Genomic DNA, 72089 nt, shown 5'->3' with positions numbered 1-72089 from the left:
GTATACATGGCAACAACTAACACTCTTGCTATGTCCAAATCAATTCCAATAGATTTCTTGAGCAGTAAAGTTCCAAATACACTTAATAGAGAACAAAATATTATTAACAGACAATGTAGAGCAAAATACTGCAAAGCAAAGGGTTACACCAAAACCTATCTAATACTAACTTCTAAAGACCTAAACTTCTAAAGTCCTAAATTTCTAAATTCCTAAACTTCTCAAGTCCTTATACTAAAGTCCTTGTTGCCTTAGATTATCCAATCTTTTTGCAATATATTCATCACCCAGCCAAGCCTAGCCTTCAAGGATAACAGAACAAAGCTGAGGAGGTGCGGGGGATGGGAAGGAGAGAGCAGAGAGAGAGAGCACCCCACACATTCCAACCCATGGCAGCATCAGCTGACAATAAGTCTGACATTAGAAACCACAACACTCAAGAACCAGTGTGGGACCTTCCAGGACATTCAGTTGCTGACCTAAGAGTAGCAGTTCTCTTACAAAGGAATTTCAAAGGGAGATTAGAGAGACTGCTGAATCGCAACCGATAATGAATCTCAAGACAATGCATCCTCCTGGACTGAATTGAGACCTAGATTTCCTGTCTCATTACCAATGCAGATTTCTCCATGCCTACTACCCCTCTGCATATCACATCTAATCCAATCAAGCCTGCTATTCTCATGTGCCTGCTGTTGCTATTTGGCATCTGAAATCACTCCACTCTCCAAGAGATAAGGGCAGAGGGACTCCCATTCTAGTAGTGCCTGAAGAAGTGAGCGGTGACTCACGAAAGCACATTCTCTGCCACATTTTTTTTTTAGTTGTTAAGGTGCTACTGGACTCTTACGTCAGTGTTTTTGAGTTTGAGTATTAGGCAACTGAGACTCCAGTGCATGGGAAGAAGACTCCAAAGAAGACTTGAGAAATGCCCCCATTATCTCTTGATTACATTGCTATGCCAATTCTCTTCCATCGCAGAACTGCTGCACAGACAGGGTTCCCAGGCAGCCATTTTCCCCCCACCAAGCCTGCTATTATCATTTGCCTGCTGTTGCTATTTGGCATCTGAAATCACTCCACTCTCCAAGAGATAAGGGCAGAGGGACTCCCATTCTAGTAGTGTCTGAAGAAGTGAGCGGTGACTCACGAAAGCACATTCTCTGCCACAATTTTTTTTTAGTTGTTAAGGTGCTACTGGACTCTTACGTCAGTGTTTTTGAGTTTGAGTATTAGGCAACTGAGACTCCAGTGCATGGGAAGAAGACTCCAAAGAAGACTTGAGAAATGCCCCCATTATCTCTTGATTACATTGCTATGCCAATTCTCTTCCATCACAGAACTGCTGTACAGACAGGGTTCCCAGGTAGCCATTCCCCCCCACCACCCCTGGGTGGCTTCACAGCCCCTGAGACGCCCTCCTCGGGCCTTTGTAGAAACTGTAGAAACTGGTACAAATAACAACCTATGAGGTTGGAGAGATAAAGGCCAATCACAAGCGATCCCGCTTTGTAACGTGATTGGTCGACACTGCCTGGGCTAGGGCTCCTATTGGATACATTAGGATCTTAGCCCAGGGCGAAGCTTAACATTGCATCTCTATTAGGCAATTCGCATAACAGTCCATTTGAAAACAATCCATCTGAATACATAACAGAGGGGCAGGGAAATGCCCCCATTAGCATCGTGAAACAATAATGTGGGAAGAAACTTTGTGTTTGCTTTGTAACATGGAGGGAAAATTAGGACAAGAGGGGCTGCGGATCAGCAGTAGAGCCCCTGCTTGGCATGCAGACGGTCCCAAGTTCATTCCCCGGCATCTCCGGTTAAATAGATCAGGGAACAGGTGATGCAAAAAGCCTCCACCTGACTCCCCGGAGAGCTGCTGTCCATCGGAGTAGACAGAGCTGACCCTGATGGCTCAGTGGTCTGATTCAGTGCAAGGCAGCCTGATATCAGGCAGCTCATGTGCGTACGTCCTCTAGGCCTCAAAGGTCAAATGGGTCATGCCGAGAAAACCAGTATTGACGGATTAACTTGTTTTATTTTGATTGCAAAACTGGAGCAGAATTGGTCCCACTGCTGGACCTCCTGGTGGCACCTGGTATTTTTGGCCACTGTGTGACACAGAGTGTTGGACTGGATGGGCCATTGGCCTGATCCAACATTGGCTTCTCTTATGTTCTTATGTTGCAGAATTCAAACAATGCTAATTCGGTTCATGTGGCCAGGAAGATCACGAAGAACATGGCTACCAGTGAGAAGTCACTGCAGGCTCCAGGCAGGGAAGCTTTTCCAAAACAGAAAGCAGCAGCTTCGGGCCACCAAGAGGTGATGTGTGTGTGTGTGAACAGATGGCCATGAGGGTCTTGTGAGCTCCTCCAGTCTGCCACTTAAGTCTGCTCCAGCACAGGGATCTGCCATCTCTTGCCGGCTCTTCCCCAGAAAGGGGCTGTGAGAGGTCAGCTTTGCAGTGAGGTTGACACAACATGGCAGGGCATTAATACACACCATTTTGGCATAAGTGTGGCAGACTGGAGCACCACATGCAAAGAGGCAGATCTGCATCCTCAAGAGAGGTGGGACCAGAAAGGGGGGGGGACTTTTTCTCGCAACTAGGAAGCACTTTTGGATGGGTCACCATGACCTGGAGAAGTGGGGGAGAATGGCATCCATTGGCCATCCATGCTCCAGTACAGGATCCTGAGCAAAAAAGCCACACACCCCACTCATGGAATTGGAATCGCAGCCACCTCCCATCTCGCTCCCTGGTTGCAGCTTGAGCCGTGGCCTTCCCAAGGCCTCCTGCTAAACACCAGGAGGCTATAGCTCTCTGCAAAGCACCCGGCTGCGAGCAGGGTGCAGAGCTGGTGCTCGGCATGAGGCAGTGAAGAGGGGATCGCAGAGAGCCAGCCAGGGCAGTGGTGAGTACACTGGCCCCCGGGCCTGGGAGAACCCAGGAGCAAATGACTTCTCAGCAGCCCTGAAGGTCACCTTGCTTGGGCCAGCCGGTCTCTCTCACAGAATATATATAGTATATTTTTATAGTAGAAAATCCCACTGAATCACTTCCCCATTTATTGGAATGTATTGAAAATTATGGAAAAGTATCAGGCCTTAAAATTAATTACAACAAAACAAATATAATAACAAAGAATTGTACTGTAAAACAAATAGAACAGATCCAAAATTTATCGCATATGAATATTGTTGGAGTGACAATATCTAAAAAAAAAATACGTTAATAGAAGCTACTTCAAGATATTAAAAAAGATTTATCAAGATGGGGAATTCTGAAGTTATCTTTTATGGGGAAAATAGCTCTACTAAAGATGAATACTTTACCTAGATTTCTTTTCCTTGCTCAAAATATACCAGTTTTGAGGAATGTTAAACTCTTTAAAGATCTAGATGTAATTTGTAGACCATTTGTATGGTCTAACAAAACTGCATGTATTAAGTGGAAAGTATTGCAGGATAAAAAAGAGAGAGGGGACTTTGGATTCCCAAATTGGAAATTATACTACTCAGCAGCGGTAATGGGATGGATTAGAGATTGGGCAACGTTAGAAAATAAAAGACTTCTAACCCTTGAAGGTTTTGATTTAGCCATGGGATGGCATGCATACTTATGGTATGAAAAAGATAAAATAGATTCCAAATTTAAGCAACATACTATAAGAGGAGCATTAAATAAAATTTGGCAAGGAATGTTTCTATATTAAAATTCCAAGTTGGATATCACCATTAGAAGCTTTTATCAAACCTTCTCTTATGACATACTCAAAATTGATAAGCTATGAAACTTTACTAGAGGGAAATGACAACTTTTTTTTCATTTCGGTTTTTACCCCTTCTGTTTTTATTTTTGGCAGTCTCATTTAATGTTTTTTTAATTTAATTTTTTTATTATTTTGAACAATATCTTTAACATATTAACCATAACATATTACATTGAATTATGCTTATTTTGATATTGGTTACATAAAAATGACTAATACTTACTCATGAACATGAATAATCCGATATCAGTTAACATTAAACATGTTACACAATATGACAGTGAAACTCACTGTGGAATGTAAATATAGATAGAACATAACTAAAACAGTTTTTAACTAAAAGGAATGTTTTGCTAATTGATATTTAATGCTGCTCACTGACAGAAAGAAAAAGATTACAAGTTAGAATAAACTCCAACCATACTAAAATAATATGTCAAATCCATTTTTCAAATTGGGACCACTCAGAGGAAATAAATTGCTGCTGAGATAGATATTCTAACACCGGGTACCACTTTCCAACAAACCTCTCTTGCTTTGAATTTTGATGGGTATCACACAGTTTATTTGTAACTGCGTCCATAAGATAATGGTTCCACAATTTACGGTACCAGACTTCAATCGTTGGTGTTTTAGTGTCTTTCCAAAAATTCGCTATTTTGGTTTTGGCAGCATCCAGCATAACCTCAATAGTAGCTTTATGTGGTCTTTCTACTAACTCCTTTGGCCATGTGTTTAGAAATAGAACTTCTGGTGTACATGGTATTTTTACTGCAGTAATTTCTTATATGATCTTTATCATTTCTAACCAGAATGTCCATATGTCTTCATTAAGGATTGTTGCACAGTCTTTCTGCCAAGCAGATTGATACGGTAGGTTAGGTGCACTAGATTTTTGATTCAATATTGAATAAATCTTGGAGATCAGTCCTCTGTTTATCTCCTCTGAATCTCGGATCAAACATTCTAATTTCGTTAATGGTTGTGACATTAGCTGAGATATATCTAAAGAATTTACTAAGTGACTCAGTTGTAAGTAGAGAAACCAGGGTATAGTTTGGCCCAAATTTTGGTCTAGTATTGCCTTACTCTTTACTCCTTGTTTATTGGCAATATCTACAATGCGAGATATATTTTTACTTTTCTATTGTTTTACAAAATTAGGGTCAGTCTTGATTGAGAAATGACGAGTATCTAGATATCTTGGGTAGTAAAGATTGAGTGTGCTTCTTCCAGCTTTGAACAGCCGGATAAATTACTGTTATGACGTCTCTTGATGCAGGGGAGATGTTTCCACGAGCCCATACTATATCCGCTAAAGAGTTTGGGAACAATAAATCATCACAGATTTCTACCCAATCTGGTCTTTTGGAGGTTTGTAACATTTTAAGTGTAATGGCCATTAAGATCGCTCTATTATATAACAACAAGTCCGGGAAGGCAAATCCCCCCATTGATCTAGGCCTCTTTAGGATAGTCAAACTTATTCTGGGTTTTTTCTTATTCCATAAAAATTGGGTCAAAGTCATTTGCCATTGTTTACAAATTGCAAGTGGAATAGCTTGTGGGATTGTCCTAAATAAATAAAAAAAAATTTGGGTAAAATAAAGGATTTAATTAGACTAAATCTTTCAATCGAGTTTATGTTTAATTTATTCCATTTGTGTATTGTGTTGATTAATTCAGAATGCATCTTATGGTGGTTCAGTGTTAGCAACTCATCTTGAACAAGAGGGATCTAGATACCTAGATATGTTAGGGCTTTAAAAACCCATTGGAATTTAAAGTTTGTTTTAATCCAGTCTTCCTCTGACTTCAGTAAGTTTGATGGCAATATCTGTGATTTACTATCATTGATTTTTAATCCTGAAAGTATACTGAAGCTTGTCAACAAATTATGTAGTGTTGGGAGGGATGCGGTTGGGTTAGTAACATACAAAATCATATCATCAGCAAACAGTGACAGCTTATGTTCTTTTGAGCTCAATATGATGCCTGAAATATTAGGATGTCTTCTGATGGCATTAGCAAGTGGCTCTACCGCTAGAGCGAACAGCAAGGGGGACAGAGGGCATCCTTGCCTAGTACCTCGGAGTAATGAAATAGGATTTGTAACCATACCATTAATTTTAATTCTAGTTGTGGGAGTGGAGTATAATGTTCTAATCATATTGATGAATCTATGGCCAAAACCCGTTGTCTCTAATACTGAGAAGAGATATTGAAACTCCACCGAGTCAAAAGCCTTCTTGATGCCAAGCAATAAAAATATAGCATTCTTTTTAATTTTATGACAATGATTGAGAAGGGACAGAGTTTTGATGGTGTTGTCTGCTAAATCTCTTCCCGGTATAAAACTCACTTGGTCCTGATATATATATTCGGAAATAAAAGTACCTATTCTTTTAGCCAATGTTGCTGTTAGGATTTTAAAATCTTGGTTTAGGAGAGAAATAGACCTATACAATGCTGGGTTTAAGGGATCTCTTCCTTTTTTGTGTATAACTACAGTGTGGGCTTCACTCCATGATGGGGGTAGTCTCCTATTCATTATGACATCATTGCAAGCATCAGTCAGTGATTCCACTAAGGACAACCCAAAACTTTTATAGAAGTCAGAAGGAAACCCATCTGGGCCAGGAGCCTTTGAGTTTTTGAGGTTCCTAATTGTTTCTAATATTTCCTTCTCTGTAAAGGGTTCTTCTAGAAGAGATTTGTGGGTGTCACTTAGATTTGGAAGGTTGCCATGCTCTTTTAAAAATTGATCAATCTGTGTTTTGCTCCATTTTCAAAAAATACCTTAACTAAAAGAGGAAGGCATAAAGCAAAGGATGGTGCAAGCAATAACTGAATATACCCAAATGGAGAATACAGAGAAAATTGTGGAAGAAAATGACAGAATTTCGTTCTATCTGAAGATAAACTAGAGAACCAATTTGAGAAAACATGGTCAAAATTTTAAAGTTGGATAGATAAACAGAACGGGGGGGGAAAGAAAAAAGAAATTACATAGTTAAGTTAGAGGAGGCTAAATCAAAAAGATATAGAGTTGTTAAAGTTAAGTTAAGGATAATGGAGTAAAACCTGAACATGTAATTGGGAAGAGGTGTGATACAAATGGTTAATATAGAAATGACCTGGAAAATAGAACCTATATCCTCACATGGGGGGAGGGGGTAAAGTATAAATGTTGTATGTTGTTTGTTATGATTGTCTTTACGGTGTATTGGTTTGATGTGTGTTGAATAGGTGTTTCTTCTTGGAAGATTAAAAAAAGAAGACGACTGTGGTATCACGGACATAGCTGGGGGTATTAATAATGTATGGTCTCATGATGGAGTCCATATATTCTGATACTCCTTCAGTGATGGTGCCTATGCTCGAGACAATGGGACGTCCAGGGCTGCTAGGTTTATGTATCTTTGGCAGGAGGTAGAAAGTGCCCGGTCGAGGTTCTTGGAGTGTGTCCATATAAATTTGTTCCTGTCTGTGTGTCCATATGCTGTGATGCGAGATTGTCTTTGTAACAGATTGCCGGCTGCCTCCAGCAAACGTGCATGAAGTGAGTTTGGGGGGGGATAGGAGGGGGGAGGTGTTTGGTATACATTCTCTCCCCCTCCTGATGGATTTATCTTTATATGTAATCTGGTAAATAAATACTGGACTTTGTCCCTTGACTAGGCCTTTGCGGTGGCTCTGTCGCAGCGCCACCCTTTGCTTGACCTTCCATTGCCGCCAACGGCAGCTTCCTCCCATATTGTTTTGGAAAGACAAAGAGGGGGAAAAGACGCACGGTTAAGTGACCCAGTTTCCCAACCAGCTGAATGCTGGCCAGGCAAAGAGACACCAGTCCAAATCTCCATGGCAACGAAATGTGCTCACACTTTAATTACCTTCGTATAGCAGACACTTCTCTTTGAAAATGCATGCCTTTCAGATCAAATAAACATGTGCCCCACCCCAAACAGGGGTGGGAAGAGTGGGATTAGCTCCGGCTGCCAAAGCCCCCCAATCCCAGCCCTGCCAAGCCTTCTCTGTGCCACCCCCAATCTTGAATGGCACGGGGGGGGGCTGAGCTGGGAAAGCGAGGGGGAAATTCTCCTGTTCAAATCTCACCTCACCCCCAAGGTGACAGGCCACAACTTCCCTCTACCTCAGCTAATGACAGTGGTCTACCTTGCAGGCCTGTGGCAAGGACTCCTGGACACTCATAAGGAGCACTCAAGATGTCACACATTATTGTGCTTCCTTTCATGAGCTGCCAGGGCCACATTGGGTCTGATCCAGTTAGGGACCTAAACTTGGGATCTGCCAATCAGTGAGGTAGACAAAGGTATCCAGCAGGGCTTTCAGCCTAAGCAATAAGAGCCTAGAAATGCCGTCCCAGTAAAGGCCCTGAGTTTCTTTTCGCTCCTTGGGTTGTCTTTGCAGCTGATTCCAAGACCATGTCACTGACAGACCTGCCCCCAGTTCCAGTCCTGATGGCCCTCAGTTCAAATCCAAATTAACTTTGAACAAAGTTGCTAACAACAACGTCATTAAGAGGAAGAGAGGTGCTAGTCTAAGCCCATCCCCATGGGGGCAAGGACTGCTGACCCTCCCTCAGAGAGGTGGGGGAGAGTTGTGCTCTGCAGGGTTAACACTGATAGCTGGGCACATCATATTGATCGACTTCATCCCCTTTTACCCTTCCATGGAACTGAGAGCAACCTACGTGGCTCTCCTCTCCTCCATTTCATTCTCACAACAACCCTGTGAGGTGGGTTAGGCCGATGGGGAGGGTCTTCCCAGGCCCAGCCCAATGCTAACCACTAGCCCCACTAGCTCTGGATGTCTGAGGCATAAGAGCCTCATCCCAGCAACCAGGAGACCCTCTCGTGGTCTGGTGCAGGGGTGGTCTTGGTGATTCCGGGCCCCTGGGCCACAGAACCCCTGCTCCCTACTGGGCCCCCTGCTGCGCCTGCTCCCTGCCACCAGGGTCGAAGCAAGGGGCAGCCCTTGATCCATGTGAGCAGGCCGGGAGCCTTGGATGCCACCAGACGTTGGGTGCCCGAACCCCAGACAGGGCAGAAATGAAGCAGCTGTTGAGGCGGCTGCTCCCCTCTTTTGGGAAGGTGGGGTCCCCCAAGCATGGGGCCTGGGGCAGCTGCCCCTGTTGCCCATTGGTGAAGACGGCCCTGGTCTGACACACCTCCTTCCCCTCCCTGTTGCTCTTGGATCAAAGAGGGGAATAGAAAAGGTCTACGTGGTGCTTCACAAGACAGGATCTTGCACGCCGCCCTCCTTGAGTCCCTTCTAACCCATGGTGTGGAACGGACTACAGCTGTTTCTTTTTTATTCTGTAGATGGAGAAAGTCAAATATAACATGACCCATTTTCCACTCTCTCCCTGGATGAAGGATGATGGCGTGGCCAGGGCTCCACAGCAACAGAAGGTGCACACTTTAATCACTGATTCCCCCTGGTGTACTCTGGTGAAGATAAATGGATGCAGGATGTTTTTCACCTTTCACAGCCATCCCTGTTTCTATATTTAGAAGTTTTGTCATTCCAGTTTAACTACGTGTAGATCAGAGAAGGACAAGCGATAGATCAAGCCTTTGTTGAGGTTCTGAGGACTGACCAGGCATTGCCTGAACCCTTTCTTTGCTGTTAACACAGAAAGCAGGTGCAAAAGGCAGTCATAAGGCAGTGGTATTAGGTGTACAACTGAGTAGGGGATCCCCCAGAATTACAATTCATCTCCAGACTACAGAGATCAGTTCCCCTAGAGAAATGGATGCTGTGAAGGGCGGACTCATTGTACCCCACCGAGGTCCCCCCGTCCTCCCCAGGCTCCACCCCCAAATCTCCAGGAGTTGCCCGACCTGCATCTGGCAGCCCTACCCCCTCGTCCCCCGCGGGTGGCCTGGGTGGATCTGGCAACTCTACTCCCGATGTCATCAAGCCTGGAAGATGCCCCCCCTACCTTGACCCAGCAGGTCTAGCCATCTGGATCCATGCCACAGTAACATCAAGACCGGTCTCTACATGGGTCTTCCATTGAAGTCAGCTTGCAGATTCCAGTTGGTACATTTGGTTGCCCATCAGCTACTAGGTGCAATTCAAAGTACTGATCATGACATGCAAAGTGCTGCATGGCTTTGGACCCTCCTATCTGCAGGACTGGATCTCCTGCTCTGTTCCGCCAGGTGTCAGTTAACACTGCCATGTTGCTGGAATGTGTGGAGGGGGAAACCACCTTGCTCTGCCTGCTACGCATGGAGTTTCACTGTCTGGGTTTTATCTACTTTCTTGACCTTGGGATGTTCCAGCTGCTGTCGGCTTTTGCTGGGAACCAATGGCTTTTGCTTTTTGCCCGCTTTCTTTCCCTGTGCGCGCGAGCTTTGCTTATTGGCTTTAGCTTGTAAGGGGTGTGTGTGTTTGATCCCAGTATACTTCAGGGTGCCATACTGTGCCCAGTCATTCCTGACACAAGCAGTAAAGGTGTAATAGTCCTGGTGTACCAATAAACAGAATCCTTCTTATGAAGCGCTGTGTTGTGTGGCCTGACTATCGAACCCTGTCACCAGGGTGGCTCCGCCCATTTGGATCATTTGCCAAGTGGGAATAAGCTGTAGCTTCAGAAATAAATTACACTAAAGCATTTAAAAGGTGAACTTTTGCACAATTCAGATCTTTCATGCAGAGACCTGTGTGGTGAAACGGGGACCCGCCCTCAGCCCTGGGAGACTGAGGTGCCGTCCTGTGGCTCACAAGCCCCTGTTTTGGCATTCCCACCCTGCCTGGTGGGGCTATTTCTCTCCATTAAATGCTGCCACCACTCACTGAATTGACACCGCCTTCCTAGAGGGACAGTGAGACCCCTCTAGCAGATTTCCCCACCTTGGGAAACAGGTACCTTGATCTTTGGGCACCCCCTGGAGAGTTGGCAACCCCTCAGATTTGGGCCCATTTATGTTCCCTGGCCTGCCTTTACCTTCCTTTGCCCCTGGTAATGTGCAGAGCGTGGAGGACCCTGTGGTTAAGGCACACCAGGCTTTTCAAACTCAAAAAGGAAGATTTATTTAACTATATACAGGTTTGGCATGAAAATAAACACAGGCACTTCAACATAACCTGGGCACTGAGGGCTTCTAATGTCCTGGCCCCACTACTAGACCTCCTGATGGCACTGGTATTTCTGGCCACTGTGTGATACAGAGTGTTGGACTGGATGGGCCTTTGGCCTGATCCAACATTGGCATCTCTTTAGTTCTTATGTTCTTAGATTGCCCAGGCTAGCCTGCTCTCCTCACATCCCAGAAGCTCAGCAGGGTCAGCCCTGGTTAGTCCTTGGAGGGGAGTTCTGGGGCTGCTACGCAGAGGCAGGCAAGGGCACAACCACCTCTGCACATCTTTGGCCTTGAGATCCCTGCAAGGTCACCTTAAATTGGCTGTGAAGACACGGTCCTTTCCGCCACCACATTTTATTTCAGAACACTACATGGAAAAGCAGTTAAGAAATAAATAAAACGGGAGGCAAATTTGGATTGTCCTCCTAGGGCCCTCCTTGTGGGGAACACTGAAAGATTTTCAAGGTAAATTTCAGAGGGTAGCCATGTTGGTTTGCAATGCAACAACTAGATTCGAGTTGAAAGAATTTCAGGAAGATTATCGAAATTTGCCAGGGGTGTTTCAAGCTTCTCTAGCTAATAGTTATCACATGATCTCTTGATTAATGGGAAGAGCGGCACTAACTCAGTAAGAAACCAGAACAGAAAACAGTGGGAGCTTATGCTCCTTTTAAACATAACCGGGCTAATGTAGCCACGCCTATTTACAAATAACAACCAATGAGATTGCTAGAATAAAGACCAATGGGAGTCTTTCCCTCCTAGGGAATGGTATCGTTCTGATTGGTCGCTGTTACGAAGCGACCAATAGGAAGTTCGCTCAGAGGAGCCCTGGTCTGGCTCGAAGCTTAACATGGGAGTCCTATGAGGTGATTCATGTAATCATTTCAATACATTACAATTCCTCCCCCCTAAGTTAAGCCATCATCCCAATTGTTTTATTATTTACAAACATGCAATCAACCTTTGTACATCAGTTATTCCAACAGTATTTACACTCATAGTCCTTCAGATAAGTCGGCATTTGCCGCGAACGCTGGGACCTGCGGAGCGGTGCAGGCTCCATGGGCAGACAAGGTTGTGGGTCAGAGTGGGGTTCACTACAGCCTGGATCAGGCACAGACTCGACTGGGATTTCAGCCCCGCACACAGGGTTCTGCCCTGACTCGGGGACAGTACCGGGCCTTTCGGTACTCACCGCCTGCTCTGGGGGTGTCCACTCGACATCAGGGGATTCAGCCGTCGGAGAGTCAGCGCTGTCCCTAGCCCAACGTCTCCTTAACTGATCTATGTGGCGCCGCCATATTCGACCGTCAGCTAACTGCACCACATACATTCGAGTACCCACAGAGTCGGATATAACCCCAGGAAGCCATAAGTGCCCGTTTGCATAATTTCGTGCGAAAACCTTGTCCCCTTTTTCAAACATGCGCACCTTCGGTTGCGCCGTGGTACGCTCGGATTGCTCTTCAGTGAGGTCTGGGTGCATTCGGTTCAAACGGGTCGTGAGTCTCCGCCCCATTAACAATTCGGCCGGACTACGGCCTGTAGCACTACAGGGGGTGGTGTGCTGCAGCAAAAGAAAGGAGCCCAGCCTCTGGCTCCAGTCCCCTTCGTCCATTTTACCCAGGGCCTCTTTGGCCGTCCTGACCATCCGTTCGGCTTGGCCATTAGATGCCGGATGGAAAGGGGCCGAAGTCATTTGGCGTATGCCATTACTCGTGAGGAAGAGCCTAAATTCCTCAGACACAAATTGAGGCCCGTTGTCACTGACGATGACGTCAGGCAACCCGTGGGTGGCAAAAAGTCGGCGGAGCGCATGGATCACAGCAAGTGATGTGGTCGATTTCATATGCACGACCTCCAGCCATTTGGACATAGCGTCCACCACAATTAGGAACATTTGCCCTTGGAGAGGGCCAGCAAAATCTATATGCAATCTGGCCCAGGGTTTACCAGATGACTCCCAGCCTTGGGGTGTAGCTTGTGGGGGATCGGGTCTGACTTGCTGGCATTTGGGACACCCTCGTACCCATTCTTCGATCTCTTTGTCCAGCCCCGGCCACCAGACATACCCTCTGGCCAACGCTTTGGTGTGTACCATACCGGGGTGACCCTCGTGCAGCGACTCTAACACTCTCGTCCTGAGTTTGTCAGGAACCACCACCCTGTTCCCCCATAATACACAGCCCTTAGAAATGGATAGTTCATTTTGACGGCTTTTGTAAGGGCCGAACTCCGGTTCAACGCTTCCAACCGGCCACCCCCTCCAAACCCAGTTTAATACTCGGGACAGCACGCTATCCTTGGCCGTGTGTGCTGCAATGTCCCTGGATGATACCGGGGGTCGAGGAAGCTCCTCAATTGCCAAGACCTCACAGGCGGGGGCAGGGTCTGCGCCAATGTCCGGCACCGGGCACCGGCTGAGGGCATCCGCATGCCCAATCGCTTTCCCAGGCCGGTGCTCTAAGTCAAAATCGTAAGCCTGCAAAAATATCGCCCATCTAAGCATGCGTGGGGACATGATATTTGGCAATTGCTTATCGGGCGCAAAAATCCCCAGTAGCGGCTTGTGGTCAGTGACCAGCAAAAATCGTCTGCCAAAAATAAAATCATGGAACTTTTTGACAGCCGCTACCAACGCCAGACCCTCCTTGTCTATCTGGGCATAGTTCCGCTCTGCCGCAGATAGTGATCTAGAATAAAAAGCGATAGGCGCTTCGCTCCCATCAGGCATCAGATGGCTTAAAACTGCGCCTACTCCAAAAGGTGAAGCGTCAGCAGCTAACACCAGGAGCTTGTGTTCATCATAATGCGTGAGTACGGCATTAGATGTCAGCAGCTCCTTGACTCCCACAAAAGCCTTTTCCTCGGCCTGCCCCCACTTCCATTTTGCCTCCTTGTGCAAAAGCGCGTGCAAAGGGGCCGCCACTGATGCCTTATGCGGTAAAAACGCATGATAAAAATTCAGGAGTCCTAAAAAGGATTGGAGCTCCTTCTTACTCACCGGCCTGGGGGCGTTTTGGATTGCAGATACCTTCTCATCCGTGGGGTGGACTCCCTCTGCGTCAATGCGAAACCCCAGGAAGTCCACACTTTCCACCCCGAGCGTGCATTTTGAGCGCTTAACTCTGAGACCGGCATTTTGAAAACGCCTGAGGACCTCTTTAACCCGGTCCAGTAGTTCCTGTTCAGACCCGCCCGCAATCAGCACGTCGTCAAAATAGGGCACTGTGCCAGGTACCCCCCTTAGTAGACGTTCCATGAGGCCCTGAAAAATCCCAGGTGCTACGTTGACCCCGAATTGCAGCCTGTTCACTTTAAAAGCCCCTTGGTGGGTTACAATTGTTTGGGCCTCGGCAGCCTCCGGGGTGACAGGCAACTGCTGGTATGCCTGGGCCAGGTCAAATTTGGCGAAAATCTTGCCACCCCCCAGGGAAGCCAAAATGTGGCTTATTACCGGGACCGGGTACGAATGTTGCTGCAGCGCCTTGTTAATCGTACATTTGTAATCGGCGCATAGTCGTATGGACCCATCTGATTTGACAGGGGTTACGATCGGGGTCTCCCATTTGCTGTATGGTACTGGCTCTAAAACCCCTTGCTCAACTAGTTTGTCAATCTCTTTTTCCACCTTATGTTTGAGAGACACAGGTACTTTCCGATACTTCAACCTAATAGGTTTGACTGACGGATCTAAGTCAAACGCAACCGGGGGGCCCTTGTACCTCCCCAACCCTTCGGCAAATACATCAGGGAACAGGTCGTACAGCATGCCCCATTTATTTTCAGACATCCTGTTAATCCCAGAAATACCAATGCCCAATGGCTCAAACCAATCTAACCCTAGCAGGTTAACCCGGTCTCCCTCTGCAATCAGGAATGACAGTTTAACACATTTCCCCTTATACTCAACAGTAACAGAGTCCCGTCCGGCCAAGGGAATTCGGTTGCCCTGGAAGTCGGACACTCTGGTTCCCGCAGGCTGGAGCCGCCGCCGGCTTCGGTTCGGGAACAACTGGCGCCAGGACGCGGCAGAAATCACCGTCACGGACGATCCTGAGTCCACCTCCATTGTACAGGGTCGGCCGTCGAGGAGTGGAGTCACGGTGATCTTGCCCTGGCTGCTGGTGCGATTTACGGCCGATGCGCTCGACAAGGTCGCCGTCAACTGGCAGCTTGCTTCCGATGCTGAGGAACGGGTCTTGCCTTGGGTGCTGACTGGAGTGCCCCTCTGCGCTGAGGGATCCTTCTTTGCTGATCTGCAGACTCTGGCCAGATGACCGCGCCGTCCACAGGCTCTGCAGTCGACATCCCGGGCCCAACAGGAGTCGCGCTGGTGTTTCCCGCCACAACCGGAGCAAGGCTTGACGTTGGTAGTCTTCGCTGGGGTCCGCTTGCCTCGAACCGCGTTGACGTCATCATCCGCGTCTTCGCCCTCGCTGTCTCGTTGAGCGTGTATACTGGGCTCTGCCACCCGCTGGCGGACCTCCTTCGTGGACTTCTCCGCTGCTTCCGCGGCCATGGCCTCTTCGTAGGCCACTGCCCAGGTCAGGGTGGTGCGGGCGAACAGCCTCTGTTGCAGCCTTTCATCTTTGAGACCGCAGACGAGACGGTCTCTGAGGGCTTCCTCCACGTTGTGGAAATTACATGGCCGTGCGGCTTTGCGAAGGGCCGCCACGAAATCCGTGATGGTCTCGCCTCCGGCCTGGCTCCGCTTGTAAAACGCGTGCCGGCAGGCGATCTCCGACGGTTGTGGAGAAAAATGGGCCTTCAGCTTCTCTGTGATGTCAGCGTAGGAGACAGTCTTCATATCTGTCGGGGCCATTAATGACCTGGCAATGTCGAAGGTTCCCTTCCCGCAGGAACTCAGGAGGCATGCTCGTTTCTTCGCCTCATCGGTGATGTCATGCGTTTCCAGATGGAACTCGAACCTGGATAGGTAGGAGTCCCAGTCTTCTGAGGAGGGTTCGAAGCACTCGAACTTCTGGCTTCCAGCCATCGTGGGAGACTTGTGCACCGGAGCTGGTGGCGCCTCCGCCGGATCGGCTGCTGTGCTTTGCCCGCTTTCTTCCGAGTCCGAAGTGTGGATGTCCGCAGGGCTGCCTACCTGCTCTAACATCCCATCCTCGTCGCCAATTGTTAGATCGCGCTAACAAAGGACTCGTAGAGTGATTCAGCAAGTGATTCAGCTTTATTGGAAGTAACGAACAAGCACTCAAACGCATTAGAAACCAGAACAACAAACTGTGGGAGCTATGCTCCTTTTAAACATAACTGGGCTAATGTAGCCACGCCTATTTACAAATAACAACCAATGAGATTGCTCAGTTAAGGACCAATGGGAGTCTTTCCCTCCCAGGGAATAGTACTGTTCTGATTGGTCGCTGTTACAAAGCGACCAATAGGAAGTTCGGTCAGAGGAGCCCTAGCTTGGCTCGAAGCTTAACATAGGAGTCTAATGAGGTGATTCATGTAATCGTTCCAATACATTACACTCCCCGCCAAGGGGGGCTCAGGGCAGCTTACATAACATTTCATAGTAATACATTTAAAAACTGTTATAAACAATAAATATAAAATAGTAATCATTTAAAATACTCATAAGGAGCTGCAGTGGCTCAAGTGGTTAAGACGCTGAACTGCAGGCTGTGGAAGGTCGGTAGTTTAGCAGTTCGAGACCCGGGTGCCGCATGACGGAGTGAGCTCCCGTCTCTAGTTCCAGCTCCTGTCAACCTAGCAGTTCGAAAGCAAGACATTGCAAGGAGATAAATAGGTACCACTTCGGTGGGAAGGTAACAGCGTTCCGTGCACCTTGGTGTTTAGTCATGCCGGCCACATGACCACGGAAACGTCTTTGGACACCGCAACCCTAGAGTCGGATTCGACTGGCTTTCGAGCAAGGGAAACTTTACCTTTACCTTAAAATACTCATAACACACTGGAACATAAGTTGATAAAAATGAGAGTAAAGCTGTTTAAAAACAGCTTAGGTAATTGTATATTCTACTGATGTTCACGCCAGCTCAGATCACTCAACATTATGCATCAGGAAAGGTGGTAAACCAGGACACAGGCTGGAGATGAAGATGATGAAGCCAGGGCACAGGGACACTCCTCAGTGTACAATGTGGCTTCCTAATTGAAAGCCTAGTGGAATAGCTCCATCTTACAGGCCCTGCGGAACTGTAAAAGGTCCCGCAGGGCTCTGATCTCTTCTGGGAGCTTGTTCCACCAGTATGGAGCTGCCACCGAGAAGGCCCTGGCCCTGGTTGTCACCAGCCTGGCATCTTTTAGGCCTGGGAGAGCCAGCTGATTCTGTGTCCCTGAACACAGTGCTCTCCAGGGAACGTGGGGAAAGACGGTCCCTTAGGTATTCTGGACCCTGACCATATAGGGCTTTAAAGGTTAAAACCAGCACCTTGAAACGAATCCGGTATATTATCGCCAGCCAGTGCAGCGCCTTTAGTGCAGGCTGGATGTGATCCTGCATAGGGAGACCCATCAACAGCCTGGCTGCAGCATTCTGCACCAACTGAAGCTTCTGGATTTGAGACAAGGGCAGCCCCATGTAGAAAGCATTAAAGTAGTCCAATCTCGAGGTGACCATTGCATGGATCACTGTTGCCAAATGGTTGTGCTCAAGGAAGGGAACCAGCTGCCTAATCAGCCAATGATGATAAAAGGCTGACTTGGCAGTGGCTGCTACCTGGGCCTCCATTGTTAAAGAGGCATCCAGGAGCACTCCCAAGCTCCTAACCTCTGATGCTGGCACCAGCTGTGCCCCATTGAAGGTCGGGAGTGGGATCCCTACCCCCAGACTGCCCCGACTCAGGCACAGGACCTCTGTCTTCATTGGATTCAATTTCAGTCATCTCAGTATAAGCAAACTAGTCACGGCCTGCAACACCCGGTCCAGGTCTTCCAGTGTAGACTGGCTGCCCAACAACAGATAGAGCTGGGTATCATCCACATACTGGTGACACCCAAGCCCATGCCTTTAAGCAATCTGGGCAAGGGGGCGCTTATACACGTTAAATAACACTGGGGAAAGTACCGCCCCTTGGGGCACTCCACAGATCAGCGAATGCCTTCGGGACAGCCGTTCTCCTAATGCCACCCTTTGTCCCCAACCCTGAAGAAAGGATGTGAGCCATTGTAAGGCCGTGGGAACATCGGAGGCCTTGAGGGACGCCATGCAGAGCCAGCAACCAAAAGAAAGATCAAGAGGACGCCATGTCGACCCAGCCGCCGGTGGGAGAGATCGAGCTAGATGCCGAAGCCGAGCCAGCAGACAGTGAGACCATCAAGGATCCCACCACCAGGGTGCTGGTAGGCAGTCCCACCCCCAAACATTAGATGTGGCCCAAGTTAGGAGTACAAGTTCTTAGAACGCAAAATATGTGAACCGCCCAGAGACCCCCCCCCGGGGGGTTAGGGCGGTATATCAAGTCTAAAGTTAAATAAATAAATAAATAACCCATGAATTCCAGTGTTGGTGACGCAGTGGATCAGTAACTGATGGTCGACCATGTCAAATGCAGCCGACAGGTCCAACAGCAACAGCACCACCGATCCACCTTGATCCAGGTGCCTCCGAAGGTCGTCCATGAGGGTGACCAGTGCTGTCTCCGTCCCATGTCCTGGGTGGAAGCCACTGTGGAGGCAAGGCTGGCAGGATCACTAAGGCGTTACTGCTGGGGCAGGCTCCCTCGTGGCTTTAAGCACCCTGCAACCACTGCTGCACCTGACAGACAACCGCCTGTTAGGTGTAGGAGGTGGGAGGAGTGTGTTGGAAGCCATCTCACCTCCTCTCCTACACCTGACAGGCAGCTGCCTGTCCAGTGTAGGAGGGGGAGGGGGGGAGGAGTATTAGAAGCCACTGTGGAGGTGGGGCTGCACCTGACAGACAACCGCCTGTTAGGTGTAGGAGCCATTGCCTGCCTCTGTGTCACAGCCCTGGTATTCCTAACCAAATCCACAAACGCCAAGGGCACCTTAACGGAAGTGGGCCTAAAATCCCCTCCAAAGCCTGGCCTTTTTGGCCAACCTTGTCTGGATTCCTCTTTCACTTGACCATGGCCTTGAGGAAAGAACTGAAAGCAGGTGAGGGCTCAAAGCGATACTAATCTGGGTGGCATCAGCATATGGAGGGCAGTCTTCTCCAAACCTGCTTGTTAAATAACATTGTCTGTACTTCTCCCAGCTCTTTTTTTTGAGATATGGTAGTAGCAAGAACAGTGCACAGTCTTCCAAAAGAGGTCACACAGTGAACCCCGCAGATGCCCACAGTCCCAGACATCATAAAACTGAGAGCCAGTGTCATGCAGTGGTTAGAACGTCAGACTGCCCCAGACTTCCACCTGAGCATCCCGTGCTGGAGAGAGGCAGGCGGTGACACTTGCAGCTTGACAGACACCCCAGAGCTGAGATGGGCTGAGCCTGCTGGAGAAGGCTGGCCAATGTGAAGCCTGCTCTCTGTGAATCACAAGGGCCCCTGTGGCCAGCAGAGGTCCAGGCACACTAAGGGTGATCTCTGGATCGAAGCTCGCCTCCCCTTGGACACCCACTTAGACCCTCCCTCCCTCGCCTTTGGCTTTCCCAGCATTGGTTGCAAAGCGCTGCATTGTGGAGGTGATACTCCATCCTCCACTCTTCCATGCAGTACACCCAACAGATCTGATCAGGTGCCTGTGCGACCAGAGCAAATGACTGAGCTAATGAACTAGCCTGAAGCTCATCTAGTTCATTTCCCTGACCTGCCCAACTCTCCAAATTTATGTTATTGGTTAATTGGAAAATAGATTAATTGCCTCTTTCAATGTGGCTTAATTGGATTTGCGGCATCAACACCTCCGGTCTTTTCCCCACACAAGCCCCCTTGCTATGAATCTCATTGTTGGATGACACCAGGCTTAATTTATTGAACCAGGGATGGGGCAGGTTTTTATTTTTTTCAAAATAACTTTGGGCAGGAGGTGCCAAGGGCGAGAGGCAAGCCAGACCCTGGACTGGAAGACAAATTCCATCCACAATTTCACCAGTGAACCTTGCGCTGCAACTCTTCCAGGGACAGGCCTGGGGTCTCTCATGGACAGCCATTTCACAGCTACCAATCAAAGGCTTCCCAGAGCAAGGCCATCCAACCAGGCTGGATTGTCTCTCCAGCCAGCCCAAACAAGCAGTCCCTCCCATGACCAAGTCAGGCCTGGACAGCTGTCATCTTTGGCCTGAGGCTTCTGTTGGCTGCTGCATCCACCCTCAGGGCTGTGGCACAGGGAATGACACCTTCTTCTCGCCACCCCAGCCAGCTCAGCACCACAACATTGGGATCTCAATTCTTTAGCCATTCAAAAATGAGATGGCAAGACTGAACATCGACATCTTGAGAATCAGTGAACTAAAGAGGATGGGAATGGGCGAATTTAACTCAGAAGACCATTATATCCACTACTGTGGCTAAGAATCCCATAGAAAAAATGGTGTGGCTTTTATAGTCAACAAGAGAATGAGAAAGGCAATAATGAGATACAATCCCAAAAATGACAGAATGATCTTGGTCCGAATCCAAGGCAAACCATTCAACATCACAATAACCCAAGTCTATGCCCCAACCACTGATGCACAAGAGGCTGAAGTGGACTGGTTGTATGAAGACCTTCTAGAACTAACACCAAAAAAAGATGTCCTTATTGTCATTGAGGACTAGAATGTTAAAGTAGGAAGTCAAAAGGTAACCAGAATAATGGACATGTTTGGCCTTGGAGAACAAAATGAAGCTGGGCAAATGCTAACAGAGTTTTGTCAAGAGAACACGCTGGTCATGGTGAGCACCCTCTTCCAACAACCTAAGAGGCGACTCTACACATGGACATCACCAGATGGACAAAATCAGATTGATTATATCATTTGCAGTCCAAGATGAAGCTCTATACCGTCAATAAAAACAAGACCTGGAGCTGACAGTGGCTCAGATCATGAGCTACTCATTGCGAAATTCAGGCTTAAACTGAAGAAAGTTGGGAAAACCACTAGGCCATTCAGGTTTGACCTAGATCACATCCCTTATGAATATACAATGGAGGTGAAGAATAAGTTTAAGGGACTAGATTTGATAGACAGTGCCTGAAGAACTATGGACGAGGCAGGAGGCAGCAATCAGCACCATCCCAAAGAAAAAGAAATGCAAGAAAGCAAAGCAGCTGTCTGATGAGGCTTTACAAATAACAGAGGAAAGAAGGAAAGTGAAAGGCAAAGGTGAAAAGGAAAGATTTACCCAACTGAATGCAGATTTCCAGAGAACAGCAAGGAGAGATAAGAAAGCCTTCCTGAATGAACAATGCAAAGTAATAGAGGAAAACAATAGAATGGGAAGGACTAGAGATCTCTTCAAGAAAATTGGAGAAATCAAGGGAACGTTTTGTGCAAAGCTGGCCATGGTAGGGACCTAACAGAAGCAGAAGAGATTAGGAAGAGGTGGCAAGAATACACAGAAGAACCATACAAGAAGGATCTAAATGTCCTTGACAACCACGACGGTGTGATCACTGACCTCGAACCAGACATCCTGGAGTGCAAAGTCAAATGGGCCTTAGAAAGCATTACTAACAACAAAGCTAGTGGAGGTGATGGTATCCCAGCTGAGTTATTCAAAGTCTTAAAAGGTGATGCTGTTCAAGTGCTGCATTCAATATGCCAGCAAATTTGGAAAGCACAACAGTGGCCACAGGATTGGAAAAGGTCAGTTTACATTCCAATCCAAGAAATGTTCAAACTATCACACAATTGCACTCATTTCACATGCTAGCAGGGTCATGCTCAAGATCCTACAAGCTAGGCTTCAGCAGTACATGAATAGAGAACTGCCAGAAGTACAAGCTGGGTTTTGAAGAGGTACAGGAACTTGAGATAAAATTGCCAACATTCGCTGGATTATGGAGAAAGCAAGGGAGTACCAGAAAAACATCTACTTTTGCTTCATCGACTATGCTAAAGCCTTTGATTGTGTGGACACAACGAACTGTGGCAAGTCCCTAAAGAGATGGGAGTACCAGACCACCTCCTGAGAAATCTGTATAAGGGTCAAGAAGCGACAATTAGAACTGGATATGGAACAACTGATTGGTTTAGCATAGGAAAAGGAGTACGACAAGGATGTATGCTGTCACCCTACTTATTTAATTTATATGCAGAGTACATCATACGAAATGACGGCCTGGATAAATCACAAGCCAGAATTAAGATTGCCAGGAAAATCATCAACATGCAGACGATGATACCACTCTAATGGCAGAAAGTGGACCTAAAGAGCCTCTTGCTAAGGTGAAAGGGGAGAGCACAAAAGTTGGCTTGAAACTCAACATCAAAAAAAACTAAGATCATGGCATCAAGACCCATCACTCCTTGGCAAACAGAAGGGGAAGTCATGGAAGCAGTGACAGATTTCACATTTCTGGGGTCCAAGATCACTGCAGACGGTGACTGCATCCATGAAATTAAAAGACGCCTGATCCTTGGGAGGAAAGCTATGGCAAACCTAGACAGCATAATAAAAAGTAGAGACATTACACTGCCAATAAAAGTCCGTATGGTCAAAGCTATTGTATTCCTAGTAGTCAGGTATGGCTGCGAGAGTTCGGCCATAAGGAAGGCCAAGTGTCGAATAATAGATGCTTTTGAATTATGGTGCTGGAGAAGACCTTTGAGAGTCCCCTGGACTGCAAGGAGATCAAATCAGTCAATCCTAAAAGAAATCAACCCTGACTGTTCCCTTGAAGGCCAGATACTGAAGCTGAATACTTTGGCCACCAAATGAGAAGGGAGCATTTACTGGAGAAGACCCTGTGTCAGCTATGCTGCCATGGGGGTTGGGATGGTCAGACAGCGTCAGTGTAATTGCTCTTGCATTCCTTTCTGTACTTTGCGCTGAAACGCTTATCTGTAAAGACGTGCAGGTGTGGGTTGTAGTGTCTGCCTTTTCCAGGGAGCCGTGGGAGAATACGAGTTCCCAGCTTCGGCTAGAAACAGTTTGCAAGCTTTATCCCGCGTGCGAGAGGGTGCCTAATTGACCAGCGCAGTGGGGGGGTGCATACGAATACCCTATATCTTATTATGTCCAAGGGGCAACTGCCATTCTTAACAGTGACTATGTTAATGCATCTATAGCTCTTCAATAAAAGTATTACCTTTCCTGAAAGCGTGTACTACGTTGTTGGCTGTGGGTTCTGCTGGGAAAGATTAAAAGTAAAAGAAGAAGGGGATGACGAAGGATGAGATGGTTAGACAGTGCTATCGATGCAACGAACATGAAATTAAGGAAACTCCAGAGGATGGTGGAAGACAGGAGGGCCTGGCGTGATGTGGTCCATGGGGTCACGAAGAGTCGGACTTAACTATGCAACTGACCAACAACAAAAGTCAACAGCATTACTCAGCAGCATTTCTCATGTTGGCACATGCTCAGCACTTACTGGATTGGACTACAGGCAGCAGTGCAAGAACACTCACTGTATTTGCAGTACAGTTTGAAACACTATGGGAGCCAGGCAGACAAAACAGACAAGGCTGGAATGCTGCAGAAATTCCTTCTCCCCTCCCTCTGGAGACAGTTCTTTTCTATCATAGAAGAGTCCAACCCCTTGCACAATGCAGGAAATTCACAACTATCTCCCCACCCCACCCCCAATGACCCCTGCTCCACAATCGAAGATGGCAAAAAAACCCTCCAAAATCCCTGGCCAAACTGGCCTGGAGAAAATTGCTTACTGACCCCAAATGTTTAGTCAAAAACTCTTCTGGGGCAACAGAAAACAACCACATACAAGTCTTTCGGTTTAAGTGTTTCGCCGCTCAGACGCATCCCATCTCGCTTTGATGGAGACGCGCCGAGACCCGGCTGATGGGAGGGGTCTTAGTTCATCCCAAACCTCCCCGGGGTCTCTGTAGGAGACCCCCAGCCTGGGGAGCTGAGGAGAGCCTCTTCCAAGGCAACTGCCAAGGAATTGAGGCTCACCTTCTTCCCCGAAAGGTACCATCACCGCAGAGCCAGTATGGCACCCAGAGACAACTGCTGGAGCAAGCGATCATGGTCAAACTTCTAAAAATGCTTCCAAAAGACCTCCAAGGTTCCAAACTGTGAGTTAAGCAAAGCTCAGGTGAAAAAAGTGAACTGAACCTTGGTAGTAATTGGAAGCGTCTAAGTTTGAAGCACTGGGAGAGAGGAATTCAAGCACCCCCCACTCTTTTGAGTAAACTTTAAAAATGGTTTTAAATCGGAAATAAAAAGACTGTGAGCTAAAATAAACGCATAAGAAGTTAAGCGAATGCAAAAACTGCTTAAGTATACAAAGTGGGAATAAATCGCATAACTTTTGTCTTGTTTTGGAAAACTTACTTCTTGTTATTATGGCTGGGAGAGGACGGAGGGCACCGGAGAAAAAACTGGTGACCGGAAATAACATACCAACGACACCCTCCCAGAACCAGAAAGTAACTACAGACTTATCTTCACTGTTAGCAAATGCACTGTGCCCCCTAATGGATCAGATGACTAACCTCAACACTAAGCTGGACAATGTCCAAAAACAACTGAATCCAATGGATAAAAGAACCTCAGCAACTGAGAAAACATTGAAAAAGATGGAAAAACAGACTGAGAGCATTAACAAAAGAGTGGATGAAGCAGAGAAGGAAAGATCCTCTGATAAAACACAACTAAAATAGCTCCAGCTGGAAAGATCCATGTACGTTCTACATTTCCATGGGATTCCCGAAGAGAAGAACGAGGATTTAAAAGAACTTTTGGCGGTTGCTTTGGCCCCATTAATGGATTACAAACAAGAAGATTTAATAAAAGAGATGGATGTGGTTTATAGGATTTATCCGGACTTTATAAAGAAAAACAAACTCCCAGGGGAAACCTATCTAAAATTCACGAAAAGATCTACCAGAGAACTGGTGCTAAAGTCAACAATGGGGAAATCCTTAAAAATCAAGAATGAAGACGTAAAATTTTTTGAAAGACATCCCTTTTGAAGTTAGAAAATGGAGGAAACTCTACAGGATGCTTACTCTCACTCTGCAAAAAAAGGGAATACCCTACAGATGGTTATTCCTAGAATGGCTGAGCTTCAATTACCAGGACAAAAAAATATAAAATTGACTCTGTTCCAAAAGCAGAAAAATTTATGGATCAAATGTTCAATACAAAAAAGAAGCAGAAGGAAAAGAATTTAAAACCGGAGGAGCAGGAAGAAGAAGAAGAGTCCTATTCATAGGACTCAACAAGCGAAAACTCCATGTCTTCAGAATCATCTGAATCAGAGAAAGGAGAGGCTGCCCCCAAACTCCAGAAAATGAAGAAACGCAAGAAGAAAAGACTCTAGAACTAAGACAATAGCACTAAAGGCAGTAATTGTGTTAAGCTACTAAATGTGTACTATCATAATTGAACCAAATATTGATATAATGTGTAATATTAGGTTAAAAAGCATGTCAGGAGGGCGACGCCAACCCCCTCCCAACTATGCAGGAAACCACCCAGTCAGCACTCGCCAGAAGATGGAGTCCAGCCCTAGACCGTTCCCGGGAGGTCCCGGAATTCTGGCCCTAAGCCCGCAGAGGGGCGAAAGTCCCAAGAAAGGAGGGGGGAGGGTGCGGGGCAGATTGGGTGGGATGTCAGGGACACAACCACTGGAGAAGGGGTTGGTGGGTGGAGGAATGGGGCCAGAATCCCCTGGAGCCCAGGCTGGTGGCTCAGTTGCTTTAAGAAGTGGGTAGTGGGCGGAACAGGTGTTGATGCTGAACAAATAAAGGATAAAAACAAGTGAAGCCGGGGAGGAAGGGGTGGTGGTCAAGAACAGACGGAGAGGAGGGAGCCGTATCCACTCGAACTCATCTATCAAACCACCACCGTTTTGGAAAGTTGAAGTAAACTTGACCGACAACAATTCTGAGGCGAACCTAACCTGCGGTTGTTCAGCTAAACATCCTGGATCCTATCCACGGCTGACTTGACCCCTCCCTCAAGCCTGAGCGTGACAAAGCATTATTTTTTTCAACTATTCAGATCGTGACTTGTATTAGACTTCTCCCTTCCCTCAAATCCAGTAGATGAAATAGATTAGAATGGTAGTATTCATTTCCCCTATCAAGTAGATATCAGCAGGGCTCTTTTTGTAGCAGGTACTCATTTGCATATTAAGCGACACACCCCTAATGTAGCCAATCCTCCAAGAGCTTACAGTAGCTCCTGTAAGAAGAGCTCTGTAAACTCTTGGAGGATTGGCTACATTAGGGGTGTGTGGCCTAATATGCAAAGGAGTTCCTGCTACAAAAAGAGCCTCACTTCCTTTACCCATCACCCATAGTAATAGTGTTAGGGTATAGTATCCTTTCCCCCATCCCATAATCGTAGTGTGTAGAAAATGCAAAAAATAAAAAATTCCCCTTCGGGGGGCCAAAAAAATTAAAGAAAAGAAAACAACCACACACCATCCTCTATATGACAGCTCTTCAAGTACTTGAAGATGGTTATCACATAACCTCTCAGTCGTCTCCTCTCCAGGCTTAACATACCCAGCTTCTTCATGGGACTTGGTCTCCAGACCCCTCACTATCTTCGTTGCCCTTCTCTGGACACGTTTCAGCTTGTCTATATCATTCTTAAATTGTGGTGCCCAAAACCGAACATAAGACGTCTAACCAGAGTAGAGTAAAGTGATGCCATCACTTCACATGATCTGGACACTATACTTCTGTTGATACAGCCTGAAATGGCATTTGCCTTTTTAGCCACTGCATCACACTGCTGACTCATGTTCAGTGTATGGTCAACTAATACCCCTAGATCCTTTTCACACATACTACTGCCAAGACAAGTCTCCCTGATCTTATAATTATGCATTTGATTTTTCCTACCTAAATGCACAACTTTACATTTATCCCCATTGAAATTGATTTTATTTGTTGTAGCCCCATTTTCCAGCCTGTCAAGATCATCCTATATCCTGACTCTGTCTTCTACTGCATTTGTTACCCCTCCCAATTTAGTCTCATCTGCAAATTTAATAAGCATTCCCTCTATTCCTTCATCCAAATCATTTATAAAGACATTGAACAAAACAGGTTCCAGACAGATCCGTGAGGCACTCCAGTTGTCACTCCTCTCCAAGAGAATCACAGGGCCACAGAACCTGGAACAAGGAACTTCAGCTTCACAGAGTAACTGGACATGGAACAAGGAATTTCATCCGAGAAATCCAGGCATTTGTACCCCTTGGTTCCAGGACTGGCAAGAGGCTCAAAAGGAGCAGCCCCAGGACTCCACTGGGGGAGGCCCAGCTTTACATGCAAGCCCCCCTCCCCTCCCATTCCATCCCTGGAACCTCCAGTTAAGGATTTCAGGCAGCTGGTGCTGTGAAGAAGACCCTCTCCCACCTGAGAGCCTGGACAGTTGTTGGCAGGTAGATCAGATTGGGCCGGGCCAGAATGGTCAGGCAGCACCATCTGTTCAGGCTCTGCTCCTGCAGTGGCACACTCCCTCCCCCACCCCCCCGGCCACCAAAAGATACAGCTTCAGTGACCAGGGCTGCAACCATGGAGGTTTTTGTGACTCTGCTAAGCAGAAATTACAGCGGGGATTTAAAACATGTCTGGCAAGTGACAACAAAGAACAGAAACATGCCTGGCAAGTGACAACAAAAAGCAAAGCTCTATCTGCTGTTGGGCAGCCAGACAGACTCTAGCCTGGGAGATCTGGACCTGGCGTTGCCGGCCGTGGCTGGCTGGCTTACACTGAGTCAACTGAAATTGAATCCGACGACGACTGAGGTCCTGTGCCTGAGTCGGGGTGGCACAGGGTTAGGTATCCCACTCCCGACTTTCGATGGGGCGCCGTTGGTGCCAGCATTGGACGTTAGGAGTTTGGGAGTGGTCCTGGATGCCTCCCTAACGATGGAGGCCCAGGTAGCAGCCATTGCCAAGGCAGCCTTTTATCATCTTCGGCTGATTAGGCAGCTGTAGGGCTGCCAAATCCCCCCGGGGGGCGGAATTCCCCCCGCTTTGGAGCCCTGATTTCCACCCCCGCGGAATCGGGGCCCGGGGGAAACCCCACCCCCGCATGTACCTCACTTCCCTGTGACGTCATCACACTGGGGCGGGGCACAGCCATTTGAGGGGAAAACTCTATGTTTTCCCCTCAAATGGCTGTGCCCCGCCCCAGCGTGATGACGTCACAGGAAAGTGATGTACATGTGGCGCGCATGCGTGCACCGGGAGGCAACACAAAGTCCCCCGCCGGCACAGGTGAGTACATTTGGCAACCCTAGGCAGCTGGTTTCCTTCCTCAAACATAACAGCTCGGCGATAGTGATCCATGCTATCGTCACCTCGAGATTAGACTACTGTAATGCTCTCTACATGGGGCTGCCCTTGTCCCAAATCCAAAAGCTTCAGCTGGTGCAGAATGCCGTGGCCAGGCTGTTGTTGGGACTCCCCATGCAGGAACACATCCAGCCTGTGCTAAAAGCACTGCACTGGCTACCTATAGCGTACTGAATTCACTTCAAGGTGCTGGTGCTTAGCTTTAATGCCCTTTGTGGTCAGGGACCTACCTACCTGAGGGACTGCCTTTCCCCACATGTTCCCCAGAGAGCACTATGGTCAGGGTCTCAACATCGACTGGCCCTCCATGGCCCTAAGGACACCAGGCTGGCATCGACCAGGGCCAGGGTTTCTCAGTGGTGGGGCTCCAACCTAGTGGAATGAGCTTCCGGAAGAGATCAGGGCCCTGCGGGACCTTTTACAGTTCCACAGGACCTGTAAAACGGAGCTCTTCCACCAGGCCTTCAGGTAAGGAGCTGTACCTAATTAGCTAAGACCCTGTGCCCAATATTGTCATTATCCAGCCTGAGCATGCCGATAGGAAATCAACTGCTGATTGTATGTCAGTTGCGTATGCTGCTTGTAATGTATTCTAATTGACTTGAATGCATGTACTGAATGTAACGTGAATCATCTCATTGCCATCTCATGATAAGCTTCGTCCTGGGCTAGGATCCTAATGTAACCAATAGGAACACTAGCCCAGGAAGCAATACCCAATCAATCACTATGAAGAAGCTCCCTGAGCGGGAACGTTCGTGATTGGCCTTTATAGGTTCAACTGCATTGGTTGTGTAATGTACAGTAGGCGTGGCTATATTAGCCGGGGATGTTTAAATACAGAACAGCAGCTATGTAAAGCTGGTTCTGGCTGACTGATGTTGTACCATGTTGGAAAGTTGAAGAATAATGTTGTACCGTTCGAGTTGAAGAATAAAAGCCGCATTCTTGCTGAATCACTCTCCGAATCTTTGTTAAGTTCACGACTTAACACTGCTACTATTGTACCGCCATCGCCATACAAATTGTTTTTAGTACAATGTGTTTTATGCAGATATTTATATTGTTGTTTTATCTGTTGCCATTTCTATGTAAGCTGCCCTGAGCCTATCTTGGCGGGGAGGGTGGGGTACAAATCAAATCAATAAATAACAAATAACTGCAAGTGCTGATTACACAGAGGGCAACATGAACTGGGGGGGGGCTTACTATCATGTGTCTCCACACATTCCTAAGCATGCGATACAGCTGCCAACCTCCAGGTGAGGCCTGGATACAGATGCCTGAAGGCCAGCATCTGTAGTTTACAGTTTAATTTTTTTGCTCAGATGGATGGAGAAGGACACAACCTCAGGAATGGATAACAATAAAGGAAGGGAAGAGGAAAACGCAAAGAGTCTGTATTTTTCCTGCAGCCTGTCTTGTGCACAGCAGTATCTTGGGAAGCAGAAATCCTTTGAAAGACATTTATTAATGGCAGTGAAACTACAGGTCTGACCTTCACTGTTTATGAGGTCTCTTTCAAGGACTCCAGCACTATGCTTGGGAGAGGTGCTCTCTCTCTCTCTGTCTCTCTCCCTCTCTCTCTCTCCCCAGTCACCCATAAAAGCTGAAGGACAGGATAGGAAAAAGAGAGAGAGTAAAGGTTTCAATGGTGCAGAGTTGCCAACTTCCATGTGGGGCCTGGAGATCTTCCAGAATTACAATTGATCTCCACATGATAGAGATCAGTTCCTCTGAAGAAAATGGCAGCCTCAGAAGGCATATTCTGTGGCATTATACCTTAATGAAGTCCCTCCCCTCCCCAAATCCCATCCTCCCCAACTCCACCCCTTAAATCACCAGTTATTTCCCAACATGGAGCTGGCAACCCCATGCAAACGGTGCCTGAGTGAGAAGGCTGGGGAAGGCCTTGACGGTCAGCACCCCTGGCCCCACTGTGACGCCAAGTGCCCTGCATATGGTAAAGGGCACTCTTCTGAGCCAGCTCAGCTGCTGCCCAGCAGACACTGCTTTTGCCCTGGCTCGCTCACGGAATCTTGGGAGGCGGGATGGGCTTTATGAAGGACCTCTGCCATCCACCCTTTTGGGACGCATCATGGACAATACAGGCTTCCTTTTCCCTCATGGATCAGTCTTCAGCTTCTCCACCCTCACCCGAAAAATTCCTGCAGAAAACCATATTTCAGGCCTTCACTCATGTTTCTGCTCCTTTACCTCTCCTGAATGAAAGCAAGGAAAGGGGCTGCCTCTCAAATGACCTGGAGTTTTCTTTCTCACCATGGACTTCCCTAGCCTCCATAAGAACTGCTAGATCTTCTGGGTCAGACCAGTGAGGGTCCATCTAGTCCAGCATCCTGTCTCACACTGTGGTCTGCCAGTTCCTCTGAAGGGCGAACAAGGCACAGAGGCCAAGGCCTTCCCCTGATGCTTCCTCCTGGCTCTGGGATTCAGAGGTTTAGTGCTTCTGAATGTGGAGGTTCCCCTCAGTCACCATGGCTAGGAGAGACTGATACTTATCCTCCGTGAATCTGTCTAATCCCCCTTTAAAAGCTGTCTATTCCTATGGACACTACTTCCTCTGGTAGTGAATTCTACATTTTAATAACTCTCTGTATAAAGAAATAATTCTTTTTGTCCATCTTTTTGTCTTTTTTGTCCATCTTTTTGCCCATCAGCTTCTTTGGATGCTCTCAAATTCTAGTATTTTGGGAGAGGGAGAGAAAGCTCTCTTTCTCAACTCTCTCCACCCCATGCTGTCAGACTCCTGAGGCAATCAGTTAGGGTAGGTACTGTGTGAGAGGACTGTGTCTGGGAGTGTGTGGGTGAGTTTTAAGTTGTTGCAGAGTCCTGGCTGCTTAAGAAAGGGTGAGAAAGGGTGATTGCTTGACTGTAATTGGATTGCATGGGTGTAATTTGAATAGCTGTGCCCCCCCCTCTGCTGGGTGAGGTTTCTATTTAAGACTGCACCTCACTAGAGGCTCTTGGCCTGTGGCACTTAGCCTAGGGACTCTTAGCCTAGGGGCTCTGTAAGAAGCCCAGGAAGGGCTAGAAAGCCAGGGCCCTAGTCTCCTAGTGTTGCCAGTAAGGTAAGTAGACTTCTACAAGGAGAACCACAAAAATACAAATGGTTTTGAAATGGAGATTATATATAATTATTTTTAAAGCAATTATGAAGCCAGAATGCCAGCAGGGGGTTGGGGGATATCCAGTGTTTTGCATGGAGTGTTACATGTACAACTATCTGCCCACTGGATAGAAGTCTTGGATGTGTGCCCAGTGCAAGGAGCTCCTGGTTCTCAGGGAACGAGTTTGCACCACTGAGGCCAAGGTGGCTGGGCTGAGTCAGGGGCACCCCACTCTAGTGATCCTGGAAGAGGGGGGTTGCTTTCAGGAGGAGCAAAAAGGCAAAACCCACATCCAGTGCCAAGGGGACTTGGCACCCCCCCAAAAAAAGTGATTTGAAAGTGGGCTGCCAACTTGGCCAGGGCAGGGAGAGAACTCCCAAGTCAGAGACTGAAGTAACCCAAGGAGAAACTGGTTGGGGGGGCTGCAGAAAGGGAAACCCCACAGCCAGTGCCAAGGGGACTTAGCCACCCCCCCAAAAAAAAGTGGATTGAAAGCTGGGTGCCAACTGGCTAGGGCAAGAAAAGAACCCCCAGGTCAGAGACAGAACCAACCCAAGCAAAAGGGGTGGAGGGTGCAGAAAGGCAAACCCCACAGCCAGTGCCAAGGGGACTTAGCCACCCCTCCCCCCGAAAGTAGATTGAAAGTGGGTTGCCAACGTGCTAGGGCAAGAAGAGAACTCCCAAGTCAGAGACTGAAGCAACCCAAGGAGAAGTGGGTTGGGGGGTGCAGAAAGGGAAACCCCACAGCCAGTACCAAGGGGACTTAGCCACTCCCCCAGAAAGTGGATTGAAAGTTGGGTGCCAACTGGCCAGGGGAGAGAGGGAACTCTCCAGTCAGAGACTGAAGCAACCCAAGCAGAAAGGGTGGGGTGGGTGTCCTTTTGGGATGAGCAGTACAGTCAAGCCCCACAGCCAACAGGCAGAGAAAACAGCTGCTTGCAGAACCCACAAAAGAGGTGGGGAAACAGGGAACCCCTAAGTCAAAACAAAAACACGTTGTGAAAGCAAAACAATTCAACCCCAGTTTCCCACCACTTGCATCAGAGAGAGAGGAGGGAGGGGACAAAGCAGAAAGGGGGAACAGTGAGAAAAGGGAAAGGGAGGATGCTTTTCGTTTGGCGGTTTGTATCGTCACCAGGAGATCCAGCAGGTTTCTCAACCCACCCAGTGACCCCAGTAAATTTCCCCCTCACCCCGGGCCCACCATGAAGTTTCTTTGTGTGCGCAAGGAGAACTAGACTCGCAGAAAACCTGGTGCAAAATGCAGGGCAATCACATTCCTCCAGGGAATATATACATGCACCCTCCCATTCTGAGGGAGAAAGATGGACATCTCTGATCGGAAATCGGAGTTGCCTGTCATCCTTGGATGCTCGATATCGGCCCCTCGATGGCTGATAAATCCCACCCACATTTGCTCTTGCACACAAAACTGCATGGATGGGGGTTTCTCTGCTGAGAGTGCCAGAAGGCTTCCGAGCTCTGGGGGCCGGACACATGACCTTCAGACGGATCCGTCCGAGCCTCAAAGCAGGTCAAAGTTCGGGCTGGATTTTAGCTTGGCGTTTGGGTTTGTGCCCATCCCTATTGAGCATCATGTTCCTAGAAGGACAGGGCTTGCGTCTCCATCTCCTGGCAGGACTATTTAAAGGCTCAGTCCACCCTCAGCCTTTGAAGGAACTGAAAGTGGAGCCGTCTCTCTCCACAGCGGAGTTCTGTCCTCTAGTGACTTGATGTTAATGCCGAGGCTTATTACTTAGAAAAGAAACATAGTTCTTGATTATATGAGAGCTCCATGCTAGATAGGAAAGGCAGAGTAAAGGCTGTAGAAAGCATGTCCAGCCCTCATGCAGAGAGACAAAAGGGAAGTGACTGAGAAGAAGGGAACCCTAAGAGTAGTGTTCTGGGCAACAGAGCTGGAGGAGTGGCAAAGGAAAGGCTAGGAAGCCCCCCCTCCCATAGCCCCTCACTCTCTCCTGCCCTTCCCTGACAGCACAATGCCTGTGCTAGCACAAAGCCATTTCTTCAGACAGGAAGAACACTGAAGCTGCAGTACTGTTGACTAGACCAAGGCTAGTTGATTTCTTCCTGTAAGGTCTAACAGTAAATTAGCACCTTCACGTCTCTAAGGGCACTGACAATGGCTCAGAGCTGGGAGTGCAGTTGTGGATGTGTCTTTTTGGCCGCATGCAACAGCCGCTTTCATGCCCTGAGTGTTAGATGGTGTACAAGAGGGCCCTGATTCATGGCTGCTGATGACCAGAGTCCATTCCGAGCTGCTGGGGGGGGGGGTTGTCGCATCTCCCCTACCATACAGGGTCTTAAAAGCACTGTTCTGCTTGGTTGAGGGAGGAGAGCCATAGGGGAACTGAGAAAGAGAGATTTGGAGCCAGCTGCAAAAGGCAGGCCAGGAAGGCTGTGGCTTCCAGAGGGCTGAACGGCTGGCGTTCGTGTTCCTCTGCATCCTCCCCATGTCCTCAAGGTGTATATTGATGCAGGAATAAGTACTACAAAAGCACAAACTGGCCCTTGTAAGATGCTACAATCACTCAGGCAGATGTTGCCAGTTGTCTCAAGTACACAAAGTGTATCTTTATTCATAATAAACAAAGAAAGGTACCTAAGGCTCATTAGAGACCTTTGCAGCAGCTTCCCTACAGAGAGTCACAAGTAACATCTGGGCTAGGACTCTGGTGTCCTGGGACTGGAATAAAACGCAGAATGGGTCTGTGACTCTTACATTTCCCAATATTCTTTTTCCCCACCACGATCCTGGAGAGAGTCATGTTCAGCAGCAGCATTGGTAAAACCCACTTTGTGGAGAAAGATTCTCATTGCTAAGGAGGGCAGCTTTGTCCTTAAATCAGAGAGGATTAAATCCGCTTTCTTAACTAGGCAAGCAGGCATTCAAAGAACCAGGAGATGTTTAAATTGAAGTTCTATATATATCGTGTGCTAATCCTCCCCACTGACTGTTTTTAATTACCCAGGCAGAGATTCTAAGGAAAGCTCCAGCTTCTACTTGGAGACTTGAAATACTCCTTTTAAAAGTGTTTTAAAGAAACTAGTGACCAACTGGCCATTTCTTTTCTGCCAAGGTCAGCAACCTAGTTCCAGATTGGGCAAATCCTGGAAATTTGGGGGTGGAGCCTGGAAAGGATGAGGTTTTGGGGAAGGGAAAGCCTCATAATGCTATAGAGCAGAGGTCATTTCAGGGGGGATCGCGGGGGATCGCAGTCCCCCCGGGTGAGGTATGGGGGGCGGGGCACATGACGAAGCCCCGCCCCCTGCTTCCGGCCAACCCACTTCCGGCCCTCATTCAGCCAGGAGGAGGCAGGAGAAGAGGGAGGGTAAGTTGCTTCCTCCTTGCCTCTCCCCACCCCTGCCTGCCTGGGGCCAGGGAGGGCCTTGGCGGGGCTTCCTTGCACTCCCGCCGGCCTTGCAGCTTCCGGTGATGTCAGGGGGTGTGGCATATGCTAATGAGTTATGCTAATGAGTTCCCCTAGCTTTTTTTCTACGAAACGACCCCTGCTATAGAGTCTACCCTCCAATGCAGCCATTTTCATCATTTTCTTTCTGAGAGAACTCCAGACCCACTTGGAGGCTGGCAGCCTTGGCAGCAGCCTAAATCCACAGAGAGAAAGTTGTTCCCTGGAGACTGCACAGTCACATGTTTCATGCGCAGCCAGCCAATGTGCACGGGTTCTGAGAAAGTCCTAATTTGAAACACACACAATGCAGATAAAAGTGCTGTTCTGTTCATTCAGGAGGCTTACTCCTTCAGGGTTTTCCTGCCACCCAAAACCACAGGCATTGAGTGCACCGGCCTAGTGTGGGAGGTCGGGGAGAGTTTGGCTGTTTGGCTGGTGTGCCAACCACCCTACACACCAGCCAATAGCCTGCCATCCCTGATGGAGGCCGTATCGGGCTGGGCACTGGAACACCCTCGTCTTAGGTGATTTCAGTGTCCATGCTGACAATGCAACCTCCTCTCAGGAAATGGATCTGGTGTTGTCTATGGTGCTGGTAGGACTCTCCCAATATGTAACAACCCCCACTCACCAGGCCGGGCACACACTTGATTTGGTCTTCATGGTGGGGGTTACAGTGAACCAGATTACTGCCTTGGCAGTACCATAGTCGATCCACCTTGCCCTGAAGGCCCATCTGAACATTTTACTCTGACCCTGTTTCGCTTGCCCGTGGAGCCAAATGGACCCTATGTGGCTTCAGATGGCCTTGTGGGATCTGATGCCCCCTGGCAGCTCCTTAGATGAGCTTGTAGAGGAACTGGCATAGCTGACTCTCCGCAGCCATCGAGGAGATCGTTTCCTGACACCCTCTTGTCCTTGCTCTATGCTCGTTCCCTTTTTCACCCAGGAGCTGCGGCTTATGAAGTGAAGGCTAAGATGGCTAGAGACACAGCGGCAGTGCCCCTGCGATGAAGCTACAAGAACATCTAATAGGACGTTAATCTATGAGATGGCAGTCAAAGCCATGAAGAGAGAGTATTATGCAGCTACGATTGAGTCTGCAAGCTCATGCCCAGCCCAGTTATTTAGAACAATTTAGTCCATAACTGTTCTGGCACAAAGCAGACTAAATGTTAGGAAACTGGACATTGGCTGTGAGGCTTTTGCGAGCTACTTCGCAGATAAATTCTTGTCACTCTGCCGTGACCTCCCTGCCACAGTTGAGACATTGAGTGAATTCGAGGCGTCTTCTAGTCAGGTAATGGATTATTTCAGTCCACTCAGCCTAGAGGAAGTTGACAAATTGCTCCTAACTGTACGCCCCACCACGTGCCCGTTGTGGATAATTAAAGCTGGCCATGATGGGTTTCGAGGTGCCCTGTAGTCTGGAGGTGAGTTGTAATTCTGGGTGCCTCCTGTCAAATGGGTCCCTCCCTCCCTCTGCCTCTCCCCCTCCTTCTTGATTACCCACAAGGCCATGGGGCAGTGGTGCCAGGCCTGGTATCTTGTGCTGAGCATGTCAGGGGGCAGTTTCATTTTCTCAGCAACCCTGCCTGTGTTGTGCTACGCATACTGCAGAGTGAGGTGGGGGCAACAAGGGGAGGGGGCAAGATGTTCCTGGCTGGGGTTTGGACTGCGGACTTGTTGGCTCTGGTTGGTGGTCTTCTGCCATCTTGCTGTGATTTTTCCAGTGACATTTTGGAATGGGCCTGATGTGCTTGCTTGCCCAAATGCCAGGCAAAGGAGTCCAACGCCTTTAATTATCCACCCCAAAGTTCATGATTACCATAACCCACCTTCAGCCTCTAATGATCTCTCCCTTTCTCTTTGCAGCCTTCTTCATTCAGCTAACAAAGTAGCCTGCTTGACATGCTGGTTATTCTCTTGGTTGTCGGAATAAATTTCCCTTTATTAGACAGGAAAGGGTCCCCCCCCCCCCCCCCCCCTCCTCTTCATTATTCCTTCATCAGTGGTGACATTTCTGCGTTTGAGGTTCATGGAGTCTCTTTAACTGTCTCAGTGCCTGATCCAGGTGTCATGTCAGTTCAAGATTGCCAGAGGCACTTTGAAGAAATCCCATGGACATCATATTTATAAATGCCACATGAAGAGACTTCCCCCTCTATTTTGTAGTACGAGACCTCAGGGTCACCGAAGAACATCAATGGGCAGCAAGGTTCAGGGCAGACAATGGGAAGACTTCCTGCCACTGCTGGAATGTGTGCTCTGAGAGGCACTGGTGGCCACAGACTGACTCAGCTCTGAAATAGGATTGAGGAGGGCTAAGCCTGTCCACAGTAGGGCTGCCAACATCCAGGTGGAGGCTGGAGATCTCCCAGGATTACAATTGATCGCCAGATCACAGAAATCAGTTTCCTTGGAGAAAATAGATGTTTTGCAGGATAGGCAGTAATATGCTGCTGAGGTCCCTCCCCCTCCCCAAACCCCCCCACCCTTCCCAGGCGCCACCCCCAAATCTCCAAGAACTTCTCAACCTGGAGTTGGCCACCCAACTCCACTGCTATCCGCCATGAGAGCGGAGGGGGATTTGCATGCTCAGCACCAAACATGGCATGCTGGGATTTATTTATTTGCTTATTTCAATTTGTATCCCTCCCTAATGCGGGGCTCAGAGAAGGCTCCAACATGTAATAAGTAAAACATATATCAAAGTAAAACATTTCAATTAAAACAATTCCAGCAAAACAATTTTCATGATGGCCCATACGTTTACTGTCCCAGGGAGAGAAAGGGAGGGAGCAAGGTAACGGAACTGGGTAGCTAGGAGTTCCCCTGACCCCATCCATATGCTTGGCAGTATAACTCCATCTTACAGGCCTTGCAGAATAGTACCAAATCCTGCAGGGCCCAGATCTCAGTTGGGAGTGCATTCCACCAAGTTGGAGCCATCACTGAAAAGGCTCTGTTTCTGGTTGAAGTCAGGTGATCCAGTGTGTTTACTAAAAGAGCACAATGCTCTTTGGGGGGTATGCCAGGAGAGGTGGTCCTGCAGACATGTTGGTCCCAGACCACATAGAGCTTTGAAGGTTTAAAACCAGCACCTTGAACTTGATCTGGTACTCAATCTGGAGCCAGTGCAACTGGCAGAGCACTGGTTGGATATGTGCCTGTAAGGACCTGCACTGCTGCATTTTGGACCAGTTGAAGTTTCCAGGTCAGTCTCAAGGGTAGCCTTGCATAGAACGAGTTGCAGTAATCTAGCCTGGAGATGAACATTGCATGGATCCCTGTGGCTAAGTCAGGGCGAGACAGGAAAGGAGCCAATTGCCTGACTTGGCACAAATAGAAAAACGTTAGCCTGGCAGCACTTGTGACCTAGGCCTCCACTGAAAGGGAGGCACCCAAAGTCACACCCAGACTCATCACTGTTGGTACTGGTGTTAATGGAATGTTAATGAAACCCTATAAAAACTGGTTTGTGACCTTAGCATTATATACCTTTAAAGCCGAGGGGACAAATTTACCTCCTGCTGTATTAAAATATTTTACAATTGTCCTCCCAACTTTCAAGGCAGCTTTCCTCACCAGGTCCAAGTGTGGTTTCCTCGTAAGAAGTCTGTTGAAATGAAGCTTTTACTCTGGTAATAACGAATGCCCTTCCATCGGCGGTTTTGGAAGGTAGGTATAAAAAAGTGCTATATTCAAACAGAACATGTAGATGCTCACATGATGAAATTGAAACAATTGGACATATGATTATGGAATGTCCTCTATTTAATAAGCTGAGGGCTAGATTAATTACTCCTTTACTTAGAAATAAGGAAATGCCCACTGAGGCATCTTTAATTTCTGCTCAAGGCGATCACTATATGAGCAGAGATAGATAGATAGAGATCTGGGCCCTGCGGGACTTGGCACAGTTCCACAGGGTCTGTAAGACGGAGCTCTTCCGCCTGGTCTTTGCATAGGAGCCGCCGCCGCCATTGTGCCACCACTGAGTTGCCACCTTCGATGGTGGATTAGACCTATAAGTGAGCCGGCCCTGGGAAGACGCCTAGATGACCAAAGAATTTACATTGTCAGGCTAGGTTGATAAAAGGATCCCATCTTGGAGAGTTAAGTTAATATCTAGAGCACCGCACTTTATTTATTGATTGTTTTATACTGTTTTAACTGTTTGTTATGGCATTTGCCGCTGTTGGAAGCCACCCTGAGCCCATCTGGGGAGGGTGGAATACAAATCTAATAAATAAATAAATATAAATAAATAAATAGACAGACAGACTGACAGATACCTGATCCTAAGCCTCCTTTGTCCAGCCACAGGACCTCCGACTTTGATGGATTTTGTTTCAGCCAGCTCTGCTCCAAACATCCAGCCACAGCTTCCAGTCCCCTTGGCAGATTTTCGGGGGTGGCATTTGTCTGTCCATCAACAGATACAGCTGGGTGTCATCAGCATACTCTTCACCAGCTGGGTGAGAGGGCGCATATGGAAGTTGAACAACATTGGAGAGAGAATATCCCCTTGGGGGACACCACACTCTTATGAGTGTTGTGACAAAACTCTCTCTTCTAGCACCACCCTCTGTCCCTGACCTTGGAGAAAGGAGTCAAACTACATCAAGGAGTCCCCCTAATCCCACGTCAAGAAGGCGGTGGGTCAACAAATCATAGTTGACCATGTCAAACGCTGTTGATAGATCAAGTAGCACCAGCAGTGCTGACCCGCCTTGATCCAAATGCCTGCGGAGATCATCCTTGAGAGTGACCAGTGCCATTTCTGTGGCCTGGGTAGAAACCAGACTGGAACAGGTCCACTATAGATGCATCCTCTAGGAAGCCCTGGAGCTGTTCCACCGCTGCTCTCTCAACTACCTTACCCAGGAATGAAAGGTTCGATACTGGCAGTAGTTGGCCAGATCTGTAGGATCCAGGGGTGGTTTCTTTAAGAGTGGTCATACCACTTCCTCCTTTAAACTCCCTGAATAGACCCAGGCAGATGTATTCCATCCCTGCTGGATTTAACCAGCCATGATGGACATGGGTCCAGGAGGCAAGTACAAACAACAGAGACCTTTGCTTTGACCCAGTTGTATTCAAGGTGCAGTTCTGGTCGTAGTCTGCTCATTGGAGAGATGGGTCTTTGTAATGTATTCAGAAGCTGCCATGATTGCGTTAGCTGTTGTGAAACACCTCATAAGGAAGCAATGTTAAGCTTCATCTTGGGCAGGGATTCAAGCCCAAGACAAATGTATCCAATCACGTTCAAGCAAGCTGTAAGCGGGAACAAAGGTGATTGGCTCTTATGCGCTCAATCGTATTGGTTGTTATGTGTACAGTAGGCGTGGCTATATTAGCCGGGAATTGTTTAAAAGCAGGACAGCTGCAATGTAAAAGCTGTTCTGGCTATGTTGGTCCATGTTAGAGAAGTGTTCGAGTCGAAGAATAAAGTTGTGTTCTTGCTGAAATCACTCTCTGACTATTTGTTAAGCTCACAACTTAACAGTCTTTCAGCATTGGGAAATACAGTCGCCACCAGTTCTTTCCCCAAGTGTCATCTCAAGATGAGCTGAGATGTTCCTTCCTGTGGGTAAACATTTTGAGGAAGGCAAAGGAGTCTCAAGAAACTCTGTGAGGTTCTTTTAAAGAGGGCATTTGCACAACACAACCCAAACTCTCTCCCCAAAAGGTGTGTCAAACAACCTTGCAGCATTTCATAGCTTTCTCTTCTAGCCAAGAGAAGTTGGAGAAGGCTTGAGTCAAACATTTTTGACAGCTTTAGGATCTCTGAAGCCCTCGGCCTTGTGGACCCCCCAAATGCAAGAACAAACCCAGGCTGTGTTCTGTATTTCATCAGCCTGAAGGCCTTTCTTGCTAGGGTGGAGGAAACAGACCCAAAAGCTGTCCGCCAGCTGTTCCTTCGGTAAAGATAAAGCTTCCTGTAAGTGCCCTTTCGACATGCAAGGCATGGCTTCCCTTCTCCAGGGAGCTGTTAAGCGGCAGGCAAAAGGCTGGCTCCTCTGGCTCTCTATTCAAGTGCAATAATGAAAGGGAAGAGACCAAAGACAGCCTCTATTTAGACCTCAGGGCCTATTTAAAGATGTATCACACCCTTGGTGACAATGAATGTGCAAAGGCCTTTACAGCTTCCCCAGTAATTAAACTGATTGGCAAACCCATTGGGGTGGGTTTGCAGTGCAGTTAGATGTAAGCTGGATGGTCAGAAGGAAGCATATGTAGGTGGAGATTTATCAGGATGTTTATCCAGAACCTCTTCTACAACTATTCATGCTTCTGAATGGGGAATGTTTGTATAAAGTTCAGACATATCTAATGACATCAAAACTGCTCCTTCTGGTACCTTTTTTCTTTCAATGATATTTATAAAATGCTTTGTGTCTTTAACATAAGACAGCCCTGAGGTCATGAAAGGCTGTAAAAAGTGGTCTGAACATTGTGCCAAAGGCTTCAAAACTGAACCAATGGCAGACATAATCAGACTGTGGTCACACGGGTCAGTTGAAGCAGAGGGGAAGCGAAGCTATTTCCTCCAGAGGAATTTGACACCAAGTTGCGAGATCACACATCCCTTTGTAGCTGGGGGCTCAGCCCGCCACTGTGTGATCAGATGCAACTGTGTGCGCTAGGATCCGTTTGGGCTATTGTCTTTGGAAGCAAAGCTTGGGCCCTCCGTATGGCCACGTGTGTGGCCCGACCACGTGCGCGGTCTCGCTGGGTATACAACACCCCTCTCCCCTTGGTCCAGGTTACCCTGACAGACATAATCCTTTAGGTACATGGGTCTCCTTCACTCCCTAGTGGAGTGGCGAATGTCTGGAGCCGGGGCTGGGGTCTCAGGCATGGTTCCCGTTGGGTCCGGGGACGGGATCTCTGCTGCTGGGGCCGTCGCCTGGGTTGGCATGCTACTGGCCTCTGGGTTGCCGGTTGGTTCCATGTTGCCAGTGTCCTCCCCTCTGGGTAAAGTGCTTGCCCCTGGATGCGGAGGATCTGTGGCCTCTGGTTCCGGGAGATAAGGGTTGTCATCGTCTGCTGCATCTGGGGCTGTGGGTCAGACACAGTAATGCAGTTGATCGATGTGTTGCTTCCACAGCTGGCTGTCTTTGCAGGAGACTTCATATGAGAGGGGCCCAGTCACCCCAACAACTATCGCCGGAACCCAAGGGGGGTCCTCGGCCATAGTCCTGGGCGTACACGGGGTCCTCTGGAAAGAACCCTCCCAGGGCCTCCTGGTCTTCTGAGCTTGTGCTGTGTTCTGGCGTGTGGTCTGGATGGAGGCGTTCCAGACAGGTTGTCAGGTGGCACCCCATAAGTAGTTCTGCAGGACTGCGGCCGGTTGTAGAGTGAGGTTGTAGAGCTGGCCAAACAGGAAGGCGGCCAGGTTGTAGTCCCAGTCTCCCTGGTCCATGCGGCGCAGTGCCTCTTTTGTCGTCCGGACCGTTGGTAGTGGGGTGGAAGGGAGTGGAGCGGATGTGCCTAATCCCATAGTACTGCACAAACTCCTGAAACTCCGTGAAGGTAAAAGCTGTGCCATTGTCCATTACTAATGAGTCAGGTATGCCATGGGAGCTGAAGATCTGCCACATCGCACAGATGGCGGATCGGGATGAGGTCGACAGAACTGGTGTCACCTCCAGCCACTTAGTGTAGGCATCAATCAGAATAAAGATCTGGCCCTAGAAGAGCCCTGCAAAATCCAGGTGGAGTCTTGCCCATGGCTTGTGGGACGACTCCTATGGTCTCACCGGTGCTTTCAGGGCCTTGGGTCATGACTCCTGACACTTCTGGCATTGCTTAACCATATCTTCAGCCTCGCTGTCTAGCCCTGGCCACCAGACATAGCTCCGGGCCAGAGATTTCATTCTCACTATCCCTGGGTGGTGTTCATGCAAGGCAGTGAGTACTCGGTTCTGCAGGGGTGGCGGTATCACCACCTGGCTACCCCACAACAAACACCCTTTGTGGGAAGACAACTCGTCACAATGGGCAAGAACTCTGGACCCACTGAGCTGGCAGGCCACCCCCTCCCCACCCAGTCGAGGACCCAAGAGAGGACATGATCCCAGGCCGAGTGGTGCAACACTTCTCCCACCTGGACCAGGCGATCAGGCAGGTCCTCCAGGAAGGCGATGTGGTGTGCTGGTGCGGGGTCAGAGGAGGGCAGTGGAGGGTGGCTTAAGGTGTCCACGTGCCCCTTCGCTTTACTGGGCTGGTGGATCAGTGCATACTGGTATCCCGCAAGGAAGATAGACCAGCAGAGCACTCGGGGAAACAAGATCTGGGGGTGGGGGTCTGGCAGTCTGGATCGAGCAAACCCAGTGGGGCTTGTGGTTGGTAACTATCGTGAAGGCCCGGCCATACAGGAAGTTGTGAAATTTTTTAACACCGGCGACAATTGCAAGTGCATAGTTGTGCTCCGCAGCCAACAGTGTCCGGGAGTCATAGGCCACAGGAACCTTGCGGCCATCAGCCAACCGGTGCCCCAGGATGGCCCCCACCCCATATGGAGAAGTGTCACAAGCTAAAACCACAGGCAGGGACTCATCAAGGTGGGTGAGTACAACATTAGAGACCAACAGTTCTTTAACCATCCGGAAAGGAGCAGTGTGCTTAGGATCCCAGACCCATGGAGCGTGCTTGTCGAGTAGCCTGTGGGGGGGGGGGTTCAGCGATGGTGGTCTTGTGGGGTAAGAAGGAGTGGTAAAAATTTTAAAGTCCCAGAAAGGCCTGTAACTCTGCCTTGGAAGAGGGCTTGGGCGCCTGACCGATGGCACAGACTTTGTCTTGTGTAGGGTGAATCCCCTGGGCATCCACCACAAACCCCATGAATTCCACTCGTGGCACCCCCAGGAGGCACTTTTCCCGCTTCACCTTCAGGCTGGCTGTGGCGAAGCGCTCTAGCAGTGACCGGAGCCGCTCAGCAAACATTTCGGAGTCTGGGGCCGCAATCAAAACGTCATTGAAGAATGACTGGACTCCTGGGATGCTTTTGAGAAGGCAATCCATCATGTTTTGGAAGATACCTGGTGCCACACTCACCCCAAATTGCAACCGCCTCACTCTAAAAGCCCCCTGGTGTGTTACAATAGTTTGTGCCTCGGCGGTGGCGTCATCCACCAGCAGCTGCTGATAGGTTTGTGCCAAACCCTTGCCCCTGCCAGGGAGGCCAACACGTGACTGACCACCAGTACAGGGTATGCGTGGTCTTGCAGTGCCTTGTTAATGGTGCATTTATAACCTGCACAAATCCTGACATCCCCATTGGGCTTCACCAGGGTGACTATGGGTGTTTCCCAGCAGGCATGTGTCAGTTGCTCCAACACTCCCTGCTCTACCAGGTGGTCCAGTGTGGCCTCTATCTTGGGCAACAGGGATAACAGGGGCCACCTGGCCTTCATATGGATGGGCTGTACAGCAGGATCAAGTTCCAGAGAGACCGGGGTTCCGGAGTAGCGGCCAAGCGTACTGTTGAAAACCCCTGGGAACTCCGCACAAACTGCATGAAAGTCTTTAGGTTGTACCGAGTTGACCCCCGTCACTGCAAAACCCAGGGGTCCAAACCACGCAGGTCCCAGCAGGCTTGTGAGTTTCCCTTCCACCACCAGCAATTCATTCAGTGCAGCCAAGCGCTTCCCAATGACCTCTCTGCCCATATCAGCCAGCAGCCCAGATGCCATGCCTTGCCTACTACCATATCTAGATGAGCCTGTTCTTATTTTCTTATGAGCTTTAGCTCACTGTGAACTTTGGCCTCTCTGATGGCTGACCTACAGTACCTAGCAACCTGCAGATACTTTTCTTTAGAGGTATGTCTGAAAAGTATGCAGATGGGAGCAATCTCAGCTCAACATGCTTTACTTAGTTCAGAACAAGACAAAGAGCCGGCTCGCAGGCCGGTGTATATAACCCAGGAAACAACCCCACACCCGTGATTGGCTATTTACAGTGTCCGAGAGATCCATAGGCTCTCGGGATCCGAGCCCTCCTATTGGTGAGGGCTAGGATCTGCTTGACCCTTTGTTCTCATTCCCGAAACTCTGCTACTTCACCAGACCACATGGCGACCAGGTCGCCTCCGCGGTCAGGGATGAATACGTTACACCCCTCCCCCCCCTTGGTCCAAAAGACACCCACACACAAAGTCCTGCAAATAGGCGGGTGCTTTCCGGGGTCGGGTTGAGTGGTAAAGAGCTGGGACTGGGGTCGATGATGTCGCTGCTGCACATGAAGGTGCCGCTGCTGCACACGATGGAGAGTTTGTCAATGTTGGCAGCTGTGGTGCTGGTAGCCCGGCTGCCTGGAACTCGGCCAGGCTGTCAGCCGGGGGACCAGGAGGCCCCTCCTTGTGTCCATCAAGGGCGTTCCGTGGTCGAGGTGAGGTGGTCACTTCTGGAACCTCTGGGATGTCTCCATCCTCCGGGTCGTATGGCAAAACTCGCCGCCTCAGCTGGCCGATGTGGCGGTGTAGTATCTGACTGTCCTCGGTAGAAACCTCGTACGAGCGGGGGGCCCGGACTCTCACCACCCTAGCCGGGATCCAGGGTGGGCCCCGTGCATAGTTTCGGGCATAGACCAGGTCCTCAGGGAAGAATCCTCTGGTCGCCTGTGGTGATTCCATGGCTGGTTCCTCCTCTGGGGTCCAGTCAGGGTGAAGGCGATCCAGCCTGGTCATCAGGCACCGGCTCAGAAGGAGCTCCGCCGGGCTGCACCCCGTCGTTGTGTGGGGCGTGGTCCTCTGGCCAAAGAGGAAGGCAGCCAGCTTGCAGTTCCAGTCCTTACTCTCCAAACAGTGGAGCACCTCCTTAGTCGTCCTCACCATGCGTTCGGCTTGGACATTGTTCACAGGGTGGAACAGGGCTGATTGGACGTGGCGAATACCATAGTAGCGGACAAAATCCTGGAATTCACTCGATGTGAAGGTCGTGCCGTTGTTGGTGACCAATGGGTTTGGAATCCCCTGGGCACTGAAGATGCGCCACATGGCCCAGATGGCTGTGCTTGAAGATGTGGATGGTACCGGAACGACTTTGAGCCATTTGCTGGACGTGTCCACAAGAATGAAAAACAGTTGACCTTGAAATGGCCCCGCGAAGTCCAAGTGGAGCTGCGACCAGGGTTTATGTGATTACTTCCAGGCTCTTGTGGGGGCCCTGGGAGGCTCGGGTCGGTATTCTTGGCAGGGCTGGCATCTCCTGACCTGGTCCTCAATGTCCCGATCCAGCCCCGGCCACCAGACATAACTTCTGGCCAGGGCTTTTATCTGGACCACCCCTGGGTGCATCTCATGGAGTGCCGTGAGGACTCGGGTCCTTAAGAGAGTTGGGATTACCACCCAGCCCACCCACAACAAGCAACCCTTGCGGGCCGACAGCTCGTCCCTGCGGGATGCAAAGGCCGTGAAGTCCGCCCTCGTCAAAGCTGTAGGCCACCCCCTTCTCACCCAGTCCATGACGCAGCAAAGGATCGGATCCTTGGCCGTGTGGTGTGCCACTTCTTGCACGTGCACCGGTTGCTCGGGAAGAGTCTCTAGGAGTGCGATTTGAAGTGCAGGCGCAGGGTCAGGGTCCGTAGACAACAGTGGAAGGCAGCTCAAAGTGTCAGCATGCCCCATAGCCTTCCCGGGCCCATGTACCAGCACGTAGAAGTAACCTGCCAAAAAAACAGACCACCGGAGTACCTGCGGGGTTTGGCGGTCTGGGGCCAGGAGATCCGTTAGGATAGTAAATGGCCGACCATACAGGTAATGGTGAAATTTTTTCACCCCGCCACAATTGCCACCACCTCCTTTTCTATGTGCGCATAATTTCGCTCAGCCACGGAAAGGGTCCTGGAATGATAGGCCACCAGCACGTCATGGCTTTCCGGCAACCGATGGCCCCGAACTGCCCCAACCCCATACGGGGAAGCATCACACGCCATCACCACAGGGAGCGACTTGTCAAAATGCGCAAGGATCGCATTTGACATGAGCAGGCCCTTAACTGCCTGGAACGCTGCCCCCTGGTGGGCCCCAGACCCATGGCGCAGACTTGTCCAGGGGATGGTGGAGGGGCTGAGCCACAGCAGCTTTGAGGGGCAGGAAGGAGTGGTAAAAGTTCAGGAGACCCAGGAAGGCCTGCAGCTCAGACTTGGACTTGGGGGGCGGCGCATTTATTTTATTTTTATTTATTTATCTTTAGATTTGTATCCCGCCCTACCCCGAAGGCTCAGGGTGGCTAACAAGGGCACAAAGTGCCAGGATTAAAACAATAAAAGCACATAATATAAAACAGTAAAATACATTAAAAAATCACAGTGCTCCATTTGTCACAAGATGGGGTAGATCTTAAACCCAACAGTAGCTTTCCCGAAATATATCATCCTTTTCCTTCCAGGGGCACCTCGCACCCCCAAAGGGGCCAGATAGTCGTGGTGATGGTGCGACGGTGCATAGATGGCAATGATGGAGTAGTAGTGGTGGCGGCTCCTACTCAAAAGCCTGGCAGAAGAGCTCCATCTTGCAGGCCCTGCAGAACTGAGAAAGATCCCGCAGGGCCCAGATCTCCTCCGGGAGCTCCTTCCACCAGGTAGGAGCCGCCACCGAAAATGCCCTGGCTCTGGTCACCGCAAATTTAATATCCTTGGGGCCTGGAATTTCCAGGAGATGACGACTCCCCGACCGTAGTGCCCTTGGGGGAACATATGGAGAAAGGCGGTCCCTCAGGTAGGCTGGACCCTGGCCATAAAGGGCTTTAAAGGTAAGAACCAGCACTTTGAAGTGAATCTGGTATGCTATTGGCAGCCAGTGCAGTGCTTTCAGCACAGGCTGAATGTGGTCCCTCCTCGAGAGACCCATCAACAACCTGGCTGCAGCATTCTGCACTCGCTGCAGCTTCTGGATTTGCAACAAAGGCAGCCCCATGTAGAGAGCATTACAGTAGTCTAGCCTTGAGGTAACTGTCGCATGGATCACCGTGGCCAGGTCCTCACAGCTAAGGTAGGGGACCAACTGCCGAGCCAGCCGAAGATGATAAAAGGCCACCCTTTTAGTGGCTGCCACCTGGGCCTCCATCATTAAAGACAAGTCCAGGCGCACATCCAAACTCCTAACCTCTGATGCTGGTACCAAAGGTCGGGAGAGGGAGCCCCAACCCGGAGCCGATCCGACTCAGGCCCAGGCCCTCCATCTTTGCCTGGTTTAGTTTCAACCAGCTCAGTCTGAGCCACCCAGCCACAGCCTGTAACGCCCGATGCAAGATCATCCGGGGCAGAGTCCGACTGGCCGCCCAGCATCAGATAGAGCTGGGTGTCATCCGCATATTGATGGCACCCAAGCCCACAACTCCGGGCAATCTGGGCAAGGGGGCGCAAGTAGATGTTAAACAACATCAGGGACAGCACAGCCCCCTGAGGCACCCCACACTCAAGGGGATGTCTCTGGGACTGCTGGTCCCCTATTGCTACCCATTGTCCCCGACCTTGGAGAAAAGAGGCGAACCATTGAAGGGCAAGCCCCTGAATCCCCGTGTCGGCGAGGGGGTGGGCCAGCAGCTGGTGGTCGACCGTGTTGAATGTGGCCTACAGATCTAACACCACTGCTGCCACACCATCCTGATCCAGATGCCTATGGAGGTCGTCAGTCAGGGTGACCAACACTGTCTCCGTCCCATTTCCCAGGCGAAAGCCGGACTGGTAGAGATCGAGGACGGAAGCATCCTCCAGAAAGCTCTGTAGCTGCAACGCCACCACCCTCTCAATGAGTTTGCCCAAATAGGGCAAATTAGACACCGGCCGATAGCCAATTCGGTCGGGTCTAAAGATGGCTTTTTCAAGAGAGGGCGGACCATCACTTCCTTGAGTGCCCCAGGGAACTGTCCCTCCAAGAGGGACATGTTGATAATCTCCCGCAGGGCACCGTGAAACCCCTCGCGGCCCGCTTTAATGAGCCAAGAGGGGCACGGATCAAGGTTGCATGTGGTTGGACGCACAGATATGGGCAATCTGTCCACTTCCTCCAGACTGAGCTGGTCAAAATGCTCTAAACCCGGCACCAAAGACGTGCAAGGGGCCTCAAGTTCGCTCACTGTTTCAGTTGTGGTGGGGAGATCGCGGCGGAGCACCAAGACTTTATCTGCAAAATGGCTCAGAAATGCCTCACAGCCTATATCCAATTCCCTAGCATTTTGTCTGCCCTGTGGCAGAACTGTCAAAGACCGAATTGTACTAAATAATTGGGCCAGGCGTGAGCTAGCAGATGCAATCTTGGCCGCATAGAAATTTCTCTTTACGGCTTTGACTGCCATCTCATAGGCTTTCATAAACATCCTATGAGATGCACTAGATGCTTCGTCACGAGCTCGGTGTCACTGTCTCTCTAGCCATATCAGTTCTCGCTTCAGCTCGCGCAGCTCGTGGGTATACCAAGGTGCTCGCCTAGCACGAGTGCGGAGAGGGCACTTGGGAGCGATCTCGTCAATGGCCGAGGAGAGCCGGACATGCCAATCCTCCACCAGCTCATCCAATGAGCTGCCAGGGGGCCTCGGATCTTGCAGGGCCATCTGGAGCTGCAAAGGGTCCATTTGGCTCCGCGGGTGAGCATAAATCTGCTCGCCACCTAAACAGGGTCGGGGTGGAACCTTCAGACGGGCCTTCAGGGCCCAGTGGTCTGACAATGGCACTACCTCTGTAGTGATCCGGTCCACCTTCACCCCCGCTGCAAAGATCAAGTCGAGCATGTGACCGGCCCAATGTGTGGGAGCCGAAACAAGTTGAGAGAGTCCCAGTGACGCCATGGTCAATACCAGGTCCGTAGCCCGGCTGGAGGCCGCATCCTCGGCATGGACATTGAAGTCACCCAAGTCAATCAACCTAGGGTGCTCCAGCACCCAGCCTGATACGGCCTCCAGCAGGGACAGCAGGCTACTGGCCGGTGCGGTAGGTGGCCGGTACACCAGCCAGATTGCCAAACTCTCCTCAGCCTCCAGCATCAAGCCGACACATTCAACGCCCACGATCTCCACCGACGGGAGCACCCTGGAGGAGTAAGAATCCCGAATGAAGGTAGCCACTCCTCCTCCCTGCCCCGGAGTCTGTGACTGGTGGAGGGCCGAAAACCCAGGTGGGCCAAGCTGGGCGAGAGCTACTGGCCTCTCCCTCCTGCACCCAGGTCTCGGTCACACACGCCAGGTCAGCATGTTGTTCTTGTACAAAATCCCGAAGGGTTATAATTTTGTTATTAATAGACCTGGCGTTAATCAGCACCAGTGACGGAGGGGGGTTCTTCACCCTGGCCCCACTGCCAGCCACCATTGGGATGGGCTGTAGGCTGGAAGGGTGCCGAGCTGCTCTGTTTCTCTGCGTTTTTCCCTTAGAACCCCATCTAGGCCCACCGCACTTCTCCCGTCCCAAGAGCACTGGAATTTGCGGACCAGACATTTATTACTCTGATAGCCTCTGCAATGCTTCGGGCCACCAGTGATTTGGATGACAGAGAGCAGCAAGAACCACTCCCAAGACAACAGATTAGCCTTATCTTAACCTACTGCTACTAAAAACACTCTGAGTGCTATTAGCAGGATACTAATACAGTATTACCTGACCTTACAGGTCATACCAGAGAATTGTATTTACCTAAACAGTGTAAGTCCCTGGACTAAAAATCAACAGCCACCACAGAATTGTATTTACCTAAACAGTGTAAGTCCCTGGACTAAAAATCAACAGCCACCACCATCACTCATACAGCACTCACTCATCACATTACCAGCAGACAGATCATAACACACACCAGCCCACAACACTCAACTGTTGCCAAATGGAAGAAGATTCCGCTGCTACCTCCCCAACTGCCAGGGATGTAGATGACCCGCCACTTCTCGTATTAGAGAACCATCCAGTAGCCGCCTCCAAGTTCCAAGCCCTCCCGCCCACCCAGCGGTTTGAAAGCCAAGTAACTACCTATCGGCGAGTAGATAAATGGGTACCCACCCTTAGTAGGGTGGGGGGCATCCTCCTCCTCCTTTTGAGGTGTGTGTGGAGAAGCGGCAGGCTGAAGGTGGCAAGCGGCGGCAGCAGAGCCAGAAGGGGACTGATCCCTGGTGGCCAGCAGCGGAAGAGCAGGGCAGCTGTCGTCGATGGAGGATGGAGGCGCAGTGACGTCATCCAGAGGCGCGCGGAGCCGGAAGGACACAGTCGGGCTGAGGACAACGTCGCCGGCGATCCATCCATCCGCCTGTCTGCCTTAGCACTGGGACATCTCACAGCCGAAAGAAGAAGCCGAGCCGGGAAAAGTGAACGACACCGAGCCTCCACCAGGGTGCCGGTAGGCAGCCCCTCCCTTGAACTGATGTGGCCGTAGTTAGGGTTGATATAGGTGACTAGCACCCAAGAATTGTAAACCGCCCAGAGACCCCTACGGGGGTTAGGGCGGTATATCAAGTCGAATGATAAATAAATAAAATAAATAAATAAAAAAGGAGGAGCAGCAACTCTCTTTCACAGTTGCCTGTTCCCCGGACCAGCCACTAGAGGCACTCTGCACACCCCCATCCAGCCCAGCTGCACAATCCGAGTTTAACTCCTTGATCTCCGGAATTCTCCAGCTCTTCAGGCTCCATTGTACTATCGTCCGGGTCCACAATCCCCCAGCTGACTCCCGCGGTCAGAGGCCCTCGATGGTTCCCGCAGGGATGGCTCAGTTCTCGTGGCCACTCCCTCCGTCGAAGCTGGGCACCGTCTGTCGCCCCCCAACTCTGTGCCGTCCCACTCTCCAGTTGCTCCCAGGGGCCCCACAAGAGGGAAAGAACCATCCTCCAGCGCTCCCACCGGTGCCCCGAGGCCTGCCGCAACTGAGCCAAGCCGAGTTGCCAAACACACAGCCACCACCATGTCAACTCCTCGGCTCCACCAGACTGGCCACTGTACCACCCGAGCTCCGGCCGCGCCGCTCAAACACACCTTGCCCGCACCGGAGGCAGACCCACGCCAGGCCCCGGTAGTAAATGCTGGAGCTCCAATCGACCAGGCCAGTTCGATCCGCTCAGGTCCACATTGGAGGGGGTGGAGAGGGTGGTCACCTAAGGGGCTTAAGGGGCGATTTCGTGCCCCATGCGCGCACTTGGTCTCAGGTATGAACCCAGATTCGCTCAGCAGCATGTTCCCAGGCCGGCTAGTTGTTGTTGTGCTGTTATTATTCAGCTTCCCATTTCAGTAGCAGGAGGATGAGCATAACGCCTCCGCTAAGCTGCCATCTTGGCGTGCACCTGCGGTGGGGTGGATGCGCGAACTCCAGGAACTCAATGCACGGAACTCTCAGGAGACACTTTTCCCTCTTGACCTTGAGCCCAGCAGAGTCAAAGCGTTGTAGCACAGCCCACAGCCGGTCAGCGAATGATGAGTCGTCCGGGGCCGCGATCAGCACATTGTCTAAAAATGGCTGGACTCCGGGGATACCTTTTAGGAGCGAATCCATAAATGATTGAAAAATTCCCAGCGCAACTGAGACGGTGAACTTTGGAGGCGGTGAACTTTGAAAGCCCGCTTGTGCATAGTGATCGTTTGAGCCTCGGCCGTGGCGGCATCAACCGGTAATTGCTGATACGCCTGCGCCAGGTCCAGCTTGCCGAAAACTCGGGCCCCCGCCAAGGCTGCCAACACGTGGCTCACTACGGGCACTGTATATGCGTGATCCTGCAGAGCTTTATTCAGCATGCATTTGTAATCTGCACAGATGCACACTGCCACATTAGGCTTAACCAGGGTGACTATGGGGGTTTCCCACCTGGCAGACGCGACCGGTTCCAGCACCCCCTGTTCCACCAGGTGATCTAGCTCCGCCTCGGTCTTAGGCTTCATTGCCAGCGGCGGGAGTCTGGCCTTGATGCGGATAGGGCAGACTGCCGGGTCGAGGTCCAGGGAAATAGGGGCCCCTGTAAACTGCCCCAGGGTGCCATCAAACACCTGGGGAAACTCTGTGCACACATCGCTAAAATCCTGTGACCGGAGCTGGTTGATCCCTGACAAAGCCAGTCCCAACGGTCCGTACCAGGATAGTCCAAGCAGGCTGGAGCGTGGCTTCTCCACCACCAGCAGATCTAATGGGCTGCTAAAGTCTTGAAACTGCACCCGGAACTTGCCCCAGCCCAGTACCTCCACGGGGTTTTTATTGAAGTCCCACAACCTAAAATCCTGCGGCTTCTGCAGAGGGCCCCCACTGTGGAGACAGCTTGCGGAGCATCTCCGCGGAGATAATGGAATAGGTGTCGATCTCCATGCGGCAAGGGGAGCCCTCTATACGGACCGTTACGTGTACCTTATTGGGGCCATTGGGGGGCAAGTTACATACCATGTTTTGCTGGAGGTAGGCCGATAGGATGTGGAGGTCCAGGGGTGGCTCCAACGTGGTCTGGTGGGTGGACAGCTTTTGGTGTAGGGACTTGGCACGGCAAACCCGGGCGATGTGCCCTGACTTGTTGCACGTCCTGCAGACAGCAGTACGAAAACGGCACAACCGGCGCTCATGGCCCTCGCCGCAGCTTGCACACAAAACTGAGGTGGTCGTGGGTGCCTTGGCCCCGTTGGCTGATGCCAGATGTGGGCGGTGGGATGATCGATGGCGGACCTGACGCACCTCTTGCTCGTCCGAGGTGTCAGAACCAACCGTAGCTTGCGTGCGGTGGACCACCTTCGCGCGGTGGTCTTGGTGGGCCTTCTCATAAGCGGTGGCCTCCCGGATCGCCTTGTCAAGGTTCAGGTGTCCTGGCTGACCAGTTGCCTTCAGAGCTTTGCCTCCCTTAGTTCAACGAGGAACTGGTTTAGGAGAACTTCCGCGAGGTCACTGAAGGGGCCTCGGGTGGTGGCCTGACAGAGGGCCGCCAGGAATTCAGAGGTGTTCTCGTCAGGGCCCTGGACTTTTGCAAAAAAATCCATGCACTCCACAAACTTGGTGGGTTTGGGAGCCAGGTCAACACCTTGACCAAGGAGCTGTACGTCTTGTCCTTGGTCAGCTTGGGCGCAATTAAGTCCTTCAGCAAGACATGGGTCTCCATCCCGCAGTTGCGGAGAAGGTGCGCCTTCTTCATTCCAGGGTCCGTTACGTTGTGGATTGTGAAGTGGCTCTCGAGGGTCTCCAGCCAGGTTTCCCACTGGGATGGTTGGGCGATATCAAAAGCCGGTAGGCTCTCTGGCGTGGCTGCCATCTTTTGTCTATGAGGGAGCGAGCGGCGGAAACTAGTTGCATAGAGAAGGAGCGATGCTGTGCTGCTCTTGGGGTCAGCGGTGCGATGAGTGGCGCTTTCGACGATGCCGGTGGCAGCGGTGAGTTCGGAGCGGTGACTCAAAGTGATGCCTGGGACGTGGTCTCTGTTCCAGGAGAGATGAATCCCATTCTCGTCGCCAGTGAAAAGTATGCAGACAGGAGTGATCTCAGCTCAACATACTTTACTTAGTTCAGAACAATACAAAGAGCCGGCTCGCAGGCCGGTGTATATAACCCAGGAAACAACCACACACCCCACACCCGTGATTGGCTATTTACAGTGTCTGAGAGATCCATAGGTTCTCCGTCGGGATCCGAGCCCTCCTACTGGGGCAAGCTAGGATCCACTTGACCCTTTATTCTCATTCCTGAAGCTCTGCTACTTCACCAGACCGCGTGGCGACCAGGTCGCCTCCACGGTCGGGGATGAATACATTACAATGTCCTTGCCTCCATTTCTTGAACATGTCCTTTTTCTCCCATAGCATATCACACAGCTCTCGTTCATCCACATTGTCTTCTTGAATCCCCTACCATGTTTCCTTCTTGTTGGAATAGTGATGGTTTGAACTTGCAAGAGCTCTTATTTTAGGAGCGCCCACCCTTCACTTTCTCCCTTTCCATCAGTCTTGCATATGGAATAATTCTCATCATGCCTCTGAGTTTATTAAAATCTGCCCTACTGAAATCTAACATACACATGTGGCTACGAACTTCCTTGGTCCTCCACAGCAAAAGGAATTCTAGTAGGATACGATCACTTCCCCCTAAGGTCCCCATCATCCTCACCCCATCTACTGTCTCTTGCGTGTTGGTCAATATTAAGTCAAGTATGGCTGAGCCCCTCATACCTTCCTCCACCATTTGATGAAGGAAGTTATCAGCCAGACAGGTCAGGAACGTCCATGACTGTGGATGCTTTGCAGAGTTCATCTCCCAGCACACATCAGGGAATTTAAGTCACCCATAACTACCAGGTCATGCTTTTTGGCTACCCTGTCAAGCTGTTCTAGGAGGACAGCATCCAACTGTTTTGTTTCCTAGCATGCATTGCTTCACTAATGGTCCAAACTTTAGCATAGGCCTTAAATGCATCCCAAACAGTTCTAATAGACATATCTCGTTGCAAAAATTGTTCAAAAAACATCTGAAACTCCTTTTCCATCTTTGTCACAAATTTCTTGTTTTTAATAAAAGTGTGTTTAAAGTCCATCTATTTTTTTGTTTTTGAAGTACAGGGTTATGGTCAGCAAAGGTTGCCGGTAATATTTCCACTTCCAATATGTCATTTATCATCGATGCTGATATCCAACTCATATCAAGCCTAGACCATGAGTTGTGCCTTGTTGAATGAAAGGTGAAGTCTTTTTTGTTCGGGTTTCTTACCCTCCATGCACCAATCAAATTATATTCTTCTGCTAACTGTAAGAAAGAATTAGGGAGTTCATTTTCTTTTCTCTTTTGTTTTGTGATTGCTGTTTTTCTGTCTACAAGACTTTATGTATGTGACAGGTCCTCTTTTCTTCTTTTCATTATCAGAAGAAATATTTTCCCTAGTTTTTTTAATTCTAGGTACTTTTGATCTAACAGTCTTATATGAGTTTCTTGCAATCAAATCACATCTAATTGCATCTTCTGTTGTTGAAATATCCTTCTCTTTTGTGGTGCTGTAGTATGAATAGGAATATAAAGATTCCCATTCATACTACAATCCATTGATGTTGATAGAGATAATTTTAAGTTTCTTCCTGTCCATTTTGTGATTGTGGTTGTGTGGTTGCATCATCTTTACTCTTTTGTTTAAGTCTTGTAACTATTTGAGATGCCGGAATCTTTAATTCTCCATGGTCTTTGGGTTCCCAGTGAAGCTCCTAATACATCCTGATCTTTATCTTGGTCCTCATCTTATTCACTCTCACTTTCCCCTTCCTCGGGATCTAGGTCCATTCTGTGTACTTTTAAGAAGACTTCTACTTTAAATACTGAATTAATTTTGAAACTTTTCCCTTTAAAAGTGAAGAAAATGCATTCCGGGAGCAACCATCTGTATGTAATTCCATTTTTCCTCAGAATATCTGTCAACTCCATGTATTCTTTCCTTTTCTTTCTAACTCTCCATGGGATTTCCTTGAGGATCTTGATTCCTGTATTCTCAATCCATAGAGGTGTAGTGTTTGCAGCTTTAAGAATTTCATCTCTAAAAGTCCTTTCATGAAATCTCTTGTGAATCTCTCTAGGAAGATTATTCTGTTTCGCATATGCTGAGTTCGTTCTATAAGCCACATCAATTTCAGAGTGTACTTCTGGGTTAGGTGCACCCATATACTAAGCTAATGTCTGTGCCATCAGAACTTTCACATTCTCATCTTTTTTTTTTCTGGGCAATTTTGAAATCTGCGAATATAAGCAGCTTTGTCTAATTCAAGTATGATAAGATCTTCTTCCATGGATTTCTGTTTATCAGTCACACCTTGTATTTTAGTCTCCATCTTGTCTTGTTTATCTTCTAATTGAGTTGTTTTTTAATTACACGACAGATGTCATGTTTAGTATCTGTAGTCCTTCTGGATCTCTTCTAGCTGTGTTAACATTTTCTGCATATATATATTAGCCTCATTAGTGTCTGTTCTACTGGCCATGTCAAAAGTTTTTCTTAATACTATTTGTGTATAAGCAAAATTCAGTAGCCTGTGCCAACACTCAAATCAAATAACCTTAAAGACCAAAGAGAGTTATCAATGTTTACAAAAATTTTAGAACAGCCAGTACTTCTGAAGTGGAAGCTTTAACAGCTGCTATACAAAACCATTCCCAAAACATCCAGTTATAACCATAATGCACTGGCAGAGCAAGAGACACAATATGTAACACAATCAGATATCAGGGTCTCAAAATAAAGCCACAGAATTCATAAACAATGTTTTACCCGATGGAGTTGAAAGGGGGGGGGGAAGAGGGGAAGGGAAGAAAAGTGACACTTCTATCTTCTGTCTTTGAGGAGAAAGTCAGCCCAGTCAAAGTAACTGACAGTTTATATTCCTTCAGCCCAAAAAAATCACCCAATTTGCAGTAGACGTATTATTATATATAAAAGCACAAATAGCAAGGAAACAAAAGGATCCAGAAAAACAAACCCAAAAAAGGAAAATTATTCCTAAGAGTAGAAAGGTATTATATTCCAAAGGAGGTTTGTAATGAAATATTATGTTTCAGTCATCCAAAAAAAGGGAAACCCAAGAAAAATGAAAAGAGAAGGAAAAAAACCCAGGAACCAAAAAGAAAAGAAAGGGAAAAAATTATTCCACAAGGGGCCAAAAAGAAAAGGAAAGGGCAGATTAATATTCCACAGGGATATCCAGAGTAGTGATGTTGGTAGATAACTATAGCTGTAAATCCAGGGAGTAATCCAATTGCTCTATTGAGTTCAGACAAGTATAAACAGTATTTCATAAGCAGGTCAACAATTAAAGAATCCAGCATTTAAAGCGTTAACTCTGGTCAATTTCCCACAAGCGCTACTCCACGCTCGCTCTTCCCTTTTGCCCCGATGGTACGTGTCGATTTCACACAAGCTGCTGCGCCGCATTTTGCCCCGGGCTTCGTGCGATTTTCCCCATGTCTACTCAATCCTCAAAAAACAGGATTGAGTAGACGCGGGGGAAATCACGTGAAGCTGCGGGGCAAAATGCAGCCGTGCAGCAGCTTGTGGGAAATCAGTCTCTGTCTCTCTAGAGCCCAGACTGCAGATTCACTGTTGATCTTTTGCCAGCCGGTGAAGACAAAAGGGAGGGGGGAAACCCTCCACTCTTCAATGGTAGTATTTAAAAGTTAAAGGGCTCAGACAGATCAGAGTGTTGCGATGTTTTGCAGAGAAAGTACTTACATAGTGCAGATCTTTCTTGGATAGTTCAGAAGTAAGTCCTCAACACCCCACGGTCGCAGGGATGCACAGCTGTGCTCTCATGTCTAGACATGGGAGCACTCGCCGTTTTTTTCTTTCTAGGATGGTCTGGGGCTACAATCGTCTGCCGCAAGAGGAGGGCACCCAATCTAGTCCTCTGGAATTGGGCCCTCTCCGGGGGAAACCTGATGAACCTAAGAGCCCCCAGGTCCCCTAAAAAACTGACTATTCGAATGGTGAACGCAGGAGCAACCTGCAGAAACATCTAACTTGCAGCACCAAACCCCGCCCTCTTCCAAACCGGAAGATCTACACCAGGCATTACAAGCTATGGCTGGTTGGCTTAGGCTGAGCCAGCTGAAATTGAATTCGGAAGCACATCCAGCCTGTGCTAAAGGCATTGCACTGGCTGCCTATAGCATAGCGGATTGGTTTCAAGGTGCTGGTTCTCACTTTTAAAGCCCTTTATGGCTAGGGACCTGCATACCTGAGGGACTGCCTTTCCCCATATGTTCCCCAGAGAGCACTGTGATCAGGGGCCCAGAATCGGCTGGCCCGCCTGAGTCTCAAGGAGGCCATACTAGCATCCACCAGGGCCAGGGCCTTCTCAGTGGCAACTCCATTCTGGTGGAATCAGCTCCCAGAAGAGATCAGAGCCCTGCGGGGCTTTTTGCAGTTCCGCAGGGCCTGTCAAACAGAGCTCTTCCGCCAGGCTTTTGGAGCCACCGCCACTACTAACAACTGACAGCCCATGGTTGGAGAGCCCTGTTCCCCTGGGAATTGTAACTACAGCCTGAGCTAGCCGCCTAGGATAATCTAATATCAAGGAGCCGACTGCAAGGTGAGAGAACTAAGCAACAACAACCGCTGTGAAATCATTGATACTAGCTCTTTATTATGTTTTATGGTTTTAGAATTGTTTACTTGTATTAATTGATGTTGTTTAATCTTTATCCTATACTATTGTAACTTTTATGCTGTTTTATGTAAGCCACTGTTAAATAGTGGGTTCCATGGATGAGCAGGTGATCTAGTGATCAGTTCAACTTTATTTGTGATTTCCACAAGCACAAGACAAGACTCCCGAGCCTCAGCTCTGTTAAACAGCATGCAATTGCCACACCCCAACACACCCCACTCCCAGTGATAGGCTATTTACATAACAGTACTACTAGATTGGTTACTTTCAGAATCCTGGCAAGCTATTGTTCTTGTGCTCCAAGCTCAACTAGTCTCTGGGGTGATTCAATCAGGGATGATTCAATCCCAATACATAACAGCCACCCTGAGCCGACCTCAGCCGGGAGGGCAGGATAGAAATTTAATAAATCAAATCAAATCAGCCATCACGGAGGTGTGGAGAAGGAGAGGCTGGTTGCCAGAAGTCCTGCACAAGGTTCCCCAGCACCTCCCTAGGGAGAAAGGCAGTGCAACCCCTACCCTCTCTGTTCTGACTCACTGGTCTGCCCTCCAGGACATGGGAGAGGGGTCCCTCTTTTAAAAAAATTCTGTTTGTTTTCTAAAATCCAGTATTTGTATATCTTCTTTTAAATATTACATCGTTGTCAATAAAGCATTTATTTATTTAACAAAATTGTTTCCTGCCTCTCCAAAGACCTGCTGGGGTACTTCTGACCCACACTGGGAATTCCCTAAGTTCAGAAACAAGGATCTGCTTTTCTTGAATGGGATTTGGTTTATGTTCTCCGTCCCTGCATCAGACAATGCCTCTGCCAGTTTGGTGAGTAACAGCCCTGTTGCCAATTGAAATACTGTTGAGTCCCACTTGAGAGGGGGAACCGAGGGACCATTAACCCTCCCCTTGCCCACAGCAGCTCTCTCAGCCAGACGCAAACATGTGGGGAAACAGCCAGGGCTGCAGCTGCAGCTTCATGCTGGGAGGGCGGCAGGGCCGGCCCCGACTTATTTTGCACCCTAGGCGAGGATCCCTTCTGGCGCCCCCCCCCCCCGTGCGCCCACCATGGCTTGGACCCATTAATTGGATCTGTACCTGCTTTGCACATCTGGCTTCCACCAAGGAAGACTCTGCAAAGAAAGGCACTCACAGTCACAAACAACCTCTGCTTCTCACTTGCCTTGACAGTTCCTTGCTGGGGTTGCCATAAGTCAGTTGCAACTTGAGTGTCCTTATGTAATAGCCCCCCCCCCCCACTTAGATTCTTCTTTGACTCAGCTGAGTGACCCTTCTGTGCCCAGAGGGCTAAGTTCTTTGGTGGAATTGGTGGAATCAGAAAGATCATAGCATGTTTAAAACTCAGTAGTGTTTGCAGCTGAACCAGGACAGCGTGGTGTGTGTGTGTGCCAGTTGGCGCCCCTAAGGGCCGGCGCATTCTAGGCAAGCGCCTAGTTCGCCTAGTGAGTGAGCCGGCCCTGGAGGGCGGGAGGGCCTCCGCTTGCCTCTGACATGGGGGATTTATGTCCTCGTGGTGGAGAGCCCCATTAGGGGGGAACAGGCAGCCTTAGGAGCCAAATGGGCAAGTGGTTGCTGACCTTAATGTTGATACGCAGCGTTCCTTCTCATACAAAGATGAATTTCCCTCTCTCCTGCAGGTGTTCTGTGTGCTCTGCAGAGCCACGTGCCTTGATGGTGATCCATGAACAATTAGTAATCATAATGAATCTTCCTCAGAATGAATCCTTGCAGATTCTGGATTTGGCCGGTCAATGGCTGCTTGAAAGTGCTCTCTCCTGTTCGATATGTATCACAGGGTGGCCTGAAGCGTTTTCCTGCACCTGAGCATCGCTGTCGGAAGTAGAGCACCTGCTTTGCACCCACAAGGCCCCAGGATAAATCCCAGCATGGCAGGCTGGCAAGGTACAAGGCCAGGAATAAACCAAGCAGAGAGGCAGTTCTGGAGGGGCCACTCAGGACAGGCCCTGCTGGTAGGACCAACCGTGGGGGTCAGCTCACCCACTGCTAACTGGCAGCCGTGCAGGAGGAGGCAACTGATGAATGGACACTGATCCTTGTTGCCGCCAAAAGATCTGGGCCAAGGGACTTCATGGCCTCTAGCAGAGTTCTGCTTGCTCCTGGCTGCCCCGGCCTTCAAGGGCAGTGGCCCGTTGAGAATATTCGCTGTGAATTAAATGGCCAGCCTGTCCTGTCAATCCTGGTATGTCCATTGGTGGTGGTCATGTTCTCCATTCTGCCTGGCATTGCTCACCCACAAAGAATATCACTTGCAGAGCAAGTAGCTTTGAGGGGCTGTCTGAAGGCATCGTCATCCTTCTCATAGTACAGTCTCCAAACCCATGGAAAGATCCTGATCCTGAAAGCCTTCACAGCTTCCATCCTTTTTAGCAACTGAAGCTCATTCAGGGGTGTTGAAGAGAACAGAGAAGGGTGGAACTCGTATTTCCTGATGGCTGCACTTTGGGTTTGTTCTTTGGCTGTCAGCCCTGAAATAGCTGCAAGGATCTCAGCTGCAAGAGCAAGAAAAGCTTTGCTCACTTTGGGGCAGGGAAGAAATCCAGTCGGGCTCAACAGTAACAACACCGAGTTTGCTGTCTTGGTTGTCTTGGCAGTTCTGTTGATCTGAGTCTATCGGAATGGACGTTTGTGGCACCAAGCATCTGCTTGAGTAAATTTTCTTTCTGATGAACCATTAGCGGAGAGTCCACCCTGGTCCATCAGTGTCCATTAGCAGCCTGCTCTTTGCAACAAACACAGCTCAAAGCCTGCACCGTTTGTTGCTGCAGAGGGTGCTGTATGGAGGCATTTTCACTCACTTTGGGTGGCATTTGCCCTTTCTGCTCTGACACTTTCCTCCTCAGAGGTGAGCTTGGCAAGGCGGCAGCCGGATAGCAATGCTCAGTTCCCAGGCAACCCATTGGTCCGTGGTCTGCTTGTGTGTGATCACAGGGAGAGGCTGCTTGCAGCCATCACCAGCTGATGCCCAGCTGATTCAGGGCCAGCCAGGAGTCCAATTCTGACCAACAGGCAGCTGCACGTTTATCTGGCAGCCATCCAAGTGGCTAGGTCATGCGATGCAAGCACGTTCCTTAGTCAGCTCACTGTCGGATTCTGAGTGTTTAACAAGTAGGTCTGAGTGCTGAACAGGCTCACTGTGAAAGCTGTGGCATTTCTAGACTGCCATTGCGGCAGCTGACACCCTCACCCTGGGTGGCTCTAGCTGCTCCCCACCCAAACTGCCTCAGGCCTTTCTCCTTATGGCTCTGACTGGTACAAATAGTATGAGAACCGTCTTTTATCACCCCTAACTTCTGCTTCCTGTTTTTAGCCAGAATGGCCTATAAAAGAACTGCTCCTCTTATCTCATGATTGCTAAGTCTACTCAAGAACTTTTGGTGATGGACTTGGTGACATATAATATCTAATTCATACTTGTCGGCACGCTCATAGAACTTCAAAATGTTGGTGAGGCAAGCCTTCCTTTTGCAGAAACCGAGCTGATTCTTCCTCAGCAAGGCTTGTTCTGTTACTTGTGTAATAATTGTGGCTTTAACAGTGGTTTCCATTAACTAGCAGAAGTTATGCTAGTGGACTTGTAGTTTCCTGGTCCCCCCCACCCCCAATCCCTTTTGAAAAAGCTCTGTTGCACTGACCCTAACAGAGACAAGTTGCCTTGTAGACATAAACTGCATATTTTTGTTGGAAGATCAGCAATTCCATGTTTGAGGCTTTTTTGAATGCACCAGCACCTGCCTTTCAGACCTGGTGCCATGTTAATTTTTAATTTGTCACTTTTAATCTGTCTCTTATTCCCTCAGCCCTTCAGACTCCGTTCTCACCCCCAAGTGGTTCAAACTTTTGGGCTGAGCCCTGGCTGCTGCCCTGCAGCCCATTCAGACGATGGATCACCCCTTGCACCCAAGTACTGGCCTTCAAGCTTAAGGTGCTTTGCTGCTGAGATTGGACACATTAATTTGGCCTTATTTAAAAATGCCATTGTTTATTCTACACCAAGTTTAGCTTCTCCTCTCTTACATCTGCCAGTTCTGCTGGTGTTGAATTATATCTTACCCAAGGGTAATAACAGCTTCTAGCCTTTATACCTTCTCAGCCGTAAATCTCAAAGCAATTTACAAAGGAGCATATTAAGAGCCCAAGTGAAGACAGCTTTTTACAGTTCATGAATAGTAATATTTGCAGTTTTGAACCCTTTGATGGATCTTCTGGCTTCTCTTTGGCTCTCTGGAGAGCCAGGTGATTTATGTTGCTTTACTTCCCTTGATTAGTTTCTCAGAAAAGTCCCAGGGCAGCATCACATGACCATGACCATGTGACAATATCAGCAAATGAAGGTTTGAAACCAGCTTTCACTTCCTCCAGTCCACTGGGCAGTTTTTCTGACCATTTTATCTGACCAATGCCCCCGTTGACTCCTTGGCAAAGATATGGCTGGGGCAAAGGGAGCCATATTTATTTCTCAGATGTAAACATTTCCCTGTCCGTTCTGTCCTCATGACAACCTTGTGCAGCACTTTAGCTGAGTGACAGTGACTTGTCCGAGCCTCCCAGGCAGGTTCCTCAGACTACAGTCAACACACTACTCCTTGCACCAGACTGGGGACAAGTCAGGGTCAATCTAGTCCCCCGGAGAAGATCTCTTGGCCCCCAAAGTTCTTCCTTCCATGAGGGATCCATGTCTCTCCCTGGGCAGTGAGTCACAACAAAGTGGGGCTTTGTGAGAAAGTCTAACGGGACCTTACCCGTCTTTTCATAGAACATCCTTTGTAGATCACCAGCATTTTCGAAACAGATGCAAACAAAAAACCACAGAAACAGACGAATGTTTAGATCATGATAAATATGGTGGTCTGGATGGATCACAGGGGGAGAGGCTGGCTGGTGGAAACAGTCCAGGAAACGTGATGCAAAGCAAGTAGGCAGGTTGTGCCTGAGTGTTACGTCTCAGAGGCAATCACTCTCACAGCACTCTCGTAGCAGCAAGATTTGTTTATTGAGAAGTAGAAAGGTTCTAAGCGTGGACAGTTTCTGTGTCAGAACCCAGGTGCCAGGACCGACCCTATACTACATGCAAGACATTCCCCCTAAGCCAAACTATCTAATCAATATTCTCACTCAGCCCGCCAAAGATCCAAACCTGCTCATAAGCCCCCCCCCGCACCTGCAACTAATGGTTACATTATCTAGACCAGTGATGGCGAACCTTTTAGAGACCGAGTGCCCAAGCTGCGACCCAAAACCCACTTATTTATCGCAAAGTGCCAACACAGCAATCTACCCTGAATACTGAGGTTTTACTTTAGAAAAAACAACTCATACATTGACTTAAGATGATCCAAACAAAGTAAGGAAATCAATCCCAAATGCTTTCATTTACTTAAAATTATTTGGCAGAGAATTCGACACTTTAATGATGGTCTGGGCCTGGCTGGGGCGATGGCACGCGTGCCCACAGAGAGGGATCTGAGTGCCACCTCTGGCACCCCTGCCATAGGTTCGCCACCACTGATCTAGACATTCCCTGCACCCAAGGTCAGGGTGGACGCTGAGATCATACATTTCCCAGGGCTCACCAACTACTCCAAGCTGGCGCTAAGCAACCATAAGCAGACATTCACACACACACACCTCTTAGCAAAGAAGATAAACAGCATGTAGACAAAAACAGTGGATGGAGCACTTCTGATGCAAAACAGTCTGAGTGTAGTTGTACAACATTATATGTCAAGCGAGGCTCAAGCTTGACACTGAGTTACTCAGATGGAGAGAGAGGCCAGTGAGCATCTTGAGGAGGTGCAACCCCCTTGGGTTTGCGTGTCACCAGGTAGCCCCAAATAAGATCATGGTGGTGCCTCCTTCCAGGCAGCCGCACATGGGAGATAGCAGAGCACAGGGGTCAGCAGGCCAGCGGCTCCCTCTTCTGGAAGCTGCTGTAGTGGTGCAGTAAGCAAGGTGCTCGGAGGCCTCTGCCAGCACGTCCTGGTTCTGTACTCCTGGCTCAAAGCACCTGAGAAGAAAGGCAAAAGGTGTTAGAAAGGCAGAAAGGCACAGAGACCTGGATCCACTGCGCTCACACTCCTGGCAATGTCTACTTTGGACCTGGGTTCTTCCCTTGCTGCATCTGAGCTTGGTGTGTCCTGCATGCTGGGATTCCTCACCACATGCAAAGTGCAAAGCCACCCATGGCATGAAGTCAATTCATGAGTCATGCTACTGGCAGAATGTTTGGAAACACAAGCCACACCGCAATACCCCAAGAGCCTTTTGGGCCCCATCAATCAATGTGGCGGGAGCAGGAGCTCATTAGGAACTGGAATGGAGACAAATGGGTCTCTCCAGACGGCAGCCTCAATTCGGGGTCAGCAGACAGAAAAAAGAATCATTTGTTCAATCAAAGTCATTAATGAAGCCATAAATCATTAGGAGAATAATCCTCCTGAACTGAAGCACCCCTTTCAATTCTTTCCTATCATTTGCTTCTTTTTTCTCCTTTCATTTCATTTCATCTCAAGGACTGGCTCCTGTTGATGTTCTGGAGGCAAGTTGGGCTCTTATAAAGTATTGAGACTGAGGCATAGCGTAGTGATTTCAGCTCATACTTTACTTAGAAAACTGGAGATACAGTAGCCAGCCAGAGGCCCGCTTAAATACAAGTACAAACCACACCTCCAACACACACCCACACCCGTGATAGGATTATTTACAGTGTTCCTGCACCCATTGGTTCTCGATAGGCTGGTTCTAGGATCCTCTCCTTCTATTGTCTCCGGATGCAAAGCTAGGCTAGTTCGCATGGCCATGTGTAAGGGCGGCCGCATTAGAACACAACAGCTCTGCTGCAAGTTTTCAACTTGCCTCAGGGATACCAGCCCCCAGGTCTGGGCAGGGGTTCTCCCATTTTTTAGGGCTCCCCCCAATGCGCCCCAACTAGCTAGCAAGGGGAAGCTTTGCCCCAACAGTTGCCTGCGGCCCCGCTTGAAAAGAGCAGATGCTACTGCACCTGCCTTGCAAGCTGCAAATTCACTGCTTTGAAGGCAGATGCATGCATTGCCCACTCTGTCCAAGAAGGATCTGCTGGTTCCTGCCCTGCAAGAGATGAATTTGCCTCTTGCAGGGCAGGAGCGCATGGCACTCACTTTTTTCAAGTGGACTTGGCCTCCTGCAAAGCAGGGGTATGTGGCGCCCACTTGTTTGCTGCTCGTAGGGCAGGCGCGCTTGGCCCTCACTCCCCCCCCCACCATTTAAGGGTTCTCTTTAAATGTTTGGGGGAAAACAGGGGCATATGCAAGCTGCGTTCCAGATGTGATAGCCTCATTCAGTGTGATGTCATCACATCAGGGATGGCCACACCCCTCCTGGACCGCCCCCCAAATTCCCCTGCTGGGGAGAAGATTGGACCTGGCAATGTGTGTGTGTGGTGAGGGTGTGGGTCCCTCCTGCAAATGGTTTTGAGGTGTGTATGTGTGTGGGGGGGAATATAAAGTGCCAAGTCCAGGCAATGACTGATCCCCTGAAGATTGAAAGCAGCGGTTCTTAATCCTCCCCTCTGCAAGCTATTGGGGGGGGAGGGCTTGCTTTGATTATTTTTTCTTTTAATGGTCATTACTGGTTTCCTGGGCTGCCTGATCTTGCTCGCTTTCAAATGCTGCTGTTCATTCAATGCAGCCGAACACACAGAGGTTGATTTAATCTGTGCAATATTTCTGAGCCAGCCAACACATCACCCCTCCATGCTGTGATGCACCCCGGCTACCAAGATGCAGCAAAGGAAGGGGGGAGGGGAGGATCACTCTGTCCTTGGTCCACACAAGCGCCATCCTCAAAGCCTCCAGAATCCATGTGCATTATTGCTGTTACGCAATTATAACATGAAATTATACGGTGCTTCCTAGGGTAGCAGGAGCACACACACACACACACACACACGAAGTGCTGAGGATTTTGCAGTCCAAGGACAAAGGAGATGTGATCAGATCTCCCAAAGAGTCTAAGGTTCCCCCCCCCCTTTGAACCATCCACTGGGACTCCCCTGTTGCTTGGAGCAATGCTGCAGAAGGGAAGGCACATCTTTTACAAGCGTCACAGAAAACACGGAGAAATAAATAAATCCCCCCCCTGCCTCCCACCCTGTGCCCCAGTGCAGCTTAGGTTGCCATCGAAGTCTACCAGAAACCACAGCCCGCCTAAGTGCAACAGAAACCCCAGCCAGGGTGCCTAAGTGCCTCTAGGGCTGCCGCTTGCCCACAGGGAAACAAACCCCTGCGAGCACTCAGGGAGAGGGTGGCGGGGTGGGTGGGGTGGATGGTGTGCCACAATGTCACTTCCGGCTGCATAACTGCATCGTGTGGTGCTGTAGGGTTCACCATAGCATTTTGGATGAAGCAGAGTATCCTGCCAGGTGGTGGTGTAAAAGGTAAAGGTAAAGGTTTCCCTTGCTCGAAAGCCAGTCGAATCCGACTCTAGGGTTGCGGTGCTCATCTCCGTTTCAAAGCCGAAGAGCCAGCGCTGTCCGAAGACATTTCCGTGGTCATGTGGTCGGCATGACTAAACACCGAGGCGCACGGAACGCTGTGACCTTCCCACCGCAGTGGTCCCTATTTATCTCCTTGCAATGTCTTGCTTTCGAACTGCTAGGTTGGCAGGAGCTGGAACTAGAGACGGGCGCTCACTCCGTCATGCGGCACCCGGGTCTCGACGTGCTGAACTACCGACCTTCCACAGCCTGCAGTTCAGCGTCTTAACCACTTGAGTCACCGCAGCTCCTAGGTGGTGGTGAGGTCACTTCTGATAATGTGGTCAGAAATGAGTTAAGTCCTGCACCCATCAGCCTCCCAGGGCTGGGGTGCGTGGCATGAGGCTACACCTCTCTGGCTCCATGTTAGGCATATTTAGAACACAGTGTTGGGGGTGACTTTGGTGCTGGTATCCCCACTGAGACGGGCACCTTGCACAAGGGATCACTGTGCACAAACCACCACAGGAGACAGAGGATGTTGCTACACCATCAATCGAACACTTCACCAGACCCCAGACAAGAGCGTCCACTCCTCCACCTGGAGATTCCTCCGGGACAAGGCACCACCCCACACACGTGAGCAAAGGAGAGGATCCTGAAGTGGTGGCTGACTGCTGCAACTGTGGACTAAACAACCCTTCCTCCCCCCCCCCTGAACTGCAAGCAAAAAGTGAATGCCAGCAGAAAATGGGGTGGGGGAGATACAGATACGCGGGCAGTCTATTACTGTGCAGCCTGTCTTTGCCATGTCGTGCTGGTGTAAGCCCCTCCAAATGGGAGACACTCTGGCAACACTACAGGCCTGAAGGACTGGCAGCTGCTTCACTCCAAGTGCTGCTTGTTGCCATGCAGCCACTTTGGACGGCAGTATTAAAGACTGTTCAATATGACTGCCTTGCTGAACAGGGAAGAGTGCGTGCCAGGGCAATGGAGCGAACCGTAGCCCCAGTGAAGTGCCCCGTGTGGTGCTGGACTATGGGATGTACACTGTGGCCAAGGGGAGCCTTGAGCCCAAGTAGTCTGCCAAGCCAGATGTGCACCCGGGACGTTTAGAAGCCTTCTGCCACTGAACTCCTGCACCCAGCAGCCCTGACCTCCACGCGTGGAGAGACAGCAGCAGACCAGAGGAGAAGCCATGCGCTGACAAAGGACAGATGTTCCTGAGCAGAGGCCATGAGGGAACCTCTTCCTCACCACACACCATCCCCCCCCACCTTCGTGCATTCACTTCTCCCGGAAAAACACACATTCCTCTCCCTCCTGAGCCAGCCCAAGACAAAGGGATGTGCCCGGCGACAGCCAATAGCAGTGATCCAGTCTTCCTGTCATCCACCAAGATAATGCCACTGTCAAGTATCCAATCGTTGATACGAAGCACCGGCTCTGCAACGTGATTGGTTCTCTTCGTTCTCTCCTTTGTCTCACCCCCTTCCCCCAGAGGTGTCTATTCGTGGGCTCTGGAATTCTGACTCCTGTATACACAGGTTATGGTCCTATAGTTAGTGCCTATTGTCATTTAATATTCTTAATTCCCTTATCTTATTAATAAATAAGGCAGCCTGGCTAACATGCTGCTGCTGGCTGATCGTGGATGGTGCCTATTGTCTTGCAGGACTGGGGCCCCATGGAGCATCCCAGCCGAATTCACTCCCTAGCAAAGGAGATAAAGCGTGACCACTTGGAAGTGATAGGATTTTCTTGTGGACAGCTTCCTTGCATTAAGTAGAATTTGTGATACAGTTGGCGATGCTCTCACGCCTGGATCTTCCATGCTGTTAGTATGAAAAATGTGGGTTTGTGGTGAAGGATCTGACCCCTCTCCTGTGACAGCATATCCTGACTGTCTGGTATGTGCTTATATTGTCATTTCGATAGCTCTAGAAGAACCGGAAACCATGGTTGTCTTGGCCACCATGGTGCAATGAAAATGACAGACGTATGGTCGTTCAGTATCTTCTGTAGTACTCTGGAAATAAGTGGAATTGGTGGGAACATATAAAATAGGCGACCTTTCCGCTGATGTAGAAATGCATTCCCCAATGAAGTGCCTGATGGGCGGTTCCTGGAGTAAAAAAGAGGAAACTTTGTGTTGTCTACTGATATGAAGGCACCCAGAGTCGGCCACCTGAAGAGGCAAAATATGTCCTTCAAGCAGTCCCATTTCAGGGACCACTCATATTGATTCGATGCCCTCCGGCTCAAATCGTCTGCTCGGACATTGTCCATACCTGGTACATGCTTTGCCCTAATTTGAATACCCTGTTTCAGACCCCACTCCCACAACTCTACGGCTAATCTGCACAGTTTCACTGAGACCGTTCCCCCCTGCTTCAGGATATAATACATTGTCGTTACATTGTCTGTAGCAACTAGTACTGGCTTGTTTCTTAGGACTGGCACGAGGGAATGTAGAGGTTGACTGACTGCCAGCAATTCCAGGAAGTTGATATGGCATTTCCTGTGTTTTCTGGGCCATTTAGCCCTAAACTGACAGTCCTCTGCAGTGTGCCCCCCCACCCCCATAGGGAGGCATCTGTGAAGACTGTCACATCTGCAGGTTTTGGTCAAAAAGGCATCCCTTGTAGTAGGTTGTCTAGGTTGGTCCACCAAAGTAGGGATTTTGCCACTGCGGTCGGAGTTCTGAGTCTGAGTGAAGCACAAACCATTACTGGGTCGTAGTAATAGAGGAACTACAACTGCAGGCTTCTCATTTTTAGCCTTGCCACTGTTACAATGCCAGTTGTTGCTGCCATTAGTCCTAGCAGCCTTTATACTTTACCTACCTCACAGAGTGTCTGTCGTGGGGAGGGGAAGGGAAAGGCGTTTGTAAGCCGCTCTGAGACTCCTTTGGGTAGAGAAGGGTGGGGTATAAATCCAATCTCTTCTTCTTTTTCTACCACTCTTGCCGTTTGCATTGGGCAAGTAAAACAGTCTAATGCCAGTGTCTGTATAGTTATGGCTCTGTCCCTTTGAAGGAAGGCCGTTGACACCGTTGAGTCCAGATAAGCCCCTATGAATTCAATCTTCTGCGACGGCATTAGAAGCAACTTTTTTTGATTTACACACAGACCCAAACGTCCGAGTAGATTCAGAGTCTCCACGATGTCTAGTCGCAGACTTTCTGGTGAGGAAGCTACCAAGAGCCAGTCGTCGATGTATGAGAATATCAATAACCCCTTCACTCACAAATATGCTACCACTACGGCCATGCACTTCATGAACACTCATGGTGCTGTGCATAGCCCGAATGGAAGTGCTCTGTATTGATAGTGGGCCTGCCCCACTTGGAATCTTAGGTAACAACAATGCTGTGGTTGTATCATCACATGGAAGTATGCATCTTTTAAGTCTGTCGATGCCATCCAGGCACCCTGAGCAATCAAAGGCATGATGGACTGGAGCGTCACCATACAAAACTTCCTTTTTCCATTGTACCTGTTTAAGCCTCTTAGGTCCAAAATGGGTCATTTGGTTCTGTTCCTCTTGGGGACCAGAAAGTATCTGGAATAATAGCCTCGGTGTTGTTGAGTTTGTGGCACCGACTCTACTGCGCCCTTTTTTACAACAGAACAACAACATTAATCAGTAGTTAGTATAGTTAGTACATACATAAAGTTAGCGATGTCTAACAACTGGTTGTCACAGAAGCAACTGTTCAATACTATTTCTTCTTTTCAAATTTGGATGTTACCCAACATCAGTGTTCCCTCTAAGCTGAGTTAGTGTGAGCCAGCTCACAGTTTTTGAGCCTCCAGCTCATACATTTTTGTCTTAGTTCAGGAAGGATGGGGAGAATATCATTCCTGGTGCTCATGCCATTAAAAAAGCTGGCCGTAAATGTGGAATGTTGCACATCTTGGTGATTTTATGTAAATTATTAGAGCACCAAATTTTATTATGTATGTAATATTGTGTTACTGTTTTAAATTTTTAAATTCGGCATTGCTGCTTGTTAGCCGCCCTGAGCCGCTGGGTAGGGCGGGATATAAATCCCAAAATAAATAAAATAAAAATAAAGGATGGGGCTCCAGAGCCAACTAATTGATGCAGTAGCCAAATTGCTTGCTCACAGCTTTAATGCCAGTAGCTCACAAAGGAGAATTTTTGCTCACAAGACTCCACAGCTTAGAGGGAACATTGCCCAACATATCTCAAAAATATAGCAGCTCTTGATAATGTTTGTTTTTCGGGATAATTCCTCCCTCTGGCAGATGCCATCCAGGCACCCTGAGCAATCAAAGGCATGATGGACTGGAACGTCACCATACAAAACTTCCTTTTTCTTTTCTTTTTTTTAAGTACCCATAGGTACACTTTTATTAATTTTTTTAAATCTACAACAAACAAATCTACACACTACAAACAGACACTCTACTACACATAACGTATATACCAAGAGTGCAGTTACATTATATGCTTATATGCAATTACTTAATTAATAAAAACACTATATCAAATACTTTCCATTCTTCTATCTTCTGTGTTCTCAAGTCCATTGCGCTATTCTTGCCTAGTCTTCTATTACATTTGCATTATACCAATCATAAAACTTTCCCCATGTTTTTTGAAATGTCCACTCTTTACTTAATCTCATTTCTAGAGTCAGTTTATCATTTTCTGCTGTT

Source organism: Gekko japonicus, unplaced genomic scaffold, assembly GCF_001447785.1.
Source record: "Gekko japonicus isolate JY-2015 unplaced genomic scaffold, Gekko_japonicus_V1.1 scaffold867, whole genome shotgun sequence".
Taxonomy (NCBI): domain Eukaryota; kingdom Metazoa; phylum Chordata; class Lepidosauria; order Squamata; family Gekkonidae; genus Gekko; species Gekko japonicus.
The sequence above is the reverse complement of the archived record's forward strand: the minus strand, read 5'-3'. Positions refer to the sequence as shown.